Genomic DNA, 72089 nt, shown 5'->3' on the forward strand with positions numbered 1-72089 from the left:
CACAACCTCACACACTCACGCACACACTCACGCACACTCACACACACATACACACACTCACGCACACTCACACATACACAACCTCACACACTCACACACACACTCACGCACAAACACACACAAACACGCACATACACACACTCACAACACTCCCACACGCAGACTCACAACACACACACGCTCGCTCACTCAAGCACACACACTCGCGCACACACACGCACACTCACGACACTCACGCACAACCTCGCACACAACCTCAAACACGCACACTCGCACGCACGCACACACACCCACACGCATGCACACGCACAAACACACACACGCACAAACTCGCACACTAACAAACACACGCACACTCACGCCCATAAAATAACACATTCGCACACTCACACATACTTGCAACACACTCACACACTCACAATCACACACTAACGATCTCACACACGCTCACGATCTCACACACGCACACAATCACACACACGCACGCACACACACACACACTGGTGAGCGGGTGGGTTGGTGAGCGGGTGGGAATGAGTGGTTCGGTGAACAGTGGGGAGGTGGAGTGAATTGGTGGATGGGTGAGCATACGAGTGAGTGGGTGAGTGGGTGGGTGAGTGAGTGAGTGGGTGAGAAGGTGAGTGAGTGGGTGGGTGAGTGGGTGGGTGGGTGAGCATACGAGTGAGTGGGTGGGTGAGTGGGTGAGCGGGTGAGTGGGTGGGGGGTGAGTGGGGGGTGAGTGGGTGGGTGGGTGAGTGGGTGAGTGAGTGGGTGAGTGGGTGAGTGAGTGGGTGAGTGGGTGAGTGAGTGGGTGGGTGAGTGAGTGGGTGGGTGGGCGAGCGAGTGGGCGAGCGGGTGGGTGGGTGAGTGGATGGGTGAGTGACGGTGAGTGCACGGGTGAGTGAGTTCGCCGTGGAGTGAGTGGGTGGGTGGACGATTGAGTGAGTGTGAGTGAAAGTGCGTGCGTGTGTGTAGTGGGGAGCGGTGGTGCAGCGGTTAGCGCTACGCTGCGCTACGAACCCGGCGACCCGAGTTCCATTCCCGCTCACGGTCACCAACATGAGCGACGATTATCAGAACCGGTCCCTGGGCATCCCCTAGGTCGACTCGGCCTCAAATGTGTAAGCCTGGTGTAGCGGTGTGTAGTAGACATCGCCACTGGGGAGACAAAGGCGGCCGGGCGTGGTGCTGGCCACCCACCCACCTCCTCGTGTGCCGTGCCGGCCTTCATAGGTGCTGCTCGCTAACAGCACTTGCCCCAACAGTCTGTGAAGGCTACACGGGGTTCTTTGTCTGTGTGTGTATTGTGTGTGTGTGAGTGCACATACACACGCGGCACATCTGTAAGTCGTTACAAACCGGAGATCTTCCCCCAAATCCTTCCCTCTCCCCCGTGGGACTCATTTTTCTCACCCCGCACTGACACACTGACACACACACACTGACACACACACACAGTGACACACACACACTGACACATTGACACACACACTGACACATACACACACTGACACACACACACTGACACACACACACAGTGACACACACACACTGACACACTGACACACACTCACATGCTCACACACTGACACACACACACACTGACACACACTGACACACACACACTGACACACACAGTGACACACACAGTGACACACACACACAGTGACACACACACACTGACACACTGACACACACACACTGACACACACAGTGACACACACACTGACACACTGACACACACTCACACGCTCACACACTGACACACACACACACACTGACACACACTGACACACACACACTGACACACTGACACACACAGTGACACACACACACTGACACACACACACACACTGACACACACTGATACACACACACTGACACACACACTGACACACACTGACACACACACACTGACACACACTGACACATACACACTGACACACTGACACACACACACCGACACACTGACACACACAGTGACACACACACACTGACACACACACACTGTGACACACACTGACACACTGACACACACACACTGACACACACACACTGACACACACACACACAGTGACACACACACACACTGACACACACACAGTGACGCACACACACTGACACACTGACACACACAGTGACACACACACACAGTGACACACACACACACACTGACACATACACACTGACACACTGACACACTGACACACACAGTGACACACACACAGTGACACACACACACTGACACACACTGACACACACTGACACACACACTGACACACACACTGACACACACACACACTGACACACACACACACACTGACACACTGACACACACAGTGACACACACACACAGTGACACACACACACTGACACACACACACACTGACACACACACACACTGACACACACACACTGACACACACTGACACACACACACTGACACACACAAACTGACACACACACTGACACACACTGTGTCACACTGTGTGTGTCACACTGTGTGTGTGTGTCACACTGTGTGTGTGTGTGTGTCACTGTGTGTGTGTGTCACACTGTGTGTGTGTCACTGTGTGTGTGTGTGTCACACTGTGTGTGTGTCACTGTGTGTGTGTCACTGTGTGTGTGTCACACTGTGTGTGTGTGTCACACTGTGTGTGTCACTGTGTGTGTGTGTGTCACTGTGTGTGTGTCACTGTGTGTGTGTCACTGTGTGTCACTGTGTGTGTGTCACTGTGTGTGTGTCACTATGTGTGTGTCACTGTGTGTGTGTCACTGTGTGTGTGTCACACTGTGTGTGTGTCACACTGTGTGTGTGTCACACTGTGTGTGTGTGTCACACTGTGTGTGTGTGTCACACTGTGTGTGTCACTGTGTGTGTGTGTGTCACTGTGTGTGTGTGTGTCACTGTGTGTGTGTGTGTGTCACTGTGTGTGTGTGTGTGTCACTGTGTGTGTCACTGTGTGTGTCTCACTGTGTGTGTCACTGTGTGTGTGTGTCACTGTGTGTGTGTGTCACTGTGTGTGTCACACAGGGAGTGAAGGTATTCAAGGTGCTGGTCCTGGGGGAGATGGAGCGTGGTCAGGATGAGTACCGCACTGTGTGTGTGTCACTGTGTGTGTGTGTCACTGTGTGTGTGTGTCACTGTGTGTGTCACACTGTGTGTGTGTGTGTTACTGTGTGTGTGTGTCACACAGGGAGTGAAGGTCTTCAAGGTGCTGGTGCTGGGGGAGATAAAGCGTGGTCAGGATGAGTACCGCACTGTGTGTGTGTCACTGTGTGTGTGTGTCACTGTGTGTGTCACACTGTGTGTGTGTGTCACTGTGTGTGTGTGTGTGTCACACAGGGAGTGAAGGTCTTCAAGGTGCTGGTGCTGGGGGAGATGGAGCGTGGCCAGGATGAGTACCGCACGAGCTGCTTCATCGCGCGACTCCACGCACGCGAAGTCCTCTCGCCAGAGTCCGTCAGCAAACTCCGCCAGGTGGCGCCCCTCACCACCACGCTCACCCCACGCTCACCGCACGCTCACCCCACGCTCACCCCACGCTCACCCCACGCTCACCACCACGCTCACCACCACGCTCACCACCACGCTCACCCCACGCTCACCACCACGCTCAACAGTCCACTCACCACCATGCTCACCCCACGCTCACCACCACGCTCACCAGCCCGCTCAACAGTCCACTCACCACCACGCTCACCAGTCTACTCACCAGCTCACTCACCACCCACTCACAAGCTCACTCACCAGCCCACTCAACAGTCCACTCACCACCACGCTCACCAACCCACTCACCACCACGCTCACCACCACGCTCACCAGCCCACTCACCAGCTCACTCACCACCACATTCACCAGCACGCTCACCAGCCCACTCAACAGTCCACTCACCACCACGCTCACCAACCCACTCACCACCACGCTCACCACCACGCTCACCAACCCACTCACCAGCCCACTCACAAGCTCACTCACCAGCTCATTCACCAGCCCACTCACCAGCCCACTCACCAGCTCACTCACCAGCTTACTCACCAGCCCACTCACCAGCTCACTCACCACCACGCTCACCACCACATTCACCAGCACGCTCACCAACCCATTCACCAGCCCACTCACCAGCCCACTCACCACCACGCTCACCACCACATTCACCAGCACGCTCACCAACCCATTCACCAGCCCACTCACCAGCTCACTCACCACCACGCTCACCACCACATTCACCAGCACGCTCACCAACCCATTCACCAGCCCACTCACCAGCTCACTCACCACCACGCTCACCACCACATTCACCAGCACGCTCACCAACCCATTCACCAGCCCACTCACCAGCCCACTCACCAGCTCACTCACCAGCTCACTCACCAGCCCACTCACCAGCTCACTCACCAGCTGACTCACCACCACGCTCACCAGCTCACTCACCAGCCCACTCACCACCACGCTCACCAGTTCACTCACCACCACGCTCACCAGTCCACTCACCAGCCCACTCACCAGCTTGGGTTCACGATGGCCGTGTGTGGTGTGTGTGGTGGTGTGTGGTGTGGTTGTGTGTGTGGTGGTGTGTGGTGTGGTTGTGTGTGTGGTGGTGTGTAGTGTGGTGGTGGTGGTGGTGGCGGTGGTGGCGTTGGTGGTGGCACAAAGGAACTCTCGCGGTGGTGAATGGTGGTGGTGGTGAGCGGTGGTGGTGGTGAGCGGTGTTGTGGCGGCGGCGGTGGCGGCGGCACAGAGGGAACCCCGCTGTGCGGTGGTGAGCTGTGCGGTGAGCGGCTCGGTGAGCGTTGCGGTGAGCGTTGCGGTGTGTGCCGGTGTCGGTGCAGCGGAACTCGGCGGTGGTGCGCGGTGCGGGAGAGAGCCGCCCCGCTGAGACGCTACGCATGGAGCTGCTGGTGGCGCTGAGCAACGCGACGGAGCGCGCAGCCCGCCTCTACAGCGCCTGCACCGACGCCTGGGACGCGGCGTACAGCAACGCCGACACCGTGCGGGCCCTCAACCGCGGTGAGACGCGCTCAGAGACACGCGCGCAGAAACACACGCGCAGAGACACGCACGCAGAGACACGCACGCAGAGACACGCACGCAGAGACACGCACGCAGAGACACGCACGCAGAGACACGCACGCAGAGACACGCACGCAGAGACACGCACGCAGAGACACGCACGCAGAGACACGCACGCAGAGACACGCACGCAGAGACACGCACGCAGAGACACGCACGCAGAGACACGCGGAGAGTCAGGGACTCCGAAAATGGAAATTCTCCCGGTTAAATAATGTGGGAGCCAGAGGACATCCCTGTCGCACCCCAAGGTGTACAGGGAATGGCTCCGACTCCAGGCCACATAGTTTTACCCGGGCCCGCTCACCATCATGAAGGTACTTAATGATCGTGAGCAGAGGGTCAGGGACTCCGAAAGCACGAAGAACAACCCAGAGCCCAGGCCTACTCATGGTATCATAGGCCTTGACCAGGTCAATAAATCAGAGATGTAGGTCTTGTTGGAATTCCCTACACCTCTGCTGTAGCAGACGGACAGAAAACATGGCATCTGTGCAGGACCGCCCTTTCCTGAAACTGCATTGGGGCTCCGCAAGCCTCTCCTCAGCGTGCCTAGCAAGGCGATGTTGAGTAATCCTTGCCAGGACCTTTCCCGGCACACTGAGGAGTGAGATGCCCCTGTAGTTGTTACAGTCGGTACGGTCCCCCTTCTTAAAGAGGGGGACCACCAGGGCATCCTTCCAGTCCTGCGGAACCCGTCCAGTGGTCCAGACTGTTGTTATGATGTCATCTAGGAAAGCCTGTGCACAAACGCCACCCTCCCTCAGCATTTCGCTTGGGAGATCATCTCTGCCTGGCACTTTTCCTAAACAGATGGCATCTCAGCCAGCCACTCACAGGGGGTGACTTCTTCCAATATTTGAGGCACCGCAGCCTCAGCAGGGTCATCCCCACTTTGTGCCACGATGTTTTCCAGTCTGAGGGATTTTCCCCTCTCCCAATACCTCACAGAAATGCCCAGCAAATCTGCAAACCTGTTCCTGGGGGTCAGAGATAGGATCACCGTTCTTACCCCTAAATGATGGTAATAGGTGTGGCACTGCAAGTTACTTTTTTGATGGAGTTAAATAGTGATTTGTGATCACGGGCCACTGAGGCAGACTCTATCTCCTCAGCACCCATCCTTGCAGTGCCTCATGGCTCTCCGAACCTCCGAGCGAAGGCTGCGGTAAGCCTCCTCAATCTCTGACGTGGGATGCTGTAGCCGATGAGAGTGGGCCTGTCGGGTTTTCTCCGCCAGCCTGAACGCCTCCTCTGTCAGCCAGGGTCTCTGGGGAGGTTTGGACCGTGTACCCAAAGCAGCCATTGCAGCTGCATGAGCCACAGTCCTAAATCTCACCCATTTCCCTCGGCATCAGAAGTGGGAGACAATGCCAACCCCAGCTGCAAGCCATCATGAAATTCTCACTTGCAACTTTCATCAGCTAGCTGAGACCATCCCACTGTGGGTTTGAATGGGGTCCTGGGTGTACATCCACCACCGGAGTGGAAGTATGGCAGGCGCATATTAAAGATGAAAAATCGATGGTCAGTGGGCAGATCAGCTCCACGTTAGGTCCTGGTGTCAAGGACATGGGCTCGCATCTGCTGTTTCGTCACTATATATTGTGCAGATGCGTCGATACCGGAACAGCGTGTTGGTAATTACAAGCCCATGGGCTGCACAAAAATATTGCAGCCTCCCAGCGTTGTTATTGAATGATCTGGCCCATGCCTTCCAATCACTCCAGACCAGCATCATGACCAACTCAGGAATTAAAGTCACCCAACAAGATGACTCTATCTCGAGGGGCCACTTTAACTAGCACCTGTGACAGGAGGTTATCAAAGGCATCTTACTCATCGGCCTTGCCTGCATCTCTCCACTGATGTTCATCTTTGGTGGGGGCATAAGTAACCATGACCACCACACCTCACCTCCGGTTGATGGGAAGGCGAGCCCAAAGTAGCCTGGGGCTTACAGCTTCCCACACCTTACCGCCACGCTCCCACGCCCCCTTCATTCGTTTGTTCAGAAGAAAAGCCACTCCCTGTTGTTTGGCAGTCTCCTGCCCCGAGTGGAGGACTGTCCACCCCTCATGGTGGCAGGAGCCAGAGCCGGTCCACCGGACCTCCTGAATACCGCAGAGATCCAGGCGGTACCGGCCCAGCTCCCGACAAAGGAGTGGCAGCCTCTCCTCCGCAGGGAGCGTTCGAACATTCCACGTGGCCACCCGCAGTGGCTTTTTGCTGTTTGTGGAGGAACCCCGAGGGTGAAGATTCAGTCTCCTGGCTCCGCCAAATGGGGTTTGGCCAGGAGACATCATAGACGCCTGTCCCCCCGGGGCCTCTGGCACAAGCTTAGCTGATATTTTTCTCACGGTTTTGTGGTAATTAATTGAAGGTGGAGGGGTTACCTGTGCCAAGGGGTTACCAGCTACACGGGGGACCTTAATCTTTTTCTCTGTCCTCCCTTCCTCCCTCTCCCGTGGCACAGGCGGCGGGCCTCCGGTGATGACCATCCTCGCTCAGCTCAACCTCCCCGTCTCGCCCGCCCCCTCGCCACCACCGGGCTCGCCGCCTTCCTTCTCACCGCCGCCGCCATCTTCACCGCCGCCGCCGCCGCCGCCGTCACCGTCGCCGCCTCCCTCGCCGGCCTCGCCACGGTGCCGCGAGTCTCGCTCGCCCTCCGCGCCCTGCGTCTGCCGCTGCGCCGTCTGCGTCGAGTGGCTGCCGTGCGGACTGCGCAAGTGCAAGGTGGCTCAGCTGCAGCAGCAGCAGCAGCAGCGCCTGCAGCAGCAGCAGCAGCAGGGCGTGGGAGGAGATCGCGAGGAGGGAAGCCCTGGAGGGTCGGACGTGCGGACGTGCGGAGTGCGGGCCTGCAGCAAGTGCTGGACCTTCGAGTTCATCGTCCCCTCCCGTAACCTCTGCCTGTGGGGAGACGACGGCGCCTGATTGGTTGGAGGGTGTGGGGCGGGGGGACGGGGGGGCGGAGGGGGGGGGGAGGGGCTGGCGCGTGATTGGTTGATGCGGTGTTGGCCAGTAAGGTGACGCGCGATTGGGCTGCTGGGACGTTTGAGAGGTCGGGCTGTTGGGGTGGCGCGTGATTGGCTCGTGGTGGCGCCCGGTTAGCTGACGTGTGATTGGCTGCTGGGACGCTTGAGGGGTCGGGCTGTTGGGGTGTGGCGCGTGATTGGCTCACGTGGTGCCGGTTATCTGACGTGTGATTGGCTGCTGGGACGCTTGAGGGGTCGGGCTGTTGGGGTGTGGCGCGTGATTGGCTCACGTGGTGTCGTTATCTGACGCGTGATTGGCTGCTGGGACGCTTGAGGGGTCGGGCTGTTGGGGTGGCACGTGATTGGCTGACGTGGTGCCCGGTTATCTGAGGCGTGATTGGCTGAAGTAGTGCCCGGTTAGCTGATGGGTGATTGGCTGCTGGGACGCTTGAGGGGTCGGGCTGTTGGGGTGTGGCGCGTGATTGGCTCACGTGGTGTCGGTTGTCTGACGCGTGATTGGCTGCTGGGACCTTGGGGTTGAGGAGCTGGGAACCCTGATTGGCTGATGCGGTGTGCCGGTTAGCTGACAGATGATTGGCTGATGCGTTGGGGTTAGCTGACAGATGATTGGCTGATGAGGTATGCCGGTTAGCTGACAGATGATTGGCTGATGCAGCGTGCCGGTTAGGTGACAGATGATTGGCTGATGCGTTGGGGTTAGCTGACAGATGATTGGCTGATGCGGCGTGCCGGTTAGCTGACAGATGATTGGCTGACACGCTGCGTGGTTTTACATTTCCCACAATTAACGGCTTCCGAAAGTGATTTTTAAAAGCTGTTTTAAACGAGGAGATAAAATCACCCGAGTTAGAATTCGCGTAGCGTTCTTTAAACACTGACACTTACAATTCACTCAGAAAACTGAACCCAAGGTCTCTATTATTTTTATTACTTTGAGTAAAATCGTCAATGTTAACGTTTAAGGAACCGCTCGGCCAGTTTAGCCTTTGACCAGGCGCTGTCATCCGTCCATACTTCCCCTCCGGCCGGGTACGGGTACAGGTAGCCGTTTGCGACCCTGGTGCGGCCGGGTACGGGTACGGGTAGGCCGTGAGTCACTGGTGAGTCACCGTTTGTCACTCATTTCCCAACGTCTTGTCTCTTCTCACAATTCAAGTTTCTTAGAATCAACCCACCCGCGCCTGCAACGTGGCTTCATCCCAGAGGTCGCAATCGGGTACCCGATACCCGTACCCTACCCGTAACCCGGCCGGGTACGGGTAGGGTACGGGTACGACCGGGTACGGGTACGGGTAAGGAATCAAAACCCGTTAGCGACCTCTGCCGCACGAGGTTGGACCCGTTGGGTCCGACGTTGGGCTGACGTTGGGCCCGACGTTGGGCCCGACGTTGGACCCGACGTTGGCCTGACGTTGAGCCTGACGCTCCGGGTATTCCGGGGTGCCCAGTTAACATGTGATCCGTCCGCGAGGGAAGTCCGCCGCTGTTTGTTTGCGTTAAACGTCCGACCGACGTTCGTCCGACGTCCGTTTATACACCGTGGGGTCGGCGCAGCGAGCCAGGAGGTCGATTGAAAGTCATTCACTCATTGACAGAGCCCCCCCCCCAACCCCCTCCCCCCAACCCCTCCCCCAACCCCCCCCCCCAACCCCCCCAACCCCCTCCCCTCAACCCCCCCAACCCCCCCCAACCCCCCCAACCCCTGCCCCAACCCCCCCAACCCCCCCCCCCCCCAACCCCCCCCAACCCCCCCCCAACCCCTCCCCTCAACGAGCAGCCTCAAACGACTCCGGCGGCTGCTCGTATCGCTTCACTCCTTGGCCCGGGGTAAACGTGGAATGTTGGCCCAACGTTGGGTCAACGTTGGGTCAACGTTGGAAGTGAACCGGGTGCCCGGAACACGGCACATGGAACGTTGGGCTCAACGTTGGGACAACGTTGGCTCAACGTTGGGTCAACGTTGGGTCAACGTTGGGTCAACGTTGGAAGTGAACCGGGTGCCCGGAACACGGCACATGGAACGTTGGGCCCAACGTTGCCTCAACGTTGCCTCAACGTCGCCTCAACGTCGCCTCGACGTCGGCTCGTCCACCCACTGGGGACGTTGGCACTGGGTTAATCACGTGGCGATGTCGTGATTACCTCCGTGTGTTACGTGTTACGCCTCGTCCGCGTTGTTCCCCGTGTAGCCTTAGCGTCATCCCGTTTAGCGTCATTTCGTTTAGCGTCATCCCGTTTAGCGTCATCTCTTTTGGCGTCATCACAGAGACCCGTAGACTCACACAGAGACCCATACAGTCACACATAGACCCATAGAGTCACACAGAGACCCATAGACTCACATGGAGACCCACACACAGAGAGACCCATAGACTCACACAGAGACCCATAGACTCACACAGAGACCCATAGACTCACACAGAGACCCATATACTCACACAGAGACCCACAGACTCACACAGAGACCCATAGACTCACACAGAGACCCATAGACTCACACAGAGACCCATAGACTCACACAGAGACCCATAGACTCACACAGAGACCCATAGACTCACACAGAGACCCGTAGATTCACACAGAGACCCACAGACTCACACAGAGACCCACAGACTCACACAGAGACCCGTAGACTCACACAGAGACCCGTGGACTCACACATAGACCCGTAGACGGTTTTAAGGTAATTTTGGGGTGCTGTTTCCAAATCTGGCATCAGCTTTTTGCCTATCACATTTTTGAGATATCAAATATTGAATTTTCAATAAAAACTGCAGAAGAAAAATATTAAATAAATGTGGATATCTACATAAAATGATATTATAAACACAATATCCTAAAAATACAGCACCATATTTTAACACTAAAGCAGTCACTGACTCGCAACAACTTGCAATCATAAGTGACGGAGTTAATTTTGGGTAAAATCAATGAAAATGGGGTATGCCAATGGCATAAAATGAGATGTGATAGAGCAAATCTGAGATCAGATTTGGAATCAGCACCCTGAAATTAGTCTAAAACAGCTGCAAAAGTCCAGGCCAGAAAAACAAGTTTTTTTTTGACCAGTGTAATCATCACCGTAACAATAATTACTGGTCAATAAAAAAAAACTTGTTTTTCTGGCCTGGACTTTTGCAGCTGTTTTAGACTAATTTCAGGGTGCCGATTCCAAACCTGATCTCAGATTTGCTCTATCACATCTCATTTTATGCTATCGGCATACCCCGTTTTCATTGATCTTACCCGAAATTAACTCTGTCACTTATGATTGCAAGTTGTTGCGAGTCAGTGACTGCTTTAGTGTTAAAATATGTTTGCTGTATTTTTAGGATAGTGTGTTTATAATATCATTTTATGTAGATATCCACATTCATTTAATATTTTTCTTGTGCAGTTTTTATTGAAAATGCAATATTTGATATCTCAAAAACCTCATGTGATAGACAAAATATGATGCCAAATTTGGAATCGGCACCCCAAAATTACCTTAGAACCGTTGGAATACCTTATGCCAGAATAAGTATAACCCGTAAAAACAAAGTTTTTCACTATAAATCCTTTATATGCGTGGCGGCTAGAGTCCTCTCGTCCTCTGGCTTGAGATGGCTGCCACCTATGGGTCAGATGATTGCATTGCACCATTAAGCAATTGGTAATTAAATATAATATTTTTGTCCTAAAAAGTGTAAAATTTTGGAAAAAAAATTTTCATTAACATTAATTGTCACGCACAACGAGTCTGTGTGGAAAATGTCAGCTCGATTGGATCACGGGAAGTGGGTTAAAAAACGACCGAAAGATTTGCACGGTCCAAAGCAAGCAAGCAAGCGAACTTAATATAAAGGATTTAAAGGATTTAAAAAAGTGTGTTGACCGGTGGAATAATCGCGGCATCAGAGGTTTCAGTAGCAAGCGATCAACACGGCTGGCGAGTGGCACAGTTCGAGCGGGGATGGGCTGCCCTCCACTGGGTGAGATGAGCTTTGCAGAGCAAACTTTACAGAAGGTTTCGGTGAACAGGACGCCATAACTCTCTATGGAGGCGGGCCCCCCCTCCATCTCTTTTTTTACGATCAGTGGAAACAAGAAGATGCTCGGTGTATTCGGCACTTTGCTTCGTTCATCATTTCGTAAATTTTTTAAATACATTTTTTAAAAACTTGGCTTTATGTAAACCCCCCCTCTCTAGCTCACTCTCTCGCTCACTCTCTCGCTCACTCGCTCGCTCTCTCGCCCCCTCCCTCTCTCTCTAGAGGGGGGCCCCCCCTCGAGACCCCCTCTCCCTTCCCTTCCCTCTCTCTTAATGGGGGGCCCCCTCTCTCTCTGGAGGGGGCCCCCTTCTCAAGCCCTCTCCCTCTTCCCCTCCCCCCTCTCTAGAGGGGGCCCCCCGCCTCTCTCTCTGGAGGGAGGCCCCCCGCTCGAACCCTCTCCCTCTTCCCCTCCCCCCTCTCTAGAAGGGGGGACCCCCCCTCCGTCTAAAGCTCCCCCCCTCCCTCCCTCCCCCTGCCTCTAGCTGCCTCTATAGGAGTTGGAGTCTCCTTCCGCTAGCAGTGGCGTGAGTCGGGAAGTTTCAGAAGCTGCACCTTTGGCTTCTATTTTTTTTTGCCCAGTTAAAGTTTTTATTTTTTTCTATTTCCCCCCCGTGTGTGTTTTCGCTCTAAATCGTCCCTTGATTAATGTGCCAAACGATGAAACGTGAGCGCGCGCATGTGTACATAGACACTTTATGCAACTCGGCAAGCGAAGTTATTTTAAAGCATTGACGTCAATGATGATAGGTTTGTGTGTGTTAGTTTTTTTGGGCTGAGTCTACCTATAAGTAGGACGCGACGCGAGGCGGGGAGGGGGTTGTGAGAGTGACCGTGCGCCGTCATTCGCTCAGAGACTTTGAATCTCAACGGGGAGCTCACACGTGGTTGAATAAAGGAGTTCAGCCAATCGGAGACGTTGAATCTCAACGGGGAACTCACACGTGGTTGAATAAAGTAGTTCAGCCAATCAGAGACGTTGAATCTCAACGGGGAACTCACACGTGGTTAAATAAATGAGTTCATCCAATCAGAGACGTTGAATCTCAACGGGGAGCTCACACGTGGTTGAATAAAGTAGTTCAGCCAATCAGAGACGTTGAATCTCAACGGGGAACTCACACGTGGTTAAATAAAGTAGTTCAACCAATCAGAGACGTTGAATCTCAACGGGGAACTCACACGTGGTTGAATAAAGTAGTTCAACCAATCAGAGACCTTGAATCTCAACGGGGAACTCACACGTGGTTAAATAAAGGAGTTCAGCCAATCAGAGACCTTGAATCTCAACGGAGAACTCACGTGGTTGAATAAAGTAGTTCAACCAATCAGAGACCTTGAATCTCAATGGGGAATTCACACGTGGTTAAATAAAGTAGTTCAGCCAATCGGAGACCTTGAATCTCAACGGGGAACTCACACGTGGTTAAATAAAGTAGTTCAGCCAATCAGAGACGTTGAATCTCAACGGGGAACTCACACGTGGTTAAATAAAGTAGTTCAACCAATCAGAGACCTTGAATCTCAACGGGGAACTCACACGTGGTTGAATAAAGGAGTTCAGCCAATCAGAGACGTTGAATCTCAGCGGGGAACTCACACGTGGTTGAATAAAGGAGTTCAGCCAATCAGAGACGTTGAATCTCAGCGGGGAACTCACACGTGGTTAAATAAAGGAGTTTAACCAATCAGAGACCTTGAATCTCAATGGGGAACTCACGTGATAATTGTTTTTTTACCCTTCTATCTGGCAACAAAACTGACACCTTTTTTTACAAGGAGTCATGTTTGCATAGACCACAATACCTGCAGTCATAATGCAAACAAAAAACATAACTCTGATAATGTGTGCACTGTCCTTGAAGTTGATTGGTCCACACCCGAGACAGCTTTCCTTAGAGCCTAGTCTCACATGGGTTGGGCCAGATGACACAGGTATTGTGGTCTATGCAAACATGACTCCTTGTAAAAAAGGTGTCAGATTTGTTGCCAGATAGAAGGGTAAAAAACCAATTGTCATATTCTTTTTACTGGCAAATGAGGTTCCAATGGTGTAAACTCACACGTGGTTAAATAAAGGAGTTCAACCAACCGGAGACCTTGAATCTCAACGGGGAACTCACTCGTGGTTGAATAAAGGAGTTTAAAGTGGCGAACGTGAACGCAGACCGGGTGAGGTCGCGACGTCTCTTCCGTGATGATGTGACGATGACAATACTGTTTATGTCGAACTATAGTAATGGTTAATGACTTAAATATATAAAAAAGTGCCTTATTTCATATTAACTGCCGTGTAATTTATAAGTGTACGTTCGGTAGCGGACAGTCTGTGCATCTCAAGTGTCCTGTTGCGCGTTTTAAGAGCGAGCGGCGAAGGAATCACGAACATTGATACCGGATCTGTGTCCATGCCTCTTGGTCAATGTGCGGGTGAGTGAGTGGGTGGGTGAGTGTAAGAGTGAGTGTGTGTGTGGGTGAGTGTAAGAGTGAGTGTGTGGGTGAGTGTAAGAGTGTGTGGGTGGTTGAGTGTAAGAGTGAGTGGGTGGTTGAGTGTAAGAGTGAGTGGGTGGGTGAGTGTAAGAGTGAGTGGGTGTGTGGGTGAGTGTAAGAATGAGTGGATGGATGAGTGTAAGAATGAGTGGGTGAGTAAGAATAAGTGAGTGAATCAGTGTCAGAACGAGTTTGTGGGTGGGTGAGTGTTAGAATGAGTGAGTGGGTGGGTGTAAGAATGAGTGTGTGGGTGGGTGAGTGTAAGAGTGAGTGGGTGAATCAGTGTCAGAACGAGTTTGTGGGTGGGTGAGTGTTAGAATGAGTGAGTGGGTGGGTGTAAGAATGAGTGTGTGGGTGGGTGAGTGTAAGAGTGAGTGGGTGAATCAGTGTCAGAACGAGTTTGTGGGTGGGTGAGTGTAACAATGAGTGTGTGGGTGGGTGAGTGTAAGAATGAGTGAGTGGGTGGGTGAGTGTAAGAATGAGTGTGTGTGGGTGAGTGTAAGAGTGAGTGGGTGGGTGAGTGTAAGAGTGAGTGTGTGGGTGAGTGTAAGAGTGAGTGGGTGGGTGAGTGTAAGAGTGAGTGGGTGGGTGAGTGTAAGAATGAGTGAGTGGGTGGGTGAGTGTAAGAATGAATGTGTGGGTGGGTGAGTGTAAGAATGAGTGTGTGGGTGGGTGAGTGTAAGAATGAGTGAGTGGGTGGGTGAGTGTAAGAATGAGTGAGTGGGTGGGTGATGTAAGAATGAGTGTGTGGGTGGGTAAGATTAAGAATGAGTGAGTGGGTGAGTGTAAGAATGAGTGAGTGGGTAAGTGAGAATGAGTGTGTGGGTGGGTGAGTGTAAGAATGAGTGTGTGGGTGTAACAATGAGTGGGCAGGTGAGTGAGTGTAACAATACGTGTAAGGTAGAGTGTGTGAATCTGTTTGGCCTACACCAGAGGTGTTAGACCAGAGACCGCCACAAGGCGGACAGAGCAATGGCAATGCCACCATGTACGTTCAGAGCCGCGTCTGTTTGCATGCTCACCATGGCACTGATTAGGATCGACAGTGCTAGGTTTAGAGACTGAATACATTTCACTTGACACGTTGGTCAATAACACAAAAATGTGTGCTCGGGAAAATTAATTTTTTTTATATTTTGCGATTGAATCGCAAATCAGAATATATTCATAACGTGGGAGAAATCCGATGAGCTATGAAGTGCTTTGTTTATAGACGTCACGGAGGGGCCACGGTGTAAGAACGTTACAGCGACAGCCAGTTAGGGGCCGTCCATAAATGACGTCACGCACCTAGGGAGGGGTGGGGGTCAGACATTTATGACGATGTGTGACGAGGGGGGGCGGGGTTTGAGAAATGTGACGGCACGTCAAAATGCGCAACTTTAAATCAATATCGACAACACGTTCTCTACTTAATTAAATTGACTTTTTGATAAATGTTTTCTCCTACAACATCAGAGTGCAGCGCCACATTAAATACGCGCTACAATGGCAATAGTTTAAAGCGATTTGAAGCATGTTTTATTATTTTTTGGGGGTGGGGCAGAGCCTTGTGACGTCATATTTGAGGGGTCTGACTTTTTGTGACGCCGTGTGACGAGGGGGGGGTCAAAAATCGTCCAAAATCGCGTGACGTCATCTATGGACGGCCCCTAACGCACTTCATTAATTATTTTCACGGAGACGTTTAATTCACGTTTCATCTTAGAAATAAAATGGCTCGTTTGATCGTTAAAATACAATTATGTTTCAATTTAAAGCTTTCGTGACTGCAGGGATTCATATTCTTGGTTCTTTCGGTAAAGTCAGGTAGGAGGGAAATAATAAAGTAATAAAAAATAACAATAACATTTTATTGTTAAATTAAACAATAAAATTGTATTGTAACATTAAACAATAACATTTTATTGTTAAATTAATTATTTTTTATTGTTTAATTAACTATTTCCCTTCTACGTGACTTTACCGAAAAAACCAAGAAAATACAAAAACGTTTCACTTCCGGCGACGTCATTTCCGCAACGACGGCGGCGTCACCGCGGCGACGTCACAAGCGGCCACGCCGCCTCGGCAGGTATGACGTCACGTCCCCAGCAGCAACTCGCAAACCTTCCGCTTGATGACGTCACGAGTCTCCAAGGCCCAAGCCGCTCGTGGGCAACGGTGACATTGACTTTGTGACGTCGCCACCGCATTTTTGTCCCTCCCCTGCCCGCGTAACATGACGTCATCGCGATGATGCGACCGCCGCGGATGACGTCATCGCCCCTGATGCCCTACCCCCCCGTTCTGAACCAGAATCAGTATTTAGACTGCAGCAGAAGGTAATCCGAAGAGCTGTAAAGCTCTTTGTGAACAAAAATCGCGTGACGTCATTTATGGAGGGCCCCATATCGTTGCTACGAACCGAGCTGTGAGAATTATGATTCGTGTGTTTTTGCACTATACCCTTTCGGTAAAGTCACGTAGAAAAAGTAAAATAAAATGTAATCAAATTTTATTTTTCTAAAAATCTTAATTTTTCTTCTTGGTTCTTTCGGTAAAGTCACGTAGAATGGAAATAATAAAATAATAAAAATAAAACATAATAAAATAATTCTCACGACGTTTCAGACGCTGTCTTCTCGACAGACCTGTTCTCCACCTGAGGACGGCTGCTTGCGTTGTGGCCGAAACGTCGTGAGAATTATTTTATTATGTTTTATTTTTATCATTTTATTATTTCCATTCTACGTGGTGACTTTACCGAAAGATTCTAGATTTGAAGCTTTCGTAACTGCAAGGATTCATATTCTTAGGTTTTTTCGGTAAAGTCACGTAGGTAAAACATTAAAATTAATTTTAATAAAAGTAAAATAAAATAAAAAAATTACTTTTACTTTTATTAATTTTAATGTTTTACCTACGTGACTTTACCGAAAGAACCAAGAAGATGAATCCCTGCAGTCACGAAAGCTTTAAATCGAAATCTTAATTTTTTTTGGTATTTTTTTTTTCTACGTGACTTTACCGAAAGAACCAACGAGTGTGGATTCCTGCGGTCACGAAAGCTTCACATCAACAATAGACGATGACAGAATGTCTGTTAACTTTGTTTGCACAACGAGCACCGCGTGTGGTTTATTCAGTAATTTGATTATTTGCAAAAAGTAATTCATTTGGTATTGTTTAAGGCCCCGACACAGAGACATTGGGTCTCTGTGTGTCTATGTTGTGTGTCTCTCTCTCTCTGTGTCTCTGTGTTGTCTCTCTCTGTGTGTCTATGTTGTGTGTGTCTCTCTCTCTGTGTCTCTGTGTTGTCTCTGTGTGTCTATGTTGTGTGTGTCTCTCTGTGTCTCTGTGTTGTCTCTCTCTGTGTGTCTATGTTGTGTGTGTCTCTCTCTCTGTGTGTCTCTGTGTTGTCTCTCTCTGTGCGTCTATGTTGTGTGTGTCTCTCTCTGCTTGTATGTCTGTCTGTGTGTCTCTGTGTGTCTATGTTGTGTGTCTCTGTGTGTCTCTCTCTCTGTGTGTCTCTGTGTTGTCTCTCTCTGCTTGTATGTCTGTGTTGTGTGTCTCTCTCTCTGTGTCTCTCTCTGTGTGTGTCTGTGTTGTCTCTCTCTCTCTGTGTATCTGTGTGTCTCTGTGTGTCTCTCTGTGTGTGTCTCTCACTGTGTGTCTCTGTGTGTCTCTCTCTGCTTGTGTGTCTGTCTGTGTGTCTCTGTGTGTCTATGTTGTGTGTCTCTGTGTGTCTCTCTCTGTGTGTCTCTGTGTTGTCTCTGTGTGTATCTGTGTGTCTCTGTGTGTGTCTCTCTCTGTGTGTATCTGTGTGTCTCTGTGTGTGTCTCTGTGTGTCTCTCACTGTGTGTCTCTGTGTGTCTCTCTCTCTGTGTGTCTCTGTGTTGTCTCTCTCTGCTTGTATGTCTGTCTGTGTCTATGTTGTGTGTGTCTCTGTGTGTGTCTCTCTCTCTGTGTGTATCTGTGTGTCTCTGTGTGTTGTCTCTCTCTGTGTGTATCTGTGTGTCTCTGTGTGTGTCTCTCACTGTGTGTCTCTGTGTGTCTCTCTCTCTGTGTGTCTCTGTGTTGTCTCTCTCTGCTTGTATGTCTGTCTGTGTCTATGTTGTGTGTGTCTCTCTCTCTGTGTCTCTGTGTGTGTCTCTCTCTGTGTGTATCTGTGTGTCTCTGTGTGTCTCTCTCTCTGTGTGCCTCTGTGTGTCTCTGTGTGTCTCTCTCTGCTTGTGTGTCTCTGTGTGTCTCTGTGCGTGTCTCTCTGCGTGTCTCTCTGTGTCTCTCTCTGTGTGTCTCTGTGTTGTCTCTCTCTGCTTGTATGTCTGTGTTGTGTGTCTCTCTCTCTCTCTCTCTCTGTGTGTGTCTGTGTTGTCTCTCTCTGTGTGTATCTGTGTGTCTCTGTGTGTCTCTCTGTGTGTCTCTCACTGTGTGTCTCTGTGTGTCTCTGTGTGTGTCTCTCTCTCTGCTTGTGTGTCTGTGTGTCTATGGTGTGTGTGTCTCTCTCTGTGTCTCTGTGTTGTCTCTCTCTCTGTGTGTCTCTTTGTGTGTCTCTCTGCTTGTGTGTCTGTCTGTGTGTCTATGGTGTGTGTGTCTCTCTATCTGTGTCTCTGTGTTGTCTCTCTCTGTGTGTCTGTCTGCGTGTCTCTGTGTTGTCTCTGTGTGTCTATGTTGTGTGTCTCTGTGTGTCTCTCTCTGTGTCTCTGTGTTGTCTCTCTTTGCTTGTATGTCTGTCTGTGTCTATGTTGTGTGTGTCTCTCTCTCTGTGTGTCTCTGTGTTGTCTCTCTCTGTGTGTATCTGTGTGTCTCTGTGTGTGTCTCTCTCTGTGTCTCTCTCACTGTGTGTCTCTGTGTGTGTCTCTCTCTGTGTGTCTCTGTATGTGTGTCTCTCTGCTTGTGTGTCTGTCTGTGTGTCTCCGTGTCTGTGTTTTGTCTCTCTCTCAAATTTAGTTCTACCTGATGACGGTTGCTTGTGTTGCAATCGAAACGTCGTATTCTATTATTTTATTAACTTTCTACGTGACTTTACCGAAAGAACCAAGAAGATGAATGCCTGCAGTCACGAAAGCTTTACATCGAAATTTGTTTGTGTTCGTTTCTTGGGTGATTTGTTGACATTTTTTGCACTTAAATAAATATTCCAATCGTGAACACATTCCTTTAGAAGCATGCCCGCCCCCCTGGTGACGTCACGCAATCAGGCCACGCCCTCGGGCCCCACCTTGATGACGTATGCGGCGCGAGCCACTTCACCCCCTCCCCACTTCACCTGTCCCCGGAAGTGAAGTTTCCTTTTTGTTGTGTCCGAGTGGACCTCGCGGTGGGACGCCGCGACGACGTTGGGGACGCGGTGAGACTTCGTTAACGTGTGGAGAGGGTTTACACGTCCACAGGTACTAGTACACACACACAGGTACACACCCGTACACACACAGGTACACACACACAGGTACACACACACAGGTACACACACACACAGGTACACACACACACACAGGTACTAGTACACGCACACACAGGTACACGTACACACAGGTACACGTACACACACACACACAGGTACACACACAGGTACAGGTACACACACACACAGGTACACGTACACACACAGGTACACACAGGTACACGTACACACAGGTACACACACACAGGTACACGTACACACAGGTATACGTACACACACACAGGTACACACACACAGGTACACGTACACACAGGTACACACACACACAGGTACACGTACACACAGGTACACGTACACACACACACACAGGTACACACACACAGGTACAGGTACACACAGGTACACACACACACACAGGTACACGTACACACAGGTACACACAGGTACACGTACACACAGGTACACACACACACAGGTACACGTACACACACACAGGTACACACACACAGGTACACAGGTACACACAGGTACACACACACAGGTACACGTACACACACACAGGTACACGCACACATAGGTACACGTACACATAGGTACACGTACACACAGGTACACGTCCACAGGTACACGTCCACAGGTACACGTCCACAGGTACACGTACACAGGTACACGTACACACACACAGGTACACACAAAGGTACTAGTACACACACAGGTACACGTACACACACAGGTACACGTACACACACACAGGTACACACACAGGTACTAGTACATACACACAGGTACTAGTACACACACACGCACAGGTACACGTACACACAGGTACACGTACACACAGGTACACGTCCACAGGTACACGTACACACACAGGTACTAGTACAGACACACACACAGGTACACGTACACATACAGGTACACACACACAGGTACATGTACACACATATACACATACACACACTCTCACAGGTACATACATACATGTACACGTACACACACAGGTACACGTACACACAGGTATACGTACACACAGGTACATACACACAGGTACATGTACACACATACATATACACACAGGTACTAGTACACACACACAGGTACACGCACACAGATACACACACAGGTACACGTCCACAGGTACTAGTACACACACACGCACACAGGTACACACACAGGTACACACACAGGTACTAGTACACACACACAGGTACACACACAGGTACACACACAGGTACTAGTACACACACACAGGTACACACACAGGTACTAGTACACACACACAGGTACACACACAGGTACTAGTACACACACACAGGTACATCTACACACACAGTTACATGTACTGTACACACACAGGTACATATGCACAGATACACACAGGTACATGTACTCTACACACACAGGTACATACACACACACAGGTAAATGTACTGTACACACACAGGTACATGTACTGTACACACACAGGTACATGTACTCTACACACACAGGTACATGTACTGTACACACACAGGTACATATACACAGGTACACACACAGGTACACATTCATATCCACACATACACACACAGGCACATATACACACACAGGTACATATACACAGGTACACACACAGGTACACATTCATATCCACACATACACACACAGGTACACGTGTGTACAGGTACGTAGCCAACCGTGCTTATTGGAGGTATGGGGCAAGGACAAATACACACGTACTGGTCCCCATATATACACACACACATACACACAGATGCACACACAAGTATACAAAAGGTGACACACACACACATAGCTACATGGGTGCATAATGCGCACACATACACAGGTACACACATACCTACATCTACATACACGCCTGTAGAGTAGGTAACATCACACCCACACACACACGCATGCGTACAGTATACACGTTCTATATATAGACAGATTCACAGGTGTGTACACGGGGGGGTACACAGAGAAGCAGCGTCGATGCTGTCACAACAATCACAGTGGCATTGTTAGGATGTAGTCACTCACCGATCACTCACTCACTCAGAGATCACTCACACCTCGCTTAAAGACGAGCCAGACTCACTCACCCTCTCACTCACCCACCCCACACTCACTCACCCACTCACTCACCCACCTTACACACTTACTCACCCACCCTACACACTTACTCACCCACCCCACACACACTCACCCACTGACTCTTACACTCACCCACCCACCCACTCACTCGCCCCCACCCACCCACTCACTCGCCCCCTCCCACACACTCACTCACCCACGCGCTCTTACACTCACCCACCCACCCACACACTTATTCTTACACCCACCCACCCACACACTTATTCTTACACCCACCCACACACTCACCCACCCACCCACTCATTCTTACACTCACTCACCCACGCACACTGATTCTTACACCCAAACACACTCACTCACCCACCCACTCATTCTTACACTCACTCACCCACCCACACTGATTCTTACACCCAAACACACTCACTCACCCACCCACTCATTCTTACACTCACTCACCCACCCACACTGATTCTTACACCCAAACACACTCACTCACCCACCCACTCATTCTTACACTCACTCACTCACCCACGCACACAGTCACTCACCCACTCACTTACTCACGCACACAGTCACTCACCCACACACTCACTCACCCACCCACTCATTCTTACACTCACCCACCCACTCACCCACCCACACACTCACTCACCCACTCACTCACCCACGCACACAGTCACTCACCCAGACACACACTCATTCTTACACCCAAACACACACTCACTCACCCACCCACTCATTCTTACACTCACTCACCCACGCACACAGTCACTCACCCACCCACACACTGATTCTTACACTCACCCACCCACACACTAATTCATAGACTCACCCACCCACACAGTCATCATCATTATTACACTCACTCACCCACTCACTCACCTACACACTCACCCACCCACTCATTCTTACACTCACTCACCCACTCACTCACCCACCCACTCACTCACTTACCCACCCACATACAGAATTACGTACACACGTATACACATACACTCACACACATATACACTCACACAACTACACATAGGATACACTCTCTTATGTATATACACACACAAATATACAGTGTATGCATTTACACCTGTGCACACAGACACACGTACACACAGGTAGGTACGTGTACACCTGCACACAGACACACGTACACACACAGGCAGACACGTGTACACGTGTGCACACATGGCACCTGCACAAAGGTACAAATACAGGCAGTCCTCTACTTACGATGGAGATGCGTTACGACGACCCCATCGTAAGTCGAAAATATCGTAAGTCGAAGATGGCCTAGCCTACCCAGGAGTCTTAAAGAATGGTGATAATTTAGCAAAACAGAGCAATTTAGAGTACCGTACTGTATAAACTATATACCGTATGTATTTATTAATTACAATACTGTATTGCACAGTAAAATGTAAAGTAAAAAAACAAGGTACATTCTTAGCCTACCTATATGAACTGCAATTTAATAGAAAGTTTTTTCAGGAAACAATCCTATCTGCTTATAAAAAACTTGTAACAAATTGAACGTATAGTATCGTGGTAACCCTAAAACGAAATCGCTAAAGCTACGTACCATAGCGTAGTGTATAGTGTAATGTATAGTGTAGTGTAATAATGTAGTGTATAGTGAAGTTTTAGTGTATTGTATAGTGTAGTGCATAGTGTACTGTGTAGTGTCTATAGTGCAGTGTAGTGTATAGTAGTGTAGTGTATAGTAGTATAGTGTAGTGTATACGTGCATTGAACGTATCGTAACGTATCATATTGTACCGTACTCACCAAGATTCTGTCCGTCGTCTGCACACTTGAACGATGTTAGTTTGTTGATGGCAATTTTGTCGCTATCGCCATCGTAAGATCGAAATATCGTAAGTCGGACGGTCGTAACTCGGGGACTACCTGTGCTGTATGCTCACGTACGCAACCTACGCACACAGGTGGAGTCAGCTGGAGCCATGGGCTGCTACACCTGGTTCGTGATACCTTTGGTCTGGGCTGCAATTGCAGGTGAGTGATAGAGTGACAGGCGTGGCACAGGTGAGATACAAATACACGTGAGGTTCCAATGGTGTAAATGCTTACCCCGAGCTCTCATACTCTGATGGTGCGTTGTTTTTTGAGTTGTGCACCTTTTGGCGTCATCTGGTCCAACACCATGTGAGACTAGGCTCTAAGGAAAGCTGTCTCGGGTGTGGACCAATCAACTTCAAGGACAGTGCATACATTATCAGAGTTATGTTTTTTGTTTGCATTACGACTGCAGGTATTGTGGTCTATGCAAACATGACTCCTTGTAAAAAAGGTGTCAGCTTTGTTGCCAGATTAAAGGGTAAAAAAACAATTATCATATTTTTCTACTGGGAAATGAGGTTCCAATGGTGCAAATGCTTTGCCCCGAGCTCTTATGCTCTGCTGGTGCATTGTCTTTGAGTTGTGCGCCTTTTGGCGTCATCTGGTCCAACACCATGTGAGACTAGGCTCTAAGAAAAGCTGTCTCGGGTGTGGACCAATCAACTTCTAGGACAGTGCATACAGAGTTGTGTTTTTTGTTTGCATTATGACTGCAAACTCCGCCCCCCACCGTCGTCGTAGCAAAGATATTGCTACTACTGTACTGTGGAGGCGACCGCGTGGAGTTCGAATTAAACCGGGAGCAACGTATTTGTTTGGGTTTTTAAGCGCCCGTGACTTGTAAATAAACATTTGCACGAATAACAATGCGTGTGTAACTGTTTTTAGATCGTTAACTTAGGCTTAAAAGGGGGAGGGGGGGGGGATTCCTGAGTTATTAATTTACGTCAGGTAAATTAATAACTCACTTTGTCTGTTGTCGTTGTTGTATCCTCAAATCTTGTAACTAAATTCGAACTCACTTCCCAATGTGGTATCGACTGCAAACTTGTTCTACTTATGTCATACTGATGACAATACTATATTCTATCATAAATATATATATATTTTTAAACATAAATTTTTATATGTTATGTTTCGGCTTGGGTCTAATTGTCCACGCTCAACTGACGTTGGCTGTAATTGGCCACGGCCCCTTACGTTACGGCAAGCTTCGGGGCCACTTCCTGGAGTCGTGGAGTTCTTCCATTACTAGTACGGTACATAAAAGCGTGTTTTTTTATTTTAAATATCACTTATTATTAAGGGAACACGTGGTGTCTCGGTGTGGTCTGTGACTGTTTTTTTTTGCCGTGGGGTTTTTACTGCCCCTATCCCAAGCTTGAGAATTGATGGTGATGATGATGCAATCGGAACTTGTATCCTTTATTTATTTAAGGGGCGCGCTAGGGTGCTTATCTTCCTTGCCTGGTATGCGGGGAGTTCAGGGGTTCGATCCCGACCCCGATAATGCCTGTTATATATCTGGAGTTTGCATGTACCTCTCCCCATGGTGAAACGTTAACTACCTCGCCTGGTATACGGGAGATCGTGGGTTCGATCCCGCCACTGACGCCTGCTGTATATTTGTAGTTTGTGTCTCTCATCATCATCACGGTGGCTAGGAGATGTTAACTACCTCGCCTGGTATGCAGGAGGTCGTGGGTTCGATCCCGACCCTGACGCTTGCTGTATATTTGGAGTTCGCGGTGTCTCATCATCATCATCATCACGGTGGCTAGGAGATGTTAACTTGCCTCGTCTGGTATACAGGAGGTCGTGGGTTCAATCCAGACTCTGACGCCTGCTGCTGTATATTTGGAGTTTGTGGTGTGTCTCTCTCTCCGTGGTCACGTTTAGCCTATTGAGATAAGTTTGCTGCGATAAATGTCCAAATGATAAGGCCACTTTGTTGAGCTGATACCATTTGTTGGCCAGGTCGCTTTTGCAAAAGAAGTTAATAGCTCGGTAGGGGCTGTGACTGGGAGAATGGGGATGTATACTCTTAGTTCTTTCGGTAAAGTCACGTAGGTAAAAAATGAAATCAAAATTAATAAAAATAAAAAACAATAAAATCACGACGTTTCGGAGGCAACACAAGCTTCCGTCTTCAGGTGAAACTGTCACAGCAAAATATCTGTGACCGTTTCACCTGAAGACGGAAGCTTGTGTTGCCTCCGAAACGTCGTGATTTTATTGTTTTTGTTTTTTATTTTTTTATTAATTTTTATTTCATTTTTTACCTACAGTGTGACTTTACCGAAAGAACTAAGAGTATGAATCCTTGCAGTCACGAAAGCTTCAAATCTAGAAAGAATGGGGATGGTTTTGTGTTGTACTTGTAGGTGTGTTGGGTGACTTCTGTACCTTGCTTGTACTTTGTACTCTTATTTCGTTTGTTTTATTGTTTGTTGCTGGAACGTTTTGACCCCTACTCTAGACATCTGTGAGGAAAGAGCTTCATAGCTCATCAGATTCCTCCTGCAGTCAAATCTTTTTTTCTGATTCTAATCCGCAAATCGGATGAACCGCACGCAGATAATCAAGTCCGTTTTGCGACAAATATCATTCATATTTTCGTTTTTTGGGGTTAGATCACGTGAAATATTAATGTGTCGTTAAACCCGCCACCACCCGACCCAGCCAATTAGTAAAGTGGTGTGTCACGTAAATGGAACGTGGCCAATTCGTTACTAGTACAGTAGTAGTGTATAGTATAGTGTATTGTAGTGTAGTGTATAGTAGTGTAGTGTATAGTAGCGTATTGTATAGTGTAGTGTATTGTGTATAATAGTGTAGTGTATTGTGTATAGTAGTGTAGTGTATAGTGTAGTATACTAGTACAGCACTCGTGTATAGTAGTGTAGTGTATAGTGTAGTGTATAGTAGTATATTGTATAGTGTAGTGTATAGTGTAGTATACTAGTACATCCCTCGTGTATAGTGTAGTGTATTGTGTTTATTAGTGTAGGGTATAGTAGTATATTGTATATTGTAGTATACTAGTACAGCAACACCAGTTGTGTGTTGGAGAGCAAACCCGCAACATTTACAATCTGAGCACGACATTTCGCCAGTAATGACAACTAGCTTCAATAATAATCACGAGTGCTGAATATATTTACACAACCACATTTGCCTTTGCAATGTTCTTAGGGTTCCAGAGATTTCTGTTTTGTAAGTCGATTTGTTCGCAAGTCCAACTCAACACCTGTCGATTCCAAACGCGTTGTACGGCGTGTACACTAACACAGAGGAATGGCTTTAAAAGTTGTATAATCTCCTATAGATGTAGATGCTACTGGTTCTTCATGTTTTGCAGATGTAACGCCACTGGTTCTTCAAGTTATACAGATGTAGATGCCACTGGTTCTTCATGTTTTGCAGATGTAGATGCCCCTGGTTCTTCACGTTATGTAGGTGTAGATGCCACCGGTTCTTCACGTTCTGCAGATGTAGATGCCACTGGTTCTTGACGTTCTGCAGATGTAGATGCCACTGGTTCTTCAAGTTATACAGATGTAGATGCCACTGGTTCTTCATGTTTTGCAGATGTAGATGCCCCTGGTTCTTCACGTTATGTAGGTGTAGATGCCACCGGTTCTTCACGTTCTGCAGATGTAGATGCCACTGGTTCTTGACGTTCTGCAGATGTAGATGCCACTGGTTCTTCACGTTCTGCAGATGTAGATGCCACTGGTTCTTGACGTTCTGCAGATGTAGATGCCACTGGTTCTTCACGTTCTGCAGATGTAGATGTCACTGGTTCTTCACGTTTTGCAGATGTAGATGCCACTGGTTTTTCACGTTCTGCAGATGTAGATGCCACTGGTTCTTCACGTTCTGTAGATGCCACTGGTTCTTCGCATTCTGTAGATGCAGATGCCACTGGTTCTTCACGTTCTACAGATGTAGATGCCACTGGTTCTTCGTGTTCTGCACATGTAGATGCCACTGGTGCTTCACAATCTGCAGATGTAGATGCCACTGGTTCTTCACGTTCTGCAGATATAGATACCACTGGTTCTTGACGTTCTGCAGATGTAGATGCCACTGGTTCTTCACGTTCTGCAGATGTAGATGCCACTGGTTCTTGACGTTCTGCAGATGTAGATGCCACTGGTTCTTCACGTTCTGCAGATGTAGATGTCACTGGTTCTTCACGTTTTGCAGATGTAGATGCCACTGGTTTTTCACGTTCTGCAGATGTAGATGCCACTGGTTCTTCACGTTCTGTAGATGCCACTGGTTCTTCGCATTCTGTAGATGCAGATGCCACTGGTTCTTCACGTTCTACAGATGTAGATGCCACTGGTTCTTCGTGTTCTGCACATGTAGATGCCACTGGTGCTTCACAATCTGCAGATGTAGATGCCACTGGTTCTTCACGTTCTGCAGATATAGATACCACTGGTTCTTCATGGTCTGTAGATGTAGATGCCACTGATTCTTCACATTCTGCAGATGTAGATGCCACTGGTTCTTCACGTTCTACAGATGTAGATGCCACTGGTTCTTCACGTTCTGCAGATGTAGATGCCACTGGTGTGTGTATATGTATCTGTATGCGTACCTGTATGTGTGTGTATATATGAATGTGTGGGGAGCAGTGGTGTAGCGGTTAGCGCTACGCTGCGCTACGAACTCGGCGGCCCGAGTTCGAATCCAGTTCACGGCCAACATCAGTGGCGATTCTCTGAACCGGTTCTGGGCCTCCCCTAGGTCGACTTAAATGAGTTCCTGGTGAGGTAAACATCGCCACTGGGGAAGACAAAGGCGGCCGGGCGTGGTGCTGGCCAACCACCACCTCGTGTGCCGTGCCGGCCTGAATAGGTGCTGCTACTCGCTAACAGCACTTGCCCCTACAGTCTGTTGAGGCTATACGGGGGCTCTTTACCTTTGTGCCCGTGTACATACAAGACGTTCAAAATACGTACACACAGCGTGGAATTTCCCCGCCGTGGTTCGTTTGATCAACAACAACAAACACCCACGTGTTATAACCCCGGTGATTCGTTCAACGTTTCGGCCGAGTAGACCTACGCGTTGCTGCTGCTGGTGCATTGTGGGCAATCTAGGTGTACTATAAAGCCCAGGTGTGTATGTGTGTGCCCAGGACACATCGGGCTATTTTCAGCCGCGTGATGTCAGTGCTGTTTTTGAAGGGCGCAGTAACAAAAAGCCATCCTGGCTCCGTTTATATTATTCTTTATTCTGAGGGCGTTTTTTTTACGAATACCTGAGGTTCGTAGAGCCAGACTAAGGAACATTTAGGATTCTTAGGGGTTCATTGTTGAATAGAGAGTGGTTGATGTCGTGGTGAAGTGAGGGGTTGAGTGAGCGGGTGGGTTAGTTGGGTGAGTGAGTGGTTGAGTGAGCGGTTGAGTGAGTGGATGGGTTAGTTGGTTGAGTGAGTGGTTGAGTGAGCGGTTGAGTGAGCGGTTGAGTGAGCGGTTGAGTGAGCGGTTGAGTGAGCGGTTGCGTGAGCGGTTGAGTGAGCGGTTGAGTGAGCGGTTGAGTGAGCGGTTGAGTGAGCGGTTGAGTGAGCGGTTGAGTGAGCGGTTGAGTGAGCGGTTGAGTGAGCGGTTGAGTGAGCGGTTGAGTGAGCGGTTGAGTGAGCGGTTGAGTGAGCGGGTGGGTTCGTTGGGTGGGTTAGTTGGGTGGGTGAGTCAATTGAGTGAGTGAGTGGTTGAGTGAGTGAGTAGTTGAATGAATGAGTGAGTTAATTAGTTGAGTGAGTTAGTGGTTGAGTGAGTGAGTGGATTAGTTGGGTGGGTGGGTGAGTGGTTGAGTGAGTGAGTGGTTTAGTGAGTGGTTTAGTGAGTGGGGGTGGGTTAGTTGGGTGAGTGAGTGGTTGAATGAGTAGGTTAATTGGTTGAGGGAGTAGTTGAATGAATGAGTGATTGAGTAATGGAGTTAATTACTTGAGTGAGTGGTTGAGTAAGTGGATTAGTTGGGTGAGACGGTGAGTCAGTTGTGTGTGTGAGTGAGTGAGTGAGTTTGTGTGACCATCGCAGGAAATACTCGTGGGACCAGGATAGTCTCGTTTGCAAGCCCTGCGACCAGGTCGCCACCGACATGAACAAGATCCCAGCAGTCCACCCGGCCAGGGCCGGGTAGAGTCATCGGAGAGGTTCAAGGCTCTCGTCCTGGTCTGTGTTGGGGCTCTTGCCCACCGCAGCTGCCAGTCTATGGAACAACGCTTTGTCGCCTTGCTAATGAGATAGTGGGTGGGAGACTGAGTGGGTGGCTGAGTGGGTGAGTGGAGTGGCTGAGTGGGTGTGTGGGAGGCTGAGTGGCTGAGTGGGGTGGCTGGGTGGGGTGGCTGGGTGGCTGAGTGAGTGGCTGAGTAGGGTGGCTGAGTGGGTAAGTGAGTAGCTGAGTAAGTGTGTGCGAGTGGGTGTGTGTGAGAGGGTGGCTGAGTGGATGAGTGGATGAGTGTGTGTGAGTGGCTGTGTGGGTGGCTGAGGAGGGCGGTGGGGAGGGCGGGGGAGGGCAGGGGGGGGGAGAGGATTGGGGGGAGGTTGGGGGGGCAGGGGGGGGGCAGGGGGGGTACCAGCGTGGAGTCGTCACTAGGGATGCGGTGGGGGGTCAGGGGGGGTGTGGGGGCAGGGGGAGGGGGTCGCTACGCAATCCGCCCGCGTGGAGGCGAAGTCGACTTCGCCGGTCTCGAGAATGCGCGGAATTTTTTTGTTGATTTGCTGCACGTCCCCTTCCTTAAATATTCAACATTGAGATTTGTGAGTCACATTGCGTGTGTGTCACTGTGTGTGTGTGCGTCACAGTGTGTGTCACTGTGTGTGTGTCCGTCACAGTGTGTGTCACTGTGTGTGTGTGTGTCATTGTGTGTGTCACTGTGTATGTGTGCGTCACAGTGTGTGTCACTCTGTGTGTGTCATTGTGTGTGTCACTGTGTGTGTGTGCGTCACAGTGTGTGTCACTGTGTGTGTGTGTGTCATTGTGTGTGTCACTGTGTATGTGTGCGTCACAGTGTGTGTCACTGTGTGTGTGTCATTGTGTGTGTCACTGTGTGTGTGTGCGTCACAGTGTGTGTCACTGTGTGTGTGTGTGGCAAAACAACCCCCTACCTCCTCGCGGTGCCTGACGGGCAACGCTGTCGTGGGCAGTGCTGTGGGGGGGAGTGCCAATTCCGATTGGCTTCTCCCCCTCATGGCGTCTGTGACCACCACAGTGGCTAAATGGGGGCTCTGGACGGGTGCGAGGGGCTGGTAACGCCTCCACCTTCGATAAATTACCACTAAACCACGACTGATCCATCCTGCGTTTAACCAGGCTGGATTGTGTGAGGAGCTCACAAATCCTTGAAAGATCTGGGCAAAGTCCCATCGGTGAGCTCCTCCGGCAGGCAAGGCTGCGTTGGCTGGGTCATGTAGCCCGCATGCCCAGCCACCGCATGCCTAAACAGCTTTTGTTCGGCAGGATCGAAGGGGCTAAACGGGCGCGGCACGGGCTAGAGAAGAGATGGAGTGATGTGGTACAGGAGGATGTGGAGCTGAGTGGGTTTGCTGATGATTGGTACCAGCGGTGTCAAGATCGGCCTCTGTGGAGGAGGCTCGTGAAGGACGCTACTGGGCAGTTGGAGGCAGTTGCCTTCCAACAACAACGGAGGGCGGAGGAGCGACGCTCACAACAACGAGCGGAGCGCCAGGTGGCTAAAGCACAGCAAGTTGGCACAGAAGTGGGCACAGGTGGTGCATCAGCCAGTCATCTCGGTCATCTCAGTCAGTCGACCCGTGGCACCTGCTGGGTCTGCCCCGTGACCTCCTGCCAGCGGGCGTTTGACACTTCACGTGGCCTCAAGGTGCACATGGCCTGGCACAAGCGTCGTGGTGACGTCACCGCCACTTAGAGTGGCGAATGGCGGTTGCTGTTGTTGTAGTAGTGGTTCGCGCTACGAACCCGCTACGAACCCGCTACGAACCCGGCGCCCTGAGTTCGATTCCCGATTCACGGCCACCAACACCGGTGACGATTCTTTGAACCGGTCCCTGGGCCTCCCCTAGGTCGACTCGGCCTCAAATGAGTATTTTGTGCGGTGTGTAAAAAAAAAACCCATCGCCACTGGGGGAGTCAAAGGCGGCCGGGCGTGGTGCTGGCCACCTCACCCCCTCGTGTGCCGTTCCGGTCTTCATAGGTGGTGCTACTCGCTAACAGCACTTGCCCCTAGAAGTCTGTTGAGGCTACACGGGCGGGGTGGATCTTTGTCTTTGTTTTGTCTGTGATGTAAACCAAGCTGTGTGGTTGTTCGTGCCGACTCTGGTGGTGCCTTGCAGTGATCGGTTTCGATCGGTCCCCCTATTTGGTGTCTCTCCCGCACCACCAACTCATCCCGTATTATTATCATTATCATCATTGCCGGAAGTGGTAATTCATTTGTTCATCTTCTTGGTTCTTTCGGTAAAGTCACGTAGAAGGGAAATAATAAAATAATAAAAATACAATTTAATAAAATAATTCTCACGACGTTTCGGCCACAACGCAAGCAGCCGTTCTCAGGTGGAGAACAGGTCTGTCGGAAAGACAGTGTCTATGTAAACATTTTATTATTTTATTATTTCCCTTCTACGTGACTTTACCGAAAGAACCAAGAAGATGAATCCCTGCAGTCACGAAAGCTTTAAATCGAAACATTCATTTGTTGTTGTTGTTTAAACTTGATTTGTAGCGCATAGTTTTGTTGATTACGTTCTTCCAATGATTGCTAAACTAGAAGTTAAGTGTGACATTTGAGAGACAAGACACAGACACGGAGACACGGAGGCACGGAGACAGACACACAAACAGAGAGAGACAACACAGAGACACACAGACACACAGAGAGAGAAAACGAACTCAAATCCTCCTCGTCGAGGTGGTTTAAACTTGATCCGAACAATTCAAATCACATTTTTTGTGCTTCTCGTGTGCTTCGCAGGGCCCGTGGCTGGCGTCGTTGTGACTACAGCGTTCACGAGCGTGTCCCAGATGGTTGGGAGAGACGCCTTATTCAGCATCAGCTTCAGCGAATACTTGGGCAACCCAAAGATAACGTGGACGTTTATCAACCAAATCGTCGAATGGTCATTTGACAACCCTGGCGCTAACACTGTAAGTTCTGCTTTCTTATCACCTACGGTTGTGTTACCAGCTAGGACCAGGCCTACCCTAACTCCTACCCCTACCATTACCCCCCTATCACTACCATAACTACTATCACTACCCCCTTATCACTACCCTAAACCTTATCACTACCACTACCATTACCCCCCTATCACTACCATAACTACTATCACTACCCCCTTATCACTACCCTAAACCTTATCACTACCACTACCATTACCCCCCTATCACTACCATAACTACTATCACTACCCCCTTATCACTACCCTAAACCTTATCACTACCACTACCATTACCCCCCTATCACTACCATAACTACTATCACTACCCCCTTATCACTACCCTAAACCTTATCACTACCACTACCATTACCCCCCTATCACTACCATAACTACTATCACTACCCCCTTATCACTACCCTAAACCTTATCACTACCACTACCATTACCCCCCTATCACTACCATAACCCCTATCACTACCCCTATCACTACCCCTATCACTACCCCTATCACTACCCCTATCACTACCCCTATCACTACCCCAGCACTACCCCTATCACTACCTCTATCACTATCCTTATCACTACCCCTATCACTACCCCTATCACTACCCCTATCACTACCCCTACCCTTACCCTCACCATTACCCCGCTATCACTACCATAACCCAAATCACTACCCCTACCATAATCCATATCACTACCCCTACCCCTATCACTACCATTACCCCCTATCACTACAATAATCCCTATCATTACCCTTCCCCCTATCACTACCCTAAACCCTATCACTACCCCTATCACTACCTTAAACCCTATCACTATACCTATCACTACTCCTATCACTACCCTAAACCCGATCACTACACCTATCACTACCCCTATCACTACCCTAAACCCTATCAAAATGTAGCGTCGAAAATGCATAGCACACACCGCCATGTGTATACTTACCTGTAGTTGCGGGCACGGGCCCATAGGGGTTGCCACCCTGAGCTAGAGAGAGACAGAGGGAGGCGGGCCGTTGAGAGGCCGGGTTCTCCACCCCCTCCCAGACCCCAGGTGAGGGGTTGGGGGGTTCTTCCAGAGCCCCCTGGAAGGTTCCAGCAAGGGGGCGGTACCGGGGGCGGAGAGTCCCCGGGAAGTGTATAAAAGACGGACCTCAGGACGGCTCGTAGGCAGTGCTCTGAAGACGAAGCTCCCGTCACTGACTCCCTCCCCCCTCCAACCTTCATGCTTCTCCTCCTCGTTGTCCGTTGCTTGCCGGGTTGTCGGCCCGCAGACTCGGGAGGAGTACAAGGGGCGTATCGCGATCTACAACAACGGCTCGCTGCTCCTCCAGCGGGTCGCCCTGTCGGACATCGGAATGTACTCAGTGGTCATAGGGGACTTCTCCACGGCCGACGGAAAAGGCAACATCACGCTGGGCGTCTACGGTACGTGGCAGTGGCGGCCGACTGTCGTCAGTGGCCAGGCGTGAAGAGCCCCCCAGAGTCACGCTGGGCGTGTACGGTAAGCCGGTAGCTGAGTGTGGTATACGGTAAGCCGGTAGCTGAGTGTGGTGTACGGTAAGCCGGTAGCTGAGTGTGGTGTACGGTAAGCCGGTAGCTGAGTGTGGTGTACGGTAAGCCGGTAGCTGAGTGTGGTGTACGGTAAGCCGGTAGCTGAGTGTGGTGTACGGTAAGCCGGTAGCTGAGTGTGGTGTACGATAAGCCGGTAGCTGAGTGTGGTGTACGGTAAGCCGGTAGCTGAGTGTGGTGTACGGTAAGCCGGTAGCTGAGTGTGGTGTACGATAAGCCGGTAGCTGAGTGTGGTGTACGGTAAGCCGGTAGCTGAGTGTGGTGTACGGTAAGCCGGTAGCTGAGTGTGGTGTACGGTAAGCCGGTAGCTGAGTGTGGTGTACGGTAAGCCGGTAGCTGAGTGTGGTGTACGGTAAGCCGGTAGCTGAGTGTGGTGTAGGGTAAGCCGGTAGCTGGTAGCTGAGTGTGGTGTAGGGTAAGCCGGTAGCTGGTAGCTGAGTGTGGTGTACGGTAAGCCGGTAGCTGGTAGCTGAGTGTGGTGTACGGTAAGCCGGTAGCTGGTAGCTGAGTGTGGTGTAGGGTAAGCCGGTAGCTGGTAGCTGAGTGTGGTGTACGGTAAGCCGGTAGCTGGTAGCTGAGTGTGGTGTAGGGTAAGCCGGTAGCTGGTAGCTGAGTGTGGTGTACGGTAAGCCGGTAGCTGGTAGCTGAGTGTGGTGTACGGTAAGCCGGTAGCTGGTAGCTGAGTGTGGTGTACGGTAAGCCGGTAGCTGGTAGCTGAGTGTGGTGTACGGTAAGCCGGTAGCTGGTAGCTGAGTGTGGTGTACGGTAAGCCGGTAGCTGGTAGCTGAGTGTGGTGTACGGTAAGCCGGTAGCTGGTAGCTGAGTGTGGTGTATGGTAAGCCGGTAGCTGGTAGCTGAGTGTGGTGCACGGTAAGCCGGTAGCTGGTAGCTGAGTGTGGTGTACGGTAAGCCGGTAGCTGGTAGCTGAGTGTGGTGTACGGTAAGCCGGTAGCTGGTAGCTGAGTGTGGTGTAGGGTAAGCCGGTAGCTGGTAGCTGAGTGTGGTGTAGGGTAAGCCGGTAGCTGGTAGCTGAGTGTGGTGTAGGGTAAGCCGGTAGCTGGTAGCTGAGTGTGGTGTAGGGTAAGCCGGTAGCTGGTAGCTGAGTGTGGTGTAGGGTAAGCCGGTAGCTGGTAGCTGAGTGTGGTGTAGGGTAAGCCGGTAGCTGGTAGCTGAGTGTGGTGTAGGGTAAGCCGGTAGCTGGTAGCTGAGTGTGGTGTAGGGTAAGCCGGTAGCTGGTAGCTGAGTGTGGTGTACGGTAAGTCGGTAGCAGGTAGCTGAGTGTGGTGTACGGTAAGCCGGTAGCAGGTAGCTGAGTGTGGTGTACGGTAAGCCGGTAGCAGGTAGCTGAGTGTGGTGTACGGTAAGCCGGTAGCTGGTAGCTGAGTGTGGTGTACGGTAAACCGGTAGCTGGTAGCTGAGTGTGGTGTAGGGTAAGCCGGTAGCTGGTAGCTGAGTGTGGTGTACGGTAAGTCGGTAGCAGGTAGCTGAGTGTGGTGTACGGTAAGCCGGTAGCAGGTAGCTGAGTGTGGTGTACGGTAAGCCGGTAGCAGGTAGCTGAGTGTGGTGTACGGTAAGCCGGTAGCTGGTAGCTGAGTGTGGTGTAGGGTAAGCCGGTAGCTGGTAGCTGAGTGTGGTGTAGGGTAAGCCGGTAGCTGGTAGCTGAGTGTGGTGTAGGGTAAGCCGGTAGCTGGTAGCTGAGTGTGGTGTAGGGTAAGCCGGTAGCTGGTAGCTGAGTGTGGTGTAGGGTAAGCCGGTAGCTGAGTGTGGTGTAGGGTAAGCCGGTAGCTGGTAGCTGAGTGTGGTGTAGGGTAAGCCGGTAGCTGGTAGCTGAGTGTGGTGTACGGTAAGCCGGTAGCTGGTAGCTGAGTGTGGTGTAGGGTAAGCCGGTAGCTGGTAGCTGAGTGTGGTGTAGGGTAAGCCGGTAGCTGGTAGCTGAGTGTGGTGTACGGTAAGTCGGTAGCAGGTAGCTGAGTGTGGTGTACGGTAAGCCGGTAGCAGGTAGCTGAGTGTGGTGTACGGTAAGCCGGTAGCAGGTAGCTGAGTGTGGTGTACGGTAAGCCGGTTGCTGGTAGCTGAGTGTGGTGTACGGTAAGCCGGTAGCAGGTAGCTGAGTGTGGTGTACGGTAAGCCGGTAGCAGGTAGCTGAGTGTGGTGTACGGTAAGCCGGTAGCTGGTAGCTGAGTGTGGTGTACGGTAAGCCGGTAGCTGGTAGCTGAGTGTGGTGTACGGTAAGCCGGTAGCTGAGTGTGGTGTACGGTAAGCCGGTAGCTGGTAGCTGAGTGTGGTGTACGGTAAGCCGGTAGCTGGTAGCTGAGTGTGGTGTACGGTAAGCCGGTAGCTGGTAGCTGAGTGTGGTGTACGGTAAGCCGGTAGCTGAGTGTGGTGTACGGTAAGCCGGTAGCTGGTAGCTGAGTGTGGTGTACGGTAAGCCGGTAGCTGAGTGTGGTGTACGGTAAGCCGGTAGCTGGTAGCTGAGTGTGGTGTACGGTAGCTGGTAGCTGAGTGTGGTGTACGGTAAGTCGGTAGCAGGTAGCTGAGTGTGGTGTACGGTAAGTCGGTAGCTGGTAGCTGAGTGTGGTGTACGGTAAGCCGGTAGCGGGTAGCTGAGTGTGGTGGCAGCGGTCGCTACCTTGTGGTGTACGGGGGGTCGGGGGCGAGGTGCGGAGGAACTCGTGACAGCGGCTCTCTGGCACACAGCAAAGTGGCACCGTGTCGGAGGCGCAGGTGGTGCATCTGCCAGTCGTCGCACGCCACTCGGTTAAGCGATAGCACCTTGGTCTGTTGAAAACGAAACCATTTTTCATTTAGGCAGGTGTCGGGGACCCCCACTGAGCTGCGTGACTCTTTTTTCAGAAGTGACGTTGGCCATCACAAATGGTGGCCCAACGGAGTTGGCTCATGATCATCATCGTCATCGTGTGAAAATTTATACCGGCAGCCAAATCGCTCTGAACGCGTGGTGACGTTCATTCTAAATGTGGGAGGGAAAAAAATGGAGGACCCGGAGAAAAATCCACGCTACCACCACGGGCAGAGAGAGAGAGATGCAGACTCCACATAGATAGCAGGCATTGTCAGGATCGGGATCGAACCCACGACCTCCTGCACACCAGGCGAGGTAGTTAACATCTCCTAGCCACCGTGGGTCTGGTCTGTGACCTCAAGGTAGGCCTTTGAACATCCCCACCACACTCAGCTGCTGCTACCGCTGCCGGCTGCCTCTCGCTCCACGGAACCTGGCACGGCTGCTGGGCTTGCGAAAGATGGGCCAACACCGATTGTTACGTGTGCATGTGTGTGTCTGTGTATGTGCCTGTCCCCGTGACCTCCTGTCAGCGAGCCTTCGACACTTCACGTGGCCTCAAAGTACAACTGGCCTGGCACAGGCGCTGTGGTGACGTCACCGCCACTTTAGTGGCGAATGTTGTTGTTGTTGTGTGCGCACGTCTGGGGAGCGGTGGCGCAGCGGTTAGCACGCCGTTGCGCTACGAACCCGGCGACCCGAGTTCGATTCCCGCCCACGGCCACCAACACCGGTGGCGATTATCTGAACCGGTCCTGTGCCTCCCATAGGTCGACTCAGCCTCAAACGAGTACCCGGTGCGGCGTTTAAACATCGTCACTGGGGGAGATAAAGGTGGCCGGGCGCGGTGCTGGCCACCCACCCCCCCCCCCCCTCGTGTGCCGTGCCAGCCTTCACAGGCGCTACTACTCACTAACAGCGCTAGCCTCCAAACAGTCTGGTTAAGGCTACACGAGGGAATTTTCACCATTGGAACCTCATTTGCCATTAAAAAATATGATAATTGGTTTTTTACCCTTCTATCTGGCAACAAAACTGACACCTTTTTTACAAGGAGTCATGTTTGCATAGACCACAATACCTGCAGTCGTAATGCAAACAAAAAACATAATTCTGATATATGGACTGTCCTTTAAGTTGATTGGTGTGGACCAATCAACTTCAAGGACAGTGCATATATCATCAGAGTTATGTTTTTTGTTTGCATTATGGCTGCAGGTATTGTGGTCTATGCAAACAAGACTCCTTGTAAAAAAGGTGTCAGTTTTGTTGCCAGATAGAAGGGTAAAAAAACAATTATCGAGGGAATCTTCGTCGGTGTGTGTGCGTGTGCGCGTGTGCCCGTGCTCACATACGTGATTTCCAAGAACCCACAGACTAAACTCAAGTTTCCTACCATCCCGAAGTCTTCGGTCTTCCAAAATGCGCAGCTGCGCTCTAAATCATCACCCCACCCCCACCACTCCCCTTGCCCCCGCTACACCCGAATCGGCAGATCGTAATTCCTCGCCGCCCTGTGCCGCGCCGCCGGTTCTCGCGGGTTGTTGATGCCCTACGTTGAGGCTTCCGGCGTGCGGTTTGGATCGTTGACGTCCGAAGTTTCGCCGCGCGCTGCTCTCGAAGCTTACTGCTGCCACCGCCGCCGCCGCCGCTATAACAATGTTTTATTTTGCCAGGTAAGGCCCCCACTGAGCTGCTTTGTAGCCCTTTGTCTAGAAGGGGCATGGCCATCAGAAACGATAGGTCGACGAAGTGGGCGGCTTATCATCGTCATCAACATCAACAGGTGGAAATTTCTAGCAGCAGCTAGATACCCGGAAGCGGTGGCGACGTCGATTCTAAAGTGTGCAAATATACGGGCGGCGTCAGGGTCGGGGGATCGAAGCCACGACCTCCTGTCTACAAAGCGAGGGAGCTGACATCTCCTGGAAAACCGTGGCGCCTTTTCAGGAACTGGACACAACAGAAATAAAGTTCGGCACGGCCATGGAACAACAGCCAACAACAACAGCCAACAACAACAGCCAACAACAACAGCCAACAACAACAAGCCTATGCGCAGCGCGACTCATGACCTCCTCTTGATACCAAGATCCAGGATGGTCATGTCTATGCGCTGCTTCTCGGTGGCAGCCCCAACAGTCTTTTTTTGGATTCAATTGCCACGTAAATTTCAGCCGACACAGTCAACTAGTAAGGGTTGTTACGTAAACAAAAGGTGGCAATTCGTCACTAGTACAGCACCACCGGTGTGTTGGAGAGCCAAGCCATAACATTTACAATCTCAGTACAACGTTTCGCCAGTAATTACAATCAGGCGACAGACAGATTTGTGGAGAAGTCCTCCTGTTTCGTTCCTTATAGAGATGAAGCTAGTTGTTATTACTGGGGAAACGTCGTACTCAGATTGTAAATGTTGCGGCTTGGCTCTCCAACACACAACCGGTGTGCTGTACTCGTATACACTACACTACTATACACTACACTATACACTACACACTAGTGCTGTACTAGTGACGAATTGGCATGTTCTGTTTACGTGACAACCCTTACTAGTTGGCTGTGTCGGGTGTGTAAGAGCCATAAGACAGAAAGTGAGTGTATTATGTCTGTATATACATTTGATGTACATCTGCCATACATTTGTTGACGGACTGGTTATATTTGATTTTGAATATTCCAACTGTTTAGAAACCCCCCCCTGTGGTTAGATGCTCCGTTGGTTGAACCCATGACGTCACTTCCGGTTTTTGCAGTATAAACGTGGGGTGGGGAGCGAGTGGATAGTCTTTTACCGTGAGACAGGGTGATACAGTACGTGAACAGGCGAAGATATAACTTTAGAAAACGCTTGTTTTTGTGCAACTAAGGTATAAAGAAACACTTTGAGTTAAGACACCTCAAACACGCGTCAGATGTATTGCTCCCGCAAGTTCAGGCGTTGCTTATTTTCTGGTACAAGAAAGCTGCGCCTACACAAGTAAAAGACTACTACTCACGTGGAAGAAAGCCGTGCAAGAGAGAAGAGAAAACGCTCTTCACGTCTCACCACGCAGGAGGCAACAAGTTCGTGTCTAAGAAGAAGGTACCATCAAGTTTGTACGAGAGAAGATTGTTACCAAGAGTGAAAGACAAGCAAACGTTACTGAGTTTTCGGAAGCCTGCTAGTTACATAAACAGAACTGTGAGCTGTATTCGCTTTGCCAAGCCAAGACGGTGCATATTTTAGGAACGAATCTGCAAAGGTTATTTTCCTTGAATAACTCTTAAGAGTTTTGAAACCTTTTGCAACACGTTGTGCACTGAGGAAACAAGATGGCGGACGACATGGCAAAGTCAGCTACAATACAAGGCAGCACAAGGGTCAGAAAGCCCATGGAAAAGTGGATCACAGAAGTATCTGAAGATAAGAAAGATGAAGATGATGTTGATCCAGGAGACAGCATATCATTACTATCAGTTCCACGGAGCAAAAACACAAGTGAGCATCGCTCCGTAACTGGAAATGACTCAATAGTTTCCTCTTAAAGCTCGACAATGTCGGCACGTGTACTAGAAGAAGCAGCACATGCAGCTCTGTTAGCCAAGGCAGCATCTTTAAAGAAGAAACACGAAATCGAGCTTGAAGAAGTACAGCTGAAAGCTCAAAAGGATCAGTTGGCATCGGAGACTGCTATTGCAGCATCCAGTGCTAAGCTAAAGGTGTTTGGAGAATATGTGGACACTTTGGATGGCAAGCATGAGTACTTCAAGACCAAGACAAGATCCAGCAACATCTCAGGACTGGACAAAGAGAAAACCCAGCCGGCCCATGTTATAGGAGCATACGAGGACCCTGAATCAACTCCTTCAAGAGGTATAGAGGTTGGTACTAGTACAGCATACTACAGACAGACCCAAGTCAACATCACCAGATGCCTGAAAGGAATGAAATAGATCTTTATCAAGTGATGCAGCATCAGAACGAGATTACAGAGATGCTTGTAAAACAGCAAAATTTGTCTCATCTTCCTCAGAGACATTCCTGTGTTCAAAGGTGATCCACTTGTCTACAAGTCCTTCATCAGAGCTTTCGAGCACACCATTGACAGTAAGACAGTGTAGCCAAGACAAGTTTTATTACCTGGAACAATTCACCAGTGGAGAACCACAAAATCTCGTGCGCAGTTGTGAACATATGAGTCCAACCAGAGGCTTACCAGAAAGCCAGGCAGCTACTTCAGAAGCACTATGGTGATGAGCTGAAGATAGCCAGTGCCTATATGGAGAAAGCTTGGCAGTGGCCTCAGATCAAAAATGAAGATGGAAAAGCGTTGCACACATATGCATTGTTCTTGATAGGATGTCGGAACACTATGGAATATATTGAGTACATGGATGAAATGGATAATCTCACGAACATGCGAGTGATCATTTCAAAGCTTCCATATAAGATGAGAGAGGAGTGGAGAGGGAAGGCCTTCAATGTTCAAGAAAGACGAGGAATAAGAGCCATATTTACAGACTTGGTGGACTTCGTCGACAAGCAAGCAAAAGTTGCAATGGATCTGCTGTTTGGAGACATGCAGGACACCAACAGAGGCATTGCGGAGAAGGGAAAAGACAAGACTGCAGACATAAAGACCCATCAGATGAGTGGCCTTAAAGGAAGCAGTTTTGCAATAAGCGTCATGCCTTCTGAAGAGGGGGAAGCACGAGACTCACCTTGGAAAATTAGTCGAGACGAGCCTGATAATACCTTCCAGAAACCGTGCTTGTTCTGTGAGAAGAATCGCACACCGGGTTGTTGCGTTAAGATCAGGGAACAGCCACAGAAAGACAGAATTGAGTTTCTGAAGAAAAGAAGACTTTGCTTTGGATGTCTTATACAATGGCACCGTAGCAAGGAGTGTAATAAAAGAATGACATGTCAAGAGTGTAACCTGAAGCATCCAAGCGTGCTGCACATCATTAAAGAAAACTGTGTCACCTCTAAAAGGAATGAAGATGGCATGACTGAAGAGAAGTTAGCCTCAAGTGCTATTGTGTCCCTTAAGCATGAAACTTGTGGCTACACCGGGGATGGAGACGGACATTGTATTCTCGCCATTGTTCCAGTGAAAATCAAATCCCAAAGAAGTGAGAAGAGTGTGGAGACATACGCATTCATGGATCCAGGGAGTTCGGCGACATTTTGTACTGAAACCCTGAGGAACAACTCAACGTCAGAGGCAGTAGGACTGAAATCCTTCTGCGAACCATAGGTCAGGAGAAGTTGGTACACAGTTATATCCTGTCAAAACTTGGAAGTGAGTGGACTTGAAGAGGGAGATTATATTGACCTGCCAATGGGCTTCACCCACAGTGACATTCCAGTGAAGAAATAAAACATACCACTACAGCATGATGTTGAGAGATGGCCCTATCTGAGAGAAGTGCATCTCCCACGCATTGAGGCAGAGGTAGGCCTGCTGATAGGAACTAATGCACACAAAGCAATGGAACCATGGAAGGTGATAAATAGTGAAGGTGATGGACCCTACGCAATCAAGACCACTTTTGGCTGGGTAGTGAACGAACCTATGAGAACAGGAGATGCCAATGGAAAATGGCAAAGTTTCACAGCAAACCGTATCTCCATCTCAAACATTGAAGAACTGTTAGTCCAACAATACAACACGGACTTCTCAGAACGCAGTTGTGAGGACAAACCAGAGATGTCACAAGACGACCATCAGTTCATGCAATCTGTGACGAGGTCAGCAGTTTTAACACGTAGCAGGCTTTCGCGACCAATATTATTCATAATAAACGTTTTTGGGTTAGATCGCGTTATTTATAAATGTGTCGTAACCCTCCACCACCCGACACGGCCAATCAGCAAAAAAGTGTCACATTGACAAAAGACAAATAGTTCACTACTTTAGCCCACCGGTGTATTGAAGAGTGAAACCACAACATTTACAATTTATGAGTACGACGTTTCGCTGGTAATTGCATCCAGCATCATCGGGCAATTCACCAAAGCTGGTCGATGGACACTATACCACTGGTTTGCCATTGAGAAGTGAGAATATGAAAATGCTGAACAACTGCTGCGTTGCAAGGCGGCACATCAGCAGTCTCAAGAGAAGGCCGAGCAAGAGCCCAGATTTCCATGAGGACTACAAAATCTGCATGAGAGACATTGCAAAGGGCTTTGCTGTGAAAGTGCCTAAAAAGCAGCTGGAATGAGAAGACGGAAGAGTGTGGTGTATTCCTCACCATGGGGTGTACCACCCATAGAAAAAGAAGATCCGTGTAGTCTTCGACTGCATTGCAACATACTAAGGAACCTCATTGAATGAGCAGTTACTCCTAAGACCCAATCTCGCCAACACTCTCAATGGTGTGTTGACCAGATTTGGAAAAGAACTTTGGGGTATGATGGCGGACATCGAGTGGTGGCCTGACGGTGACCTGAGTCAAGCCACAGAGGAGTACAGAATGACTGCGTACCTCTTCTTGGTTCTTTCGGTAAAGTCACGTAGAAGGGAAATAATAAAATAATAAAAATAAAACATAATAAAATAATAAAATATTATAATACCTGTTTGGAGTCACGTCATCACCCAGCTGTGCATCCTATGCACTAAGAAGAACAGCCGAAGATGGAAGAACCGAGTCAACACCAGAGGCGGTTGACACAGTACGCATGAACTTCTACATCGACGACTGCTTGAAGCCTGTGTCATCTGAAGACCGTGCTGTCACTCTGTCAAGAGATCTCCGAACTTTGTGTTCTAGTGAGGGATTCTACTTGACAAAGTGGGTAAGCAACAGCAGAGATGTCATATCGTCTATCGCAGAAGAAGAAAGAGCCATAAAGGTGGATAAGATGCTCGGACAAGAACATGAAGTGCTGCTCGAAGAGTCTACCTTTTGGACGGATAGCACTACAGTGCTGAAGTACATAGAGAATGAAACCACTCGTTTCAAGACCTTTGTGGCAAACAGGATCGCTACAATCCGTGAGGCCACAGAACCGACCCATTGGAAGTATTTCAATACCTTAGTGAACCCAGCAAATCATGCTTCAAGAGGTTTGGAAGCTGAAAACTTAATCAAATGTGAAAAATGGATTCAGGGACCCAAATTCCTGTGGATGGCTCCAAGTGAATGGCACGAACGACCAATTCAAATGAGTCAAAACTCAGATGACGATGAGATCAAGAAGTCGGTAACAGTCAATCTTCTCGGTATCAAAGAGAACTATAATACAGTGAACAGACTTGTCAATCACTCCTCAAGTTGGTATCATCTGAAGAGAGCTATGGCATGTTTTTTCCGACAAAGCGATTCTGCTGCATTTGAGGAATAAAATAAAATAGTTTTGAGCTACAATCAGTCAGGCTGAAAGTAACCACGAGAGGCATAATATACTTCTTAAGCAGTGCATGCAGAAACTTAAAGCTACACTGGAAAAGGAACTTCTTACAGTGTAAAATTTGACCCAGGCTGAGATCGACTTCATCCGCTTCAGCCAGAAGAATTATCAAGACCATGCCAGTCTCCAACAGTTCTGTCTGTCGTGTGTGTGTGTGTGTGTTAAAACGAAGTTCAACACACTAGAACGACCTATTAAAAAGCTCTGTCTGTTACAAGAACCAGCACGAAAGTATACTGATAAGATAAAGAGAAGGCTCAAGACAGCCAATAAGTGGCAGAAATACAATACATTATTATTGTTATAAGTATAGATTATTATTTAGAGTTTGTGGCTCTTAAGGTTAAAGTTAAGAGTAACTGGTATGCTCCCTGCCTAGCCAATTAGGGGCTGGTAATGTAAGAGCCATAAGACAGAAAGTGAGTGTATTATTTCTGTATATACATTTGATGTACATCTGCCATACATTTGTTTACGGACTGGTTATATTTGATTTGGAATGTTCCAACGTTGGTTGAACCCATGACGTCACTTCCGGTTTTTGCAGTATAAACGTGGGGCTATGAGAAAAGCCGGGTGGGGGGAGCGAGTGGATATCGTCTTTTACCGTGCGACAGGGTGATGCAGTACGTGAACAGGCGAAGATATAACTTTAGAAAACGCTTGTATTGTGCAACTAAGAAATAAAGAAACACGTTGAGTTAAGGCACCTCAAACACAGGTGATCTCGGGACAGACCCACCAGGTGCCATGGGTGGGCTGACTGAGATAACCGGCAGATGCACCAAGCTCTACCCCCTACTGTGCCAACTTGATGCATATTAGCAGCCCGGTTGTGAAGAGACAGACACACACAGCCAGACCCAAGTCTCGAACCCATGACCTCCAACCGTGTCTGCTCAGTGCTACCGACGTGGCCATTGTGAAACCTCCCCCCCGCCCCCCTTCGTGCCTCGCCACCTCACCGCTTGAACTTATCTATCAATCTCCTCCCCCCTCACCCTCTCTGCCCCCTCCAACCCACCATCACCACCATACGACTCCACGTAGAGGTCATCACCAACGCGATGCTGCAACTGCTTCCGCCCTCGCCGCCCAAATTTGGCGGCAGCGCGACCCTGCAGTGCTCGGCAGCAAGCGTCACCAGCGGCGCCGGCCTCGTGTTCTCCTTCTATAAGTATGGCGACCTCATCGCCACGCTCAAGCCCACTGCCGCGAACCTCCTCTACGCCAACTACACCATCAGCAACTTGGCATTTAGCCACCGCGGCAGCTACTCGTGCCGTGCGGAGAACCCAGTGAGCAATGGGACGAGCGCGCCCGTGCTGCTGGAGCTCGAATGTGAGTAAAGGGATGGAGAGAGATAGACAGAGAAGAGGTCCCACTACCCTCCACAACCACCACCTCTCCCCTTCCCCCCCACCACCACCCCCTCCACCAAACGACCAAATTTTATTGAGCGGTCCCCTCGCCCCTGATTCGTGATGATGAAAACTATCTCGGCGTATTGAGATCCCGGATAAACGCGGAAAGCCATTGTACTCGGGGGCGGCAGCAGCAGCGGCGGCATCGTCCAGTCGCCGTCAGCCACACAATCCACTGCTGGATGATGGCCTATCCTCCCAAGCCATCGCTGTTTCTCACAATCCCTCAATGTGTCAATCCCCCTAGCACCTCTTCGTACAAGTGAATCGCAACAGGGGGGTAATTTTGTGGGATTTCAACTGTCTCTTACCAATAGAGTCTAGCGTCCAATTTATTGAGACCTGCCAATGTCTTGCGAGGCTCAGCTGAGATTCGTGGTGGGCTGGGAGCTGCTCCTTCCCTCTGTCAGCCTCACTGACGCCTATATAGCCATGCCCACTCAACCCACCAGCCCCCAAGGAAGAAGCGAGCGGACCTCCATGTGCTGAGCATGAGCGACGTCACAACCCCACCCACCACTCGGGTAGCCCCCACCCTTCTGCTCAGGTAGCCTCGCATCCACATCCAGACTTCCCTCCAGATCTATAATTCCCTCCATAACTCAGATTCACATCGTCGTAGCCCTGGGGGGAACTTGACAATGAGCCAAAAGCCGCGCATAAAATAAAAAAAAATGGCGTCATGAAAACCACAAAATGGCATCACTGCAAAAATAACAAAATGGCGATCCTGAAAACAAAATGGCGCCGTTGATGTGAAAATACAGAACCGCACCGTCACCACCGCTCTCCCGACTGCTCCGCAGGCGCGACGACCAGCGGCGCGGCGAACCTGACCGTGCCCAGCACCTCTATTATCTCAACGCCTGGCCTCGACTCCACGTTGTCCTTGAGCTATGCCTTCTTCGGAAAGGCGAACGTCACCTGGACGTTCGGCGAGCAGGCGGTGGCGAGCTGGATCCTGCCGGGGAACGGAGCGGAGCCGCAGGAGTTTTCCGAAGGAAACGGCTACGTCGGACGGACTGCGGCCTACGCCAATGGGTCCCTGCGCGTAAAGCTGGCGCAAGTGAAGGACAGGGGGAGCTACAAGTTCACTGCGGTGCCGTGCACAGGACAGCAGTCTAGCGCGGCTGTCGCTCTGATAGGTCTGCAGCGTGGTTTATTTTGGTTGGACGGTTGCCGTCGTTGACCTGCTGTTACGCCAGTGTGTGTTTTTGTTAGGTAGCTATTTTTTCTAATCTGCGGTCTGGTGGAAGAGACGGAAAGCGTCTTCTCGAGATTTTCTGCGTTTGGCCTGTGGAATTTGGCTCCGAAGTTACTTTGTGGGCTTTTGAATATTTTTTTGCAAATTCTTTTTTATTGAATGCCCTTTTGTTGCACATTTTTTAAAACTTTTAATTACACTTCAAACTTTCAGAACTTGCCACACCAACTGCCCTGTTAAAGGTTACATTGGGGGACCTTTGTCTGGGTGTGGTGTTTATGTACATAGGCACTACCACTCCTCGCCAACGGCACGTGCCCTAACTGCCCTGTCGCAGGCGACGCGGTGCTAAACGCCACAGCTCATGTGAAACTTCTGGATGTATGATCTCATCTCAACATGAGACGAGCTAAACCAGCTTTCTGTTAAACCATGGCAACTCGTCTCCAAGAGTATGCATTTGTCCACTCCGTACTATCTTGCTGATCAACGCGCACCGGGCCTCAGCAGACCCACGTCAATCCTCAGCCCACGGCGATCTGCCATTGCCCGCCGCGCGCGAACCTCGTACCAGAATCGGAACATTTATTGATACTGGAGAAGTCCGATGAGCTATGAGGCTCTTCTTTCACAGATGCCCAGTAGGGGCGATGCTACCAGCGCAGTCCCTGTTAGACATGGAAGGAGTAACAGGGCTCACGTCATGGGGAATCCGTGCCTGAGCCTGAGCCTGAGGTGTCGTTCCAAAGAGCTCACTACGTACATGTGATCGGTGCACATTCGTGACAGACTGGACTCGTGAGAGTGCAAGATAAGAAATGCATTTGACTTACTAACTTGTGTTTCCCCACACACCAGTAAGCCTTACTAACCTGTGTTTCTTCACACACCTGTAAGACTTACTAACCTGTGTTTCTTCACACACCTTTAAGACTTACTAACTTGTGTTTCTTCACACACCTGTAAGACTTACTAACTTGTGTTTCTTCACACACCTGTAAGACTTACTAACTTGTGTTTCTTCACACACCTGTAAGACTTACTAACTTGTTTTTCTTCACAAACCAGTAAGACTTACTAACTTGTGTTTCCCCACATACACGTAATACTTCCTTACTAACTTGTATTTCCCCACACACATAAGACTTTTGTGTTTCCCCACACACATAAGACTTTTGTGTTTCCCCACACAAGTACGACTCACTACCTTGTGTTTCTCCACACGCACAAGTAAGACTTCCTTACTAACTCGCGTTCCCCCCCCTCCCTACCCCCCCCCCCCCCCGCGTCACAGAGGACCCGTGGCCTGCGACTCGCTCGGCCATCATCGGCGGCGTGGTGGGCGGAGTGGGCGGCCTGCTGCTGCTCCTGCTGCTGCTGCTGCTCATCCTCATGTGCCGACGAAAGCGCAAGCAGAAAAAGAGCCCGCCGCCCAAATCCAACAAGAACACGAGTGAGGCCCCCCCCCCCCGCACTGCCCCCCGCCCACTCCCCCCCCCCCCTTTTAAAATTAAAGATTTTACGTGTTTTACAATTGTGTAACAAAATCAATCTGTGCTCTCTTTTTTCCTCTCCCTCCCTCTCCATTCCCCACAGAGACTCAAGTGGAGACCGTGAGGTGAGTTGGTGGTGGTGGCCACCACCCCCCCCCACCCCCCCACCCCCCCCCACCCCCCCACCCCCCCCACCCCCCCGCTTCTCCGTTGCAACCAACGAGGTCACACGCCGCTTGACCTCAGCATGGCGAGATGTTAACTACCTCGCCTGGTCTGAGGGGGTCGTAGGTTAGATCCTGACCCCTGACGCCTGCTGCTGTATATTTGGAGTTTGCGTGTGTCTCTCTCATCATCACGGTGGCTAGGAGATGTGAACTACCTCGCCTGGTGTGCAGGAAGTCGTGGGTTCAATCCTGAACCTGACGCCTGCTGCTGTATATTTGTAGTTTGCGTGTCTCTCTCTCTCATCATCATCACGTAGCTAGGAGATGTTAACTATCTTGGCTGGTGTACAGGAGGTCGTGGGTTCAGATGCCGACCCTTGTTGACGGCCTTGTTGACGGCCTTGTTGACGGCCTTGTTGACGGCGTTGTTGACGGCGTTGTTGACGGCCTTGTTGATGCAGACGCATGGAGCCACCCCCGGAGCACCAGAGGCCGTGGACGACGGGCGACGCCGTGGGCGGACGGAACGGCACGCTCAACACGTCGTTCCACCCCAACGGGAACGCACACACCGGTGGGACGACGCCTTTTCCACTGACACCAAACCGAGCCATGCCAAGGTCGTGCCGGGCCAGCCTGGCTCGGCTCGGGTTGCTTTTCCACTGGCACAAACCGAGCCGTGCTGAGCCAGCCTGGCATGGCCCGGGTTGCTTTTCCACTGGGACAAACCGAGCCATGCTGAGCCAAGCCTGGCATGGTCCGAGTTGCTTTTCCACTGGCACAAACCGAGCTATGTTGAACCAGCCTGGCATGGTCCGGGTTGCTTTTCCTCTGGCACAAACCGAGCCATGCTGAGCCAGCCTGGCATGGCCCGGGTTGCTTTTCCACTGGCACAAACTGAGCCATGCTGAGTCAGCCTGGCATGGCCCGGGTTTCTTTTCCACTGGCACAAACCGAGCCGTGCTGAGCCAGCCTGGCTCGGCTCGGGCTGCTTTTCCATTGGCACAAACCGAGCCGTGCTGAGCCAGCCTGGCATGGCCCAGGTTTCTTTTCCACTGGCACAAACCGAGCCATGCTGAGCCAGCCTGGTGCGGTACGGGTTGCTTTTCCACTGGCACAAACCGAGCCGTGCTGAGCCAGCCTGGCATGGCCCAGGTTTCTTTTCCACTGGCACAAACCGAGCCATGCTGAGCCAGCCTGGCATGGCCCAGGTTTCTTTTCCACTGGCACAAACCGAGCCGTGCTGAGCCAGCCTGGCGTGGCCCGGGTTGCTTTTCCACTGGCACAAACCGAGCCGTGCTGAGCCAGCCTGGCATGGTCCGGGTTGCTTTTCCTCTGGCACAAACTTAGCCGTGCTGAGCCAAGCCTGGCATTGTTCGGATTGCTTTTCCACTGGCACAAACCGAGCCGTGCTGAGCCAGCCTGGCACGGTACGGTTTGCCTTTCCACTGGCACAAACCGAGCCGTACCAGGGCCGTGCTGAGCCTCGGGGAGACCGGTTCTCCAGGCCTCCGGGTCGGAGTTTCGAGCGAGACGCAGGGAAGGTGGTGGGACCGGCTTTTGCGTTTGCCGTCTGTGCTGCTTCGTGTCTTGACGTCCCCGCGTGTGTCTTCCCGTCCCAGACACGATGGGGCGATCGAACCCGGCCTACAACTCCTACACGCCCGACCTCTCCAGAGGAGCACGCGGTGAGGCCACGTTCGCAGCGCGACGGCCACTCGGGTCCGAGCGTACCCGGGGGGAGGGGGGGGGGGACCAGGAGGTGGGCCCAGTCAAAGCTTGGGACGGCCAACGAGAAGCCGACCGACGTTTTCGCGCGAAATTTCTCGCGAAATTACTTCACCAGGGAGAAAATGGCGGCACCTTGTCGCGGCGACGTCGCCATGGTGACGTCACGGGAAAGTTGCCCGATGTTGCGTCGTGTGTTCGCCGCATGATGTTAGCATGTTCGGCACGTGACAGTAGCGTGTTCGCCCCGTGACAATAGCGTGTTTGCGTGGCGTGCAGGCGACGACGACGACTGGAGAATGGATCGCAGCTCAGTGAGACCCCCAAGTGAGTGTCAATGTTTAACGCTCCTCCTCCTGCGCACAAAGACAAAGATCCCACGTGTAGCCTCTCACAGACTGTTGGGGCAAGTGCTGTTCGCGAGTAGCTGGCCACCCACCCACACGAGGGGGTGGGTGGCCAGCACCACGCCCGGTCACCTTTGTCTCCCTAGTGGTGATGTTTACACACTGCATCAGGTGCTCATTTGAGGCTGAGTCGACCTAGGGGAGGCCCAGGACCGGTTCAGATAATCGTCACTGGTGTTGGGACCGTGAGCGGGATCGAACTCGGGTCGCCGGATTCATAGCGCAGCGTGCTAACCGCTACACACACGTACACACACACGTACACGCACACATGTACACACACACACACGTGCACGCACACACACTTACACACACACAGGTACACACATACACGTACACGCACACGTGCACGCACACACACACATGTATACACGCACACACACACATGTATACACGCACACACACACACACATGTACACACACGTACACACACACACACCCATACAAGAGACAGGGTTCCCTGTGTAGCCTCGACCATAGCTACAGGGGGATGGGGATAGGTGGTGGGGACCGCGCCTTTGATAACGACATGGCGTGACGTCAGCGATGACGATGATGACGCGGCAACGATGACGACGTAGCGACGACGATGACGTCGTTCGTGCGCGTTCCCGAGTGGGCATTGGCTAGCCCAGGGGTCGGCAACCTACGGCTCCGGAGCCGCATGCGGCTCTTTACGGGCTGCTTCTTGACGATATGTACGTATGTACAGTATGTACTCAGATGCATTGCGGCTCTTGAAATACTGAATTTTGTACCGAATTGGAAAGAAATGGCTCTTCTTGTTATTTTGGTTGCCGACCCCTGGGCTAGCCGGTGCTGTTACCGTGGCGACCGCTTGTCCTGACCGTCTGCTCCCCGCAGGCGTGGATGAGATGTCTCTGCCGGCCGGGGCCGACTTCTCCTACGCCAACAGATACTCTAACTCCACAAAATCACAAGGTGAGCATCGCAACACCACCACCACCACCCACCCACTGACACCACCATCACCCACCCACCAACACCACCCACTAACACCACCACCCACCAACACCACCAACACCACCCACCCACCACTAACACCACCCACCCACCACCAACACCACCAACACCACTCACCCACCACCAACCCACCCACCAACACTACCAACCCACCCACCCACCCACTAACACCACCACCACCCACCTCACCAACCACCAACCCCACCCACCCACTAATACCCACCAACACCACCAACCCACCCACCCACTAACACCACCACCACCAACCACCACTCACACACCAACACCACCCACCAACACCACCAACACCACCCACCCACCAACCAACACCAACACCACCCACCAACACCACCCACCCACCACCAATGCCACCCACCCACCACACACCCACCCACCCACTAACAACACCACTACCCACCACCACCCACCACCACCCACCACCCACCCACCACCTACCCACTGAGGGGGACCAGGGCATGCATCTAACCGGGGTATTTTATTTTCTTCCACAGATCCTTTAGACAATGTCGGGTTCCCGGACTCCCTGTCAGAGGTAAGATACCCGACAGAATGACCAACATATAAACCACATGGTCTCAGTGTCTTTCAATATAAATCAGTCGTACAGACCATTCATAAGTACGGTACTTTATTACATGTAAGTATGTAAGTAAGTTGAACTTCTTTCGTACTGCACATAGCCAACGTGCTCATCGGAGGTGAAGCTTGGAAAATGTAATTCTTAAACTGTAAATGACAACATTAAACTCTCTCTCTGTACCTCTCCCCTCTTACCCCATCTCTCTCCCTGTGTGTCTCGCCCCTGTGTCTCTCTCACTATGTCTCTCTCTGTGTGTCTCTGTGTGTGTCTCTCTCACTATGTCTCTCTCTGTGTGTCTCTGTGTGTGTCTCTCTCACTATGTCTCTCTCTGTGTGTCTCTGTGTGTGTCTCTCTCACTATGTCTCTCTCTACGTGTCTCTCTCTTTGTCTCTATTTCTCTCTACCCCCCCCCCCCTCTCTATGTGTCTGTCTCTCCCTCTTACAGCTGACGAACGTGACATCAAACCCCAAGTTCCGAGCCATGACTGCCGTGTGAACGCAGAGTGCCGCTGGTCTCACGGCACACAAATCGCTTTGGTCGTTCGCATTGTACGCGCGTGCGTGTGTGCGTGCGCGTGTACGTGCGTGTGTGCGTGTGCGTGTACGTGCGTGTGTGCGTGCGCGTGTACGTGCGTGTGTGCGTGTGCGCGTGTACGTGCGTGTGTGCGTGCGCGTACCCACCAATACCAAAACCCGCCATTCAGCCACTAAGTCAGTTTAACACGCAGTAGGCTTTCACGACCAATAGTACAGGTTTTTTTGGGTTAGATCATATAAATATATAAATGTGTCATTAAACCAGAGGTGTGGACTCGAGTCATGTGACTTGGACTCGAGTCAGACTCGAGTCATGAATTTGATGACTTGCGACTCGACTTGGACTTGCATAACAATGACTTTGTCCCACCTATGCATTAAACCCACCAAACCCCCCGACACAGCCAATTAGTAAGGTTTGTCTCGTAAACAGAACAAAATGTTACAATTTGAATGATTGCTGTAGTAGTAACTAATTGGCGTGTTGTTTACTTCACAAACCTTACTGGCTGTGTCGGGTGGTGGAGGATTATGACACATTTATACCTACGGGATCTAACCCAAAAAAACCTTTATTACGTGTAATATTGGTCGCGAAAGCCTACGTGTTAAACGTATTGTGGGAGCCTCGTTTTTAGTGTAAAAAGAATGGATAATACGCTGTCATTTGATAACAATTGTATGTTAATAGCCTGAAAAAGTCTCCACGATTGTAAAAGTTGCGGTGTAGTGTGAATACCGCTGCGCATTACGGAACAACAACGGCTTTCTCAGCTGTGGACGAATTCCAGGTTAAGTGATGCTTCAATTTCTCATAAGCACATTGAGTGGTACCCGAGCGTACGCATAAGGGGGGGTGGGAGGGGGGGAGTGGAGCGTTTTATATTTGGTATTTTATTTTTATTCAATTCAAATTAGACGTTTGTACAAAAAAAATCTTGTCGTTCAAGTACTCGGTGTGACCTATATAATCGGTTTGTATGTTGATCGCCCAAAGTAAATCTTTTTTTAACGAGAACTTTTTTCGCCAACGATCTCGGCAACAGAAGTGACGGCGCGCTTCAGACGGGGAAGAAGTACCGGCGTCGCAGGAAGTGACCTCACAGGAAGGATCGTCACTTCCTGTGACATCACTTCCTGTGACATCACCTCTTGTGACGTCACTTCCTGTTACATCGCTTCCAGCGAAGCCAGAATAGGAATGGTGTATTTATACTGGAGGAGGAATCCGATGAGTTGTAAAGATTTTTTCACAGATGTCCAGTAGGGGGCACGGGGTCAGAACCTTACAACAACAAAGAATACAAACAAAACATGACAGGAAACACGATGCCACATTTACATCAACCCAAAACAACAACAAGAACTATTCCGGATCATGTGAAATTGTAAACATCGAGGTCCCCGAGTTTTTTGGCATTTATATATCAAACGGAAAATCAGGAAAAACATCCCACGCACGCACGAACAAACATGCATGTCCGATTCACATTGTATGTGCACGCACGTGTACGCACGCATAAACACGCACTCACGCATGCAAGATCTTACTTGCGCGCATACACACACACACCCAAACATATACAGGGTATATATGTTCGCACATTCACCTATAGATGTGCAATCACTCGTATACCGATATATTTATAATAAATTGGTGCCTTTGGTATTCGGGCGTTCCTTATAGCGCAAGACTGGGACATTTATGCAAACAAGTGCGCATACAAATGTACACACCGCTTCTGTAGAGCCGGGCTTTCTGGTCATTTTCGTGATGATCGGGGGTGGGGGTCCCTGTAAACGCGTGCCAATCGGGTGGAGCAGCGCTGGTGGTCTCCGGGGCAAGACGTGACCCAAACTGCATTCTGCCTGGCCAATGGGCAGCCACACACCCTGAAGCAAACCGCAATTTGAGTTCGCAAACGATATTTGGGGGCGGCCACGGTGGCTAGGAGATGTTAACTACCTCGCAGGGCATACAGGAGGGCGTGGGTTCGATCCCGACCCTGATGATGCCTGCTGTTGATTTTGAGTTTGCATGTCTCTCATCATCATCACGGTGGCTAGGAGATGTTAACTTCCTCGCCTGGCATACAGGAGTGCATGGGTTCGATCCCAGACCCTGATGATGCCTGCTGTTGATTTTGAGTTTGCATCTCTCTCTCATCATCATCACGGTGGCTAGGAGATGTTAACTACCAAGCCTGGTATACTGGAGGTCGTGGGTTCGATAACAACCCTGACGCCTGCTGCTGTATATTTTGAGTTTTCGTGTCTCTATCTCCCTGTAGTCGCGTGGATTTTCTCTGGGTCCTCCGGGTTTTTCCGCCTCCACATTTAGTATCAACGTCATGCGTTTTAGAGAATTTATTAATTTGCACGTGATGATAAGCCACTATTGTTGCGCTATCATTTGTGTTGGCCAGGTCGCTTCTGAAAAGAAGAGCTTCCTAGTTCAGTGGGCATTACCTCGTAAAATCAAAATAGTTTATAGTCTATAGATAGTTATCCTTTACTGCGAGCGTCAATAAGAACGTATATACATATTTCTTAAACCTTTACCGTTTGTCAATAATTTTCGCGCAAGGAAGAAACGCCTATGAATATTCACGGCTCGGCAACGTTGCGTCCGGCCTCGGAATCGTGAGTTTTAGGACTTATTTTCCAGCAGGGCCTTGCCAAGTTTATTCGCAGTGGAAGGCAGGGTCGTGGCGTTGCGGTTTGCGGTGGTGGTTGCCGTCGCTGCTACTGCTGCCGTGTCGTCCCCGACTGAGTAAACTTTCATTTTGTCTAGTCGGCCGGTGCCTACTTCGCGTTGACGGCGATGCGCCACACTGCGTCTCCAGTTTTGTGAGCGCGTGATTGTTCGCCCCTCTTAGCGGCATTCAGCGTCTCTGTCCTGCGTGTGCGTGTTGAACTTCTTTCGCATCACCGTACGTATCCAACCGTGCCAACCGGAGCTGCCGAGGGAAATGGGCAGCCGACCGAACACAACAACAGACGGTTGTAAAGAAATGAGTTTGTCAATCGAGACGACTGTTTAAAAAGTGCACAGCTCCCAGTGGCTTACTAATATCGGATTGCAAGAGCGTTCCAGACGGCCGCAGGAGAGCACATCCGAATGCGCACGCAATGCAGTGAACCTCTTTTTTTCGACGGCCGAGCCGAAAGCTGCCGCTGCTGTAAGGATGAGCGGAGTTTGCACGACGACAGTGGCTTATGTTCCTTGGCGAAATCAGCAACGACGCGCGGACGGAATTTGGGACGGAACCGAAATGAAGGAATAAAAATGTAAAAATAATTTAAATTGTATAATGTTTATTCCATCCTAGGATTCTCCGCAGGGAACTAAAACAGAACCCAGGGGCAGCCGACCGAGCTAAGGAGGGGAGGCCACTTTAAAGCGATGGGTTTTCAAAACAACGCTTTGATCGCCCAAAGTAAAGAAAGAGAACGTTGACACAAAGTGTTCGATCGGCCCCGGCGTAAATCTTCTTTTAAGAAAACCTTTTTCGCCAATGATCTCAGCAACAGAAGTGTGCCAACGTGACGTCACACTTTAGACGGGGAAGAAGTACTGCCATCGCAGGAAGTGACCTCACAGGAAGGAGCGTCACTTTCTGTGACATCACCTCTTGTGACGTCACTTCCTGCGGTGCGCAAGGCATTCCATCGTTTTGGGTTTGCTGCGAAAGTGACGTCACAGGAAGTGACGAATTCGAACGATGCCCTCGACTTGATCCTTTATCCCCCCGGTCGTGGACAATGTCAAATTGAATTTCGATTTAAAGCTTTCGTGACTGCAGGGATTCATCTTCTTGGTTCTTTCGGTAAAGTCATCACGTAGAATGGAAATAATAAAATAATAAAAATAAAATTATTATTTTATGTTTTATTTTTATTATTTTATTATTTCCATTCTACGTGACTTTACCGAAAGAACCAAAAAATGTCAAATTGTTCAGTCCAAAAATTCATCGCCGCCGTTCGTTTTCGCCGCGTCGGATTGTACAGCGAGAGCGCTCCGTTGTCCGATTGGGGCGGCGGTGGTGATGGTGGCGGTGATGGCGGTGGTGATGGTGGCGGTGATGGTGGCGGTGATGGCGGCGGTGATGGCGGCGGTGATGGCGGCGGTGATGGCGGCGGTGAGGGCGGCGGTGATGGCGGCGGTGGTGATGGCGGCGGTGATGGCGGCGGTGAGGGCGGCGGCTGCTACGCTGCTGCACGTGTGGTCCGTAACTCAGCGGCAGCAGCGGCGAGAGTTGTTGGATCGCGCGCACGGGTGCGGTGAAACTCCCGTGCCGTGGGTTGTCGAGTAAGAGCCGTGCGGAGTGGACTAATCACGCCATCTGTTTCCATCTGTACGGCAGCGGAGTGGGCGGGGGGGATTGAGCGTTGCCCCCTCGTGCAAAGCTTTGGGGTTTTTTTGTTTGTTTTCCGGGTGCTCTGGTGTCATCCCTACCTGGTGCAGGAATCCATCGATGTTCTTGTTTTTGTTTACGAAAGGGGAATGCGTTCTGTTTAAAGGGGGGGGCGGGGAGGGGGGTGGAATAATAAAGCACAGGCGGCGTGCGAAACGAAATGGCGTCAGTCGGGGGGGAACGGCTTTTCCCATCGGTTTAATGCGCAAATGTTTTTTTTGAAAGCTTTACGTGCGCGGCCGCGTGGAAAAGCGAAGAACATTTTAAATGAATTCGATTTCATCGAAAGGGTGGTTCGTCATTCGTGCCCCCCCCCCCCCCCTCGTTCGAGTTGCGATTTGGACCGAACAAAAATTTCCGCCATCACTTCCCCCTCTCCCCGGGACGTCGGGAAAATTAAAATGATTTTTTTTATTTTCATTTTCCCGACAATACTCGGCCAAACTGTCGTATGTTCGAGATACACACACACACACACACGGGTTAAACACAGTATGCAGGCTGTTTTATTTTCTCTCTATATATGTGTAATTTTAAAAGCGCTGCCTAACGAGGTATTTTGTTTCACGTTGGTGTCAAAACCAAATGTAAACTTTGGGGACGCTTCCATTTTTCTTCGGCCGCGCAGGGGGCACGAATGACGTCAATGCCAAAGTTGACCGAGCGGGTGGGCGAGCGAGCGAAGTTCGCGTGTAAATTGTTTGCAAGTCTTATTAAAATCTTGGAGATTAATAACACGGGTGCGCAGTGCTGTGTGTGGGTGAGTGTGTGCGTGGGAGTGTGTATGGGTGTGAGTGTGTATGGGTGTGAGTGTGGGGTTGAGTGTGGGTGTGAGTGTGTGTGGGCGTGTGTACGCGTGGGTGTGTGTATGGGTGTGTGAGTGGGTGGGTGAGTGTGTGAGCGGGTGAGTGTATGAGCGGGTGTGTGTATGGGTGTGAGTGTGTGGGTGAGTGTGTGAGCGGGTGGGTGAGTGTATGAGCGGGTGAGTGTATGAGCGGGTGTGTGTATGGGTGTGAGTGTGTGAGCGGGTGGGTGAGTGTATGAGCGGGTGTGTGTATGGGTGTGTGTGTAGCGGTAGTGTAGCGGTTAGCGCTACGAACCTGGCGACCCAGGTTCGATTCCCGCTCACGGCCAACACCACCAGTGACGATTATCTGAACCGGTCCTGGGAGTTTTTTTTAAGCCGACTCAGCCTGGGGAGACAAAGGCGGTCGTGCGTGGTGCTGGCCACCCACCCACTCGTGTGCCGTGCCGGCCTTCATAGGCGCTGCTCGCTAACATGACTTGCCCCTACAGTCTGTTACAGGCTACACGGGGGATCTTTGTCTTTGGCTGTTCGCAAGAGTTTTATTTTATACTGGTAGGAACCTCCTGGTTACACCAACCCACAGGGGATTGTTGTGGCCGCCTTTGTCCCCCCAGTGGCGATGTTCACACGGCAGAGTCGACCTAGGGGAGGCCCAGGACCGGTTCAAATAATCGTCACCGGCGGTGGCCGTGAGCGGGAATCGAACTCGGGTCGCCGGGTGCGTAGCGCTCATCCGCTCCCCATAATCACGCACGTACACGCACGTACACGCACGTACACGCACGTACACGCACGTACACGCACGTACACGCACGTACACGCACGTACACGCACGTACACGCACGTACACGCACGTACACGCACGTACACGCACGTACACGCACGTACACGCACGTACACGCACGTACACGCACGTACACGCACGTACACGCACGTACACGCACGTACACGCACGTACACGCACGTACACGCACGTACACGCACGTACACGCACGTACACGCACGTACACGCACGTACACGCACGTACAAACAAAGATCCCCCATATAGCCTTAACAGAGTGTAGGGGCAAGTGCTGTTAGCGAGCACCTATGAAGGCGGAACGGTACACGAGGGGGTGGGTGGCCAGCGCCACGCCCGACCGCCTTTGTCTCCCTAGTGGCGATGTTTACACATCGCACCAGGAAATCATTTGAGGCTGAGTCGACCTTGGGGGAGGCCCAGGACCGGTTCAGATAATCGTCACTGGTGTTTGCCGTGAGCGGGAATCGAACCCGGGTCGCCGGGTTCGCAGTGCAGCGCGCTAACCGCTACACTACCGCTCCCCATAATCAAACACACACACGTACACACACACACAGACACACACAGACACGTGTACACACAAGCACGCACATTCACCCTTAGTCAACACCTCGCTTGTGTATTAATTACCTTAGTCAATCACTCAACCACTCCCTCACCACACCATCACTCTGCCCACATAGCCACCCACTCATTCATCCACTTAACTCGCACACGCATGCAACCGCTCACCCATCTCCTCGCTCACCCACTCACTCACCCACCCGCCCACTCATTTACTCCCTCACCTACTCACCCACACACCCACCCACCCGCCCACCTATCTACTCGCTCACCCACCTGCCCACCTACTCACTCACCCACACACCCACCCACCCGCCCACTCATCTACTCCCTCACCTACTCACCCACTCACCCACCCACCTGCCCACCCGCCCACTCATCTACTCCCTCACCTACTCACCCACACACCCACCCGCCCACTCACCGACTCGCTCATCCCCTCACCCACACACTCACCCACTCACCCACCCACCCACCCGCCCACTCACCTACTCGCTCACCTACTTACCCACTCACCCACCCACCCGCCCACTCACTCATCCACTCGCTCACCCACCCACTCGACCACCCACCTTTCCCACTCATCAAATACATCGCTGCACCATTGTGTGTGGGGCGTAGGGGTAAGAGACGTGGTGAGCGTCATGTTAAGAACAACTATACAGACATCGCTTCACCATTGTGTGTGGGGCGTAGGGAGTAAGAGGCGTGGTGAGTCTCGAGTTAAGAACAACGACTAGAAGAACATCGCTACATCAGAATGATAATATTTTATTTATACTGCAGGAGAAATCCGATAATCTATAAAGCTCTTTTTTTCACAGATAGTCCAGTAGAGGCACATGAGGTCCGAACGTTACAACAACACACAGCTACAAAAACACGATAGGAGTGTAAGGTAAAAGAACGGTAAACAAGTCACCCAACACACATACAAATGCAACACTACACCATCCCCATCATACCAGGAATAAGCCCCACTGAGCTATTCAGAAGAGGCCTGGCCATTCTCTTTCTCTCTCCCCTCCTCCGTTCCGAGCATAGATGGACTCGTCCGTCTGAAAAACCGCCAGTTGCTGTCCGTGGTGCTGACGTTAAGAACAAGTAAACCCGTAAAAACAAAGTTTTTCACTATAAATCCTTTATATGCGTGGCATCGGGGCGGCTAGAGTCCTCTCGTCCTCTGGCTTGAGATGGCTGCCACCTATGGGTCAGATGATTGTCTGGCAGCATTAAACAATTGGTAATTACATATGTATTTATTTTTCCCTAAACAGTGTAAAATTTTGGAAATTGTTTTTCACGAAAATGCATTGTCACGCACAACGAGTCTGTGTGCAAAATGTCAGCTCGATTGGATCACGGGAAGTGGGTTAAAAAACGACCGAAAGATTTGCACGGTCCTAAGCAAGCAAGCGAACTTAATATAAAGGATTTAAAAACGCCACTTTTTTAAACATTTTCTTGCTGTGGTTTTCACACCTGATGACGATTGCTTGTGTTGCAATCGAAACGTCGTGAGAATTTTATTAGTTTAACACGTAGCAGGCTTTCGCGACGAATATTATTCACAATCAACGATTTTTGGGTTAGATCGCGTTATTTATAAATGTGTCGTAATCCTCCACCACCCGACACGGCCAATCAGTAAAAAAGTGTCACGTTGACAAAAGACAAATAGTTTACTACTTTAGCCCACCGGTGTGTTGAAGCGTGAAACCACAACATTTACAATTTTTGAGTAGTACCACGTTTCGCTGGTAATTGCATCCAACATCATCGGGCAATTCGCCAGAATGGAGAATTTTATTGTTTTATTTGTATTATTTTATTATTTCCCTTCTACGTGACTTTACCGAAAGAACCAAGAATACGAATCCCTGCAGTCACGAAAACTTTAAATCGAAATCAAAACAGCTCAACAAAGTGGCCTTACAATTTGGACATTCATATCACCAGCCAAAATAAATCCCAATTAATTCCAACGCATGTTTCAAAATGCGGATGTGAAAACAATCCACGCGACCACGGGGGGAGACAGAGAGAGACATCGCAAAGTCCAAAGATCATTATGAAGTAAAACGTAAATATCAACATTAGCTGGCCCCTCTCACCCCTCGACGGAGATAGGTGAAGTGTATTAAAACAACATTTCAAGTGAACCACTGGCAAATGAAATGAAACTGTTATAAGAGTTTTAAAACAAATCGATTGCGAAATCAGAATTAGTCTCAACGAATAACAAAAAGACAAAGACCCACCCCGTATAGCGTGCAACAGACTGTCGGGGCAAGTGCTGTTAGCGAGTAGCAACAGCACCTATGAAAGCCGGAACGAACAGCCAAAGACAAAGATCCCCCGTATAGGCTGCAACAGACTGTCGGGGCAAGTGCTGTTAGCGAGTAGCAACAGCACCTATGAAGGCCGGAACGGCGCACGAGGGGGTGGGTGGCCAGCACCACGCCCGACCGCCTTTGTCTCCCCAGTGGCGATGTTTACACATCGCACCAGGTACTCATTTGAGAAAAGGTTCCCTGGGCCAACCGCAATGAGTTACACACACCACTGAGGGGGGGGGGGGGGGGGGGGGGGGACGGAGGGTGGAATATTAGGCACAAAGAGCCGACCCTAAGACGCGAACTACTGGGCACGGGAAGAACGATGAGGGGAGCAAGTCACCCTGAGCAAGGCATGTGTGGGTATATATTGCGGTGACGCGGTAGTATATGGTGCGGTGGGAGCTTTGGACGATGACTTCCTCTTGCCTCTTGGACCTCAGGGTGGCTAGGAGAGCAGCAGCAGCGGCAGCAGCAGCCCCACAGCCACCGTCACCGCTTCACTTTTGCTGACCAGGCAGTGGGATGCCAGCGAACTGGTCTCTGCGGTGTGGGAAAAATAGGCACATACGCGCGCGCGCACACACACACACGGACACACATTATTAGGCGCCACCACTCTGGGGCGGGCTCCAGGTTCAGCAGCAGCCAGCGACGTCTCCTGCTCTTGTTTTCGATTTAAAGCTTTCGTGACTGCAGGGATTCATCTTCTTGGTTCTTTCGGTAAAGTTTGTCGGGGACAGACCTGGTCTTCACCTGAGGACGGCTGCTTGCGTTGTGGCCGAAACGTCGTGAGAATTATTTTATTATGTTTTATTTTTTATTATTTTATTATTTCCATTCTACGTGACTTTACCGAAAGAACCAAGAAGATGAATCTCCTGCTCTTTCTTGGAAAGAGGAAAAAAAATCTCAGCGCTGGTGCAGCCACAGAAGGAACATCAAGACTGCGTGGTCGAAAAAATGTGTCAGTGGTAAGAGCCAGAGGACTTCCCTGTCGCACCCGGAGGTGAACAAGGGATCACTGATCCCTGGCCATGCAGGTTTAATTGGGTCTGCCCGCCAACATGAAGGTCCTTCATAACACAGTTTTGTTTGGGTTAGATCGCGTAAATATATAAATGCGTCATTAAACCCGCCACCACCCGACAACAGCAAGTTATTAAGGTTTGTCACGTAAACAGAACGTGCAAAAGCGTTACTAGTGTAGCGACTAACTCGGAGACGATAAGACTTGGAGGCACTTCTTTATCAACGAGCACCATCGGGATCAACGCACTTAATGTTTAGTCCGTCTGTTATCGGCGACGCTACTCAGCCAGGACATAAATTTCGATTTAAAGCTTTCGTGACTGCAGGGATTCATCTTCTTGGTTCTTTCGGTAAAGTCGCGTAGAAGGGAAATTATTAAATAGTAAAAATAAAACATAATAAATGAATTCTCACGACGTTTCGGCCACAACGCAAGCAGCCGTCCTCAGGTGAAGAAATTCCTTTGCCAAGGCGCTGTCCTCCTCTAACCCAGCTTAAATATACGTTGCCAAGCTTGGTGGTGTTCATTCAGAAGCTGTCTTTCCAACAGACCTGTTCTTCACCTGAGGACGGCTGCTTGCGTTGTGGCCAAAATGTCGTGAGAATTATTTTATGTTTGATTTTTATTATTTTACTCAGCCAGGACAGTTGGTCGGCTGTCTGACCAGCGGCGCCCCGAGATGGTAGAGACGGAGACGACGACGACGAGAAGAATGGCGACGATGGACTTCAGCAGCACAATGGGAATCCCACTCCAACAACAGCCCTGAGGTCCCCCACAGGGTCCCCTCTTATACTGTCAGCGTGGCCTGGCTCCGCCCCCGGCCATGCCCCCTTTCCGGAACCTACTAGCAGGTTCCTGGCAGAGGTCGCAATCGGGTACCCGATACCCGTACCCTACCCGATACCCGGCTACCCATACCCGGCCGGGTACGGGTAGCCGTTTGCGACCCTGGTGCAGCCGGGTACGGATACGGGTAGGCCGTGAGTCACTGGTGAGTCACCGTTTGTCACTCATTTCCCAACGTCTTGTCTCTTCTCACAATTCAAGTTCCTAGAATCGTCCCACCCGTGCCTGCAACATGGCTTCATCCCAGAGGTCGCAATCGGGTACCCGATACCCGTACCCTACCCGTATCCGGCCGGGTACGGGTAGCCGGATATCGGGTAGGGTACGGGTACCCGTTTGCGGCCCTGGTGCGGCTGGGTACGGGTACGGGTAAGGAATCAAAACCCGTTTGCGACCTCTGGTTCCTGGAGTGCCTCTTCTGTGATCTTTCCCCTAGATCTCCCTCTCGTGTATATCACGTGGCCTGCTGATGTCAGGACTGCCGTACGCCGCAGATCCCCTTTTCTGCCAGCAGCCAGCGCTATGCCACTACACTAGTACAGCAACACCGGTTGTGTGTTGGATCGGACACATGCACGTACACACAAAGATAGTCCCTCTTTACCTCAAATTCAGTTCTGACAGATGGTTGGGTCAACACGACAGACTCTTGAGTGATGTTGACTTAGAGGAAGATCGGCATTCAGGATCAGATGCCAGTTGGCAACCATTCATTTTGATCCAAATCGTTAAATGGTAAAAACCTGGCTCCGGAAGACTGGGGTGTCAAAAATTAGTATTCAGTTTGAGAAGTACATTTTCAGGATGAGAGTCTTCTTCGAGACTCTGGGAGACCGTCCATGGGGACTTTGCTAAAAAAAACAGGTTTCAAAGCTCACGAAACATGCATACACAGACGTGCACACACAGTTGTGCTCATGAAATGCACGCAAATCACGCGAGTGGCTTCGGATTTGAGTCTGGTTTAGCAGCAACATGACAGGGTAGGGAAGCCAAATGTAGGCAAAGAGAGTGGATTGCTGATCTTGGAGTGTGATATTATTCCATGCAGTCCTCTACCACATCAAACGTCTTTTCCCCAACCGGAACTTGTGATCTGAGCTTAAGGAGCCCCCCGTTTCTAAGCTACCTTCATCAACTTTGTCTGAGAGAAGCTTATCTTCAAACTCCTAGTGTCTAGACACGCGACAAAGAAATATACAAAAGCAAACAGAACTGGCAAAAACCCTCCATCGGAAGATAATTATAAAACCTTCATAAGAAAAATGGCGGCCATTTAAAAAAAATGGCGGCCATAAAAAAAAATGGCGGCCATTAAAAAAATGGCAGCCATTCAAAAAAAATGGCGACCTGCAGTGCCCTTACTGGCCAGAGTGAAAACTGCAATCGACGCGTCTCCACGGCACGGCACCGCCGTGAAATTGTAGCTCCCCAGGTCCCAGAGTTGCATCGACTTGATTTTCAGCGACCCGTTGGCATAGGCTGTCGTCCGTCCCGCGTAGCCGGACCCTTGAAGGAGCTCCTGCGGCTCCTCTGCGCCCCCCGGCAGGATCCACCCGGCCACGGCCTTCCCGCCGAACGTCCACTGGACGGAGGCCTTGCCGAGGAACGCGTAGTCCACGGAGAGCAACAGGTCGGCGCCTTGCGTGAAAGTATAGGTGTTTACGGCGGGGACGCTCAGGGTTGCCTTGCTGCCGTTGGCTTTGCCTGTGGAAAAGTGGGATATTGCTATCAGTCACTGCCATTTTAGTGAATTGCTCTCGTTATTGTTTCGTTTGGTTTGGCTGTTAAGTTGTTGGTCGTTACGGACGTGACTTTGAGGTGTGGAGAAAGGGAATTGTAGACGCATGTACGTGTATAAATTTCGATTTAAAGCTTTCGTGACTGCAGCGATTCATCTTCTTGGTTCTTTCGGTAAAGTCGCGTAGATGGAAAACAATAAAATAAAATAAAAAAGCATAATAAAATAAGTTTTTATTATGTTTTATTTTTATTATTTTATTATTTCCCTTCTACGTGACTTTACCGAAAGAACCAAGAAGATATATGCGTATGTTCAACTTCTTTCGCACCGTTCGTAGCCAACCAGTGCTTATCGGAGGTGCTGGGAAATGTGGTGTCGAGGGGAAGTCTAGATACGAAGGGGATTTCTATGGAATCGATCTTTCACTAATGGTGCACGTTGTCTCTCGAATTACCGTTTGTTACGCGATTGCTAATAACTTGTCGTTTCATTGGCTAAAAATGTGCCAAGTTCGATGGTGAACTTTATTTTATTCTTTACGGATGGCAATACTATTGTATAAGAAGTGAGCTATTTTCAGGTTTCATATTCTTCTCGTTTCGTATGGTTTGGTTGATGTTAAGGTCTCGGCTGTTCGGATGGGAACTTGTGATGTGAAGGGAATATTAGATGTGCATAAGGGAATTTCTTCGAAGGCGACATTTAATTGACTTGCTAGCTTTGGCAAGTATCTGTGGTCTTGCTGACTATTATTATCACTGATTTGCGCTAGGCCGCCTCCACCACCTACTTTCAGGGACCCTAATCTATTGCTTTAGCTTGCTTACAGCCTAAGCGTGGCCACCACTTTAAGCAATGTCACAGGGGCTCTCACCGCTACTCACATTCGAGCTCCAGCAGAACGGACGCGCTCGTTCCATTGCTCACGGGATTCTCAGCATAGCAGGAGTAATTTCCACGATCTCCATATGTAACGTTGTTGATGCTGCGGTTCACGTTGGTCGAACTTCCGTTGGGCTTGAGCGTGGCGATGGCAGCATCGTACTTGTAGAAGGTGAACGAGAGCCCGGTGTTACTGGTCACGTTTGTTGCCGAGCACTGCAGAACTGCGCTGCCTCCCAGCGTCAGCTGCGAGGGTGTAATGTGCAGTATCGTGTCCGTGATGACCTCTATGTGGAATTTGCGTTGGTGGGGGGAGGGGGGAGGAAGATCAGTGGATAAGTCGTGGGCCAACACAAACTTGCCCTGCGAAAGCAATGCTCGTGTTGTGACGTTCTTACAGCCCCTTATCTCCTTCCGCCGTTACTTACTACCGGAGCCCTGTTTCAAACTACCTCCATTAACTTGCTGCGAGGAAAGCTTAACCGTAGAAACAGCTGAGCGTCCAGCCACAGTGCCTAAGGCTCCCAGCATCAGCACGGCTGATGCCAAAGTCCGAGTGAACAAACCTGCATCATCTGCAGACCCTTAGTCCCGCACATTACATCTCACCCTTATTGATAATCTTGATTAACAAGCTTAACCGAAGACCCCCACCACTTCCAACACAAGCTCAATCTGGTTAGGAGGGGGATGGGTGGGGGCCTAAGCAGGAAGCAGTTGGGCCTAGACAGGAAGTTGTTGTATGTATGCATTTTTACAAAAATGTATATTAAGTATCATAATGTCCTTTTAGATATACAGGGTGCTTACATTTTTTAAAAATACTTATATGGGACTATCGTTTTTAATGGAAAAAGAATGGATACACTGTAACATGATGACACTTGTTCGCCATCATTGTAAACACATGCCTGGAATCCTCTCCAGATGGTCTCCAGAGCCCGAAAACACATTTATAGTGGTATCGTTGGCAATTCTCGGAAGTGTTAACATTTTATTGAAGCACTTTGTATATGTGTATTCATTGCATTCCGAGGGTTGAGGAAACCCAGAAAGGGGCACACTAAGTAGCATTCGAGCGAGAAGTTGTAAAACAAGTTTGATGGCTCGGGTAGATAACCAGTGACACGGAACTGTAAAAAAAATCCTCCCTTGAACTAACAAGGCGTGCCGAGGAAGGACATCACTGCTGCTGTTTTAACTGTGCAGTGGGTATAGATGGAGACAAGTCTTCTCTGGAGGCAGCACGTTCATTTATAACAATAATAACAACGGTAACACATGGTCCCTGACACAAGGGGGTAACGGCCCCCTTCACCCGATACCCCGGGGAGGTATAGCCTCTGGGCTAGCGTGCCCTAATCACTGGGACCACTCTCTATTACTCTTTGGTTTTTTCGGTAAAGTCTTCGGGTCTTCTGCTTGACGACGACTGGCAAACCCGTTCAGAGGCCCGGCTTATATATGGTTGCCAGGGTCACTCCGTCCCTGGCCACGCCTACTCTCTAGAAACTTCTGGAGGGACCTGGAATATTGCATAATCCCCCAGTCCCCACTCGGGGCCTGGGGTGTGTACCAGAGGTCGCAACCAGGTACCCGATACCCGTACCCTACCCGATACCCGGCTACCCGTACCCGGCTGGGTACGGGTACGGGTAGCCGTTTGTGACCCTGGTGCGGCCGGGTACGTGTACGGGTAGGCTATGAGTCACTGGTGAGTAACCGTTTGTCACTCCTTTCGGGTAGGGTACGGGTAGGGAACGGGTACCCGTACCCAGCCGGGTACGGGTACGGGTAAGGAATCAAAACCCGTTTGCGACCTTTGGTGTGTACCTCCAGTTCCCAACCACCCTCTGGGTTCCCTGGCCTAACGGGGTTGCTAGGTACAGGCCGCACTCGCTGTTGGCCCCTGTTGACCCATGGCTGCCGCTACACCAGGTCAGTAGTGGTGATGGTGTATTACGTGGACAATACCCACGACAACTGTGCCCAATGCAGGAAATCCACACTCACAATCTGAGCGGTTTTAATTCACGGCAAGTCTTGGCATTTGGAGGGTCAAAATGTTCAGAATGACAACCGCCGCATATGAATATTCTTAGACATCATGGTATGAAAAACAGGAAGAGTGCGGGTCCTGAAGAGGGCAGGGGTTTGAATGGAAAGGTGCGGGGTCTGAAGAGGAAAGGAGTGGGGCTTCAACAGAATGGGGTGGGGCTTCAACAGAAAGGGGTGGGGCTTCAACAGAAAGGGGTGGGGCTTCAACAGAAAGGGGTGGGGCTTCAACAGAAAAGGGCAGGGCTTGACGAGGGAGAGGGCGGGGCTTGAATATTAAGGGGAGGGACCTGAAGAGGAAACTCAAAAAAGCAACCTCCAAATGGAAACTCCCGGAACCTCAAAAGATCACGGCGATGAAAGAAAAAAAACATTCGCACCTAGAAGAGGAGTGTTTCAACCGTGAACTTTCCCGTCAGTGTGTAATGTGAGGATATATCCGGCTCAATGACGTATCACAACTTGTCATGATGATTGGCTCTGCCGGTCCTGGTCTATAGCCAATGGGGGGAAGCCTAGGGGCGTGGCCCTGACGTAATGGAAAGGCGACAGCTGGAAGTAGGGGATTGGTTCTGCTGGCTTTGGCCACAGCCAATGGGGAGATGTGTCAGGGGCGTGGTCCCGGCAGCTTACGAGGGGGCCTAGAATATTCCATGGAGGCTAACCAGGATTGGGGGAAATTTACCACGTGACCCGGGTATTAAATAGGGGTGGAGACGTACGACACGTGGTCAGAACGGGAACGAACAGAGGAAGGGGGCCACGCGGGAGCGGGGCTCCGGGTTGTCACGTGGCAGTGCGTCTCTTTCTCTATCTGTCCCTCTCATGCTGCCTGTCAGCAGCGTGAAGGAAAAGCTGTATACAAGTTGAATAAAAGACGGATTCCAGAAGTCGTCTCAACGAGCTTTATTACAGATGTAAGGAAAAACGCTGCTTACCGTATACGTCCAGCTTGACGCTGGCTCTGCCATCCGGCTGTTTGTTGTCCACCAAGACGACCCCATAAGAGCCGCTGTCACTCAAGGTGATGTTCTTGAGGAGCAGGGAGCCGTTGGAGTGCAGCGTGACACGGTTACGGTAGAAAATGTGAGTCTGCAGCACAGAACGCGCAAACAATTTGGGAGAGCCCATGAGCAGCTGCTGGAATTTCATTTTGCGATTTGTTTCCGCAGGAAAGCCTCAAAACCACTGTTGTGAAGATATGGTAACTACTGTACTGTAGAGCGATCACGTGGATTGGAGATAAACGGGAGCAAAATGTTTTTTTGGTTTCAGCAAAATTAAGAATCAGCACGTGACTTGTCACGCACATTTCCAAGAATAGTGGCGGGTCTACGGTAGTGGCGGTGACGATCACACATTCTGATGCGCGTTAAAAGTAAAATAAAGAAACAATAAAAAAAACTTAATTTGGAGCTTTCGTGACTGCAGGAATTACTCTCTCCGCCCCCACCCCCTCTCTCTATTTAAGGCCTCGACACAGAGGCGTGGTTTCTCTGTGTGCCTATGTTTGTTCTCTCTCTATCTATCTCTGTGATATCTGTCTGCTTATATGTCTGTCTATATGTCTCTGGTTCTGTGTTTTATCTCTCTCTCAAATTTAGCATTCTCAGGAAGAACGTAATCAACCAGGTAGGGTGTTGACTGTTATGTTATCCGACTCTCTGTTGTATTACATTACATTTCTAAGTATACCAGATTTGTGTTTCTATTTCATTTATACCTGATGATGATTGCTTGTGTTGCAATCGAAACTTCGTATGCTAGTATTTAATTCATTATGTTATCTTTATACGTCACTTTACCGAAAGAACCAAAGAGTAAACAAAGAAAAGTAAAAAAATCGAAGACTCACCGAGTTATCGCTCGTGTTGCTCGATTTCCATTGCGCGATGCGAGACGTGAATGTCCACGTGATTTGCGGGTCGTCATTGTTCTCCACGTAGTTGATGCTGAAGAGGACGTCACTGCCAACCACCCCGGTCACGTTCGAGGTCGCTGGAATGACGTTGATTGCTCCCACAAGCCCTGGGGGAGGAAGCGACGAGGAGAGAAGCACGCGAGATATGCACTCTCCTACCTCTCCCCTCTCATCTCACTCCACTCCCCTCCACGCACTCTCCTGCCTCTCCCCTCTCATCTCACTCCACTCCCCTCCACGCACTCTCCTGCCTCTCCCCTCTCATCTCACTCCACTCCCCTCCACGCACTCTCCTGCCTCTCCCCTCTCATCTCACTCTACTCCCCACCATGCACTCTCCTACTTCTCCCCTCTCATTTCACTCTACTCCCCTCCACGCACTCTCCTAACTCTCCCCTCTCATCTCAATCTACTCCCCTCTCATCTCACTCTACTCCCCTCTCATCTCACTCTACTCCCCTCCACGCACTCTCCTACCTCTCCCCTCTCATCTCACTCTACTCCCCTCCATGCACTCTCCTACCTCTCCCCTCTCATCTCACTCTACTCCCCTCTACGCACTCTCCTACCTCTCATCTTACTCTACTCACCTCCACTCACTCTCCTACCTCTCCCCTCTCATTTCACTCTACTCCCCTCCACGCAATGTCAAACACCTGCAATGATGGAAATTCTGTCTTTCTACTTGGAACTGCCAGCCGAGACCAGCATATGTTGGGATTGCACACTGTCCGAGGTAAGGCCCCACTGAGCTGTGGTAACTCAACAAATAATAGCTCAATTTGGTGGCTTATCATCATCATCATCGCGTGGAAATGTGTCGCCGCCAAATACTCTAAAACACGTGGTAGAGGTAGTCAACATCCCCTCGCCACCGCGCTGTACAAAGTTGGCGAGCCAGCCGTCAGCTGACCGGATCACCTCCGCGGTGGGCCGCGATGTTAAAAGCAAACGTTTTCGGGGGGGGGGGGGGGGGGGGGGGCACGGATTGTATTGTGCCGCTTAAATTGTCTAGAACTCGCCGCCCTCCCAGCCACGTCGTGCGCGCAGCACGACCCCGTCGCTTACCGTAAACGTCGAGCCGGACGGCCGCCACTCCGTCCAGCGAGTTGAAGTCCAAGATGCGGACGGTGTAAGAGCCGGCGTCGGACTGCAACACGTTCTTGAGGAGCAGAGAGCCGTTGGAGTACAGCTCAACGCGTCCTTTGTAGGCTGAGTGAATCTGCGGCAGCCGGGACAACGCAAACGGAGGGGCGGGGGGGGGGGTTACCACGG

General features: G+C 50.5%; 3 protein-coding genes across 3 annotated transcripts in view; 2 read left to right on the forward strand and 1 right to left on the reverse strand.

The window, feature by feature from the left end:
- The first annotated feature begins 879 nt into the window (after window positions 1–879).
- Window positions 880–9688, forward strand: OAF (out at first homolog). The gene is made up of 3 exons (XM_078623503.1): window positions 880–3481; window positions 4834–5011; window positions 7551–9688. Exons 1-3 carry the CDS (start codon window positions 3383–3385, stop codon window positions 8006–8008), a joined length of 735 nt encoding a protein of 244 aa, XP_078479629.1. The 5' UTR covers window positions 880–3382; the 3' UTR covers window positions 8009–9688.
- Window positions 9689–19815: 10127 nt separating this feature from the next.
- LOC144740758 (T-lymphocyte surface antigen Ly-9-like) lies at window positions 19816–56724 on the forward strand. The gene is made up of 14 exons (XM_078623504.1): window positions 19816–19966; window positions 23994–24063; window positions 32882–33054; window positions 34348–34501; window positions 45904–46194; window positions 47084–47422; window positions 48776–48934; window positions 49078–49099; window positions 49603–49715; window positions 50764–50829; window positions 51149–51196; window positions 52141–52218; window positions 52773–52813; window positions 53307–56724. Exons 2-14 carry the CDS (start codon window positions 24012–24014, stop codon window positions 53355–53357), a joined length of 1587 nt encoding a protein of 528 aa, XP_078479630.1. The 5' UTR covers window positions 19816–19966; window positions 23994–24011; the 3' UTR covers window positions 53358–56724.
- A 4021-nt stretch (window positions 56725–60745) lies between these two features.
- Window positions 60746–72089, reverse strand: part of LOC144740756 (cell adhesion molecule CEACAM3-like) — a 15044-nt gene continuing 3700 nt past the window's right edge. The window contains exons 3-8 of the mRNA XM_078623502.1: window positions 71883–72036; window positions 70749–70921; window positions 69832–69985; window positions 66841–67125; window positions 65578–65919; window positions 60746–62873 (exon numbers count right to left, since the gene is read on the reverse strand). Coding sequence (XP_078479628.1) covers window positions 62779–62873; window positions 65578–65919; window positions 66841–67125; window positions 69832–69985; window positions 70749–70921; window positions 71883–72036 — 1203 coding nt within the window. The 3' untranslated portion in view covers window positions 60746–62778. The remainder of the gene's footprint in view (window positions 62874–65577; window positions 65920–66840; window positions 67126–69831; window positions 69986–70748; window positions 70922–71882; window positions 72037–72089) is intronic.

The sequence above is a fragment of the Lampetra planeri genome, unplaced genomic scaffold (genome assembly GCF_965212315.1).
Source record: "Lampetra planeri unplaced genomic scaffold, kcLamPlan1.2.h2 scaffold_286, whole genome shotgun sequence".
In the NCBI taxonomy this organism is placed as follows: Eukaryota; Metazoa; Chordata; class Hyperoartia; order Petromyzontiformes; family Petromyzontidae; genus Lampetra; species Lampetra planeri.

Coding starts and splice junctions, on each gene's coding strand:
- LOC144740758 (XM_078623504.1), top strand. CDS start 24,012: ATGGGCTGCTACACCTGGTTCGTGATACCTTTGGTCTGGGCTGCAATT. Junction 49,716..50,763: donor CAACGGGAACGCACACACCG/GTGGGACGACGC, acceptor TTCCCGTCCCAG/ACACGATGGGGCGATCGAAC. Junction 50,830..51,148: donor CCTCTCCAGAGGAGCACGCG/GTGAGGCCACGT, acceptor CGTGGCGTGCAG/GCGACGACGACGACTGGAGA.
- OAF (XM_078623503.1), top strand. CDS start 3,383: ATGGAGCGTGGCCAGGATGAGTACCGCACGAGCTGCTTCATCGCGCGA. Junction 3,482..4,833: donor CCGTCAGCAAACTCCGCCAG/GTGGCGCCCCTC, acceptor GTGTCGGTGCAG/CGGAACTCGGCGGTGGTGCG. Junction 5,012..7,550: donor CGTGCGGGCCCTCAACCGCG/GTGAGACGCGCT, acceptor CCCGTGGCACAG/GCGGCGGGCCTCCGGTGATG.